The sequence below is a fragment of the Chelonoidis abingdonii genome, chromosome 19 (assembly GCF_003597395.2).
Source record: "Chelonoidis abingdonii isolate Lonesome George chromosome 19, CheloAbing_2.0, whole genome shotgun sequence".
Taxonomy (NCBI): Eukaryota; Metazoa; Chordata; order Testudines; family Testudinidae; genus Chelonoidis; species Chelonoidis abingdonii.
Window position 1 is genome coordinate 6,350,507 of NC_133787.1, and position 63,397 is coordinate 6,413,903.

Genomic DNA, 63,397 nt, shown 5'->3' on the forward strand with positions numbered 1-63,397 from the left:
GCTCACAATGGGAAATAGGTTGAGAACCGCTGCTCTACAGTGTCTGATTTCCAGCCTCTCCAACTTCCTGTCACTCTTGGATTGGACCAAGGGTCCAACCAGCAACGCAGAGATTAAAGGCTCCTTATCCCATCACTAGTCACTTTCTTAATCCAACCATTACTACATCTCGATGGTAGATGATGCCAAAGAACCTGCATCAAAATTCCCTCTAACCTTCCCACTGTCCATCGTGAATAAGCAGTGGGTGCTGGCAATGACAGAGCAGTGATGAGGTGAAGACAATCTAGCAAATCCCCTGGGTGCAGAGTCAGAGCCAGAGGGGTATACATGAGCGAGATGGTGTTAGCAGTGTGATCTCAGCAGCAAATGCTGCAATTTGGTCACTTTGATAGCACTGTGCCTCCTAGCCCTCCAGGCACTGATCTGGGAGGCTGGTGAGTCAAACAAGGTAATATTAAATACACAGTGCAGGAGCTGGGATTGTGTTTCCTCAGCAGCCTTTGGGGATATGTTTGGAGCTTCCCAGGTCTAGTACTGAAGCCGGCCCTACTACCTGAGGCTGTGATTTAATCAAATCCCTCAGTGGCTGTGATGGCGTGGACTAGGCCCAAAGGCCCCCCGCTGGAGGCCTCAGACAGGAGTAGAAGAGAGGTCATCCAAGCGGCCTAGCATGGTTGCAGGGAAGCAGTCAATGAGAGAGGCTGCAAGAAGCAGCCAACCAGGGCCCAGCAGGGCCATATAAAGGGAGCCGCAGAGTAAAGCAGCAGTCAGTTGCTGCCTGGAGCTGGAGGAGAGAGGGCTGTGTTCCTGGCTGAAGGAGCAGCAGGACCATGGATAACCCTGGGAGGACTTGAGGAGCTAAGAAGGTGTTTCTGGCTGGCTGCTGGGATTGAGTAAGTACTGAGCTTAGGGAGGGCTGCAAGAAGACTGCTTCCAGGGAGGAAGCTCTAGGGGTATGGCCCCATAGCAGGACTGGGACAAGTTAAAGACTGCATACCCCAGAATGGGTTTGCTCTGTTTCACATTCAGACATTGAATGTGACTTGGCTGGAGGGCTGAGTCACAGAAAAACTGCCTGAGAAACCACTGATGGGTCACCATAAACTGAGACTGCAGACACACCTGAGCAGAAAGGGAGCTTGTGAGAGGTATGTGCCAAGCCCCCATCACAGAGGCTATTCTTGGCTAGTGTTGAATGGGGTGGCCTTCAGTAGAACCCACAGTGAAGTAAGAAGTTATCTTGGTTTCTTGAGGGAGTAGGTAGCATGTTCCTCTAGTAGCCGTGAATCAATAGTCCCATGTGGCATAAGAGTTTTGGGGGTGACCTCTTTCTGAGGAGATGGAGAACTAGGGTCCTAACTCAGGGGTGGACAAACTATGGCCTGGGGGCTGCATCTGGCCTGCCAAACCTTTTAATCTAGCCCTTGAGCTGCCAGCAGGGTGTAGGAACTGGGACTTGTTGTGCTCTGCACCTGCCCTGGCTCCTGGAAGCAGTGGCATGTCCCTCCTCTGGCTCCCACACATAGGGGCAGCCAGGGGGCTCCACATGCTGCCCCTGCCCCAAGTGCCAGCTCAGCAGCTCCTGCAGCCAAGGGGAGACATGCTGCTGCTGCTGCTTCCAGGAGCTGCTTGAGAAGAGCTTTTGGAGCCTGCACCTCTGACCTCTTCCTGTGCCCCATCCCCCTGCTGCAGCCCTGATCCCCCTCTTGCCCTCTGAACCCCTTGGTCCCAGCCTGGAGCCCCTTCCTGCACCCCAAACCCCTCATCCCCAGCTGTACCCTCAGCTGGAGCCCTCACCCCCCTGCACCTGAGACCAGAGCCCCCTCCTGCACCCTGAGCTCCTCATTTCTGGCCCTAGCTGGAGCCCTCACCACCTTCCCCACCCCAACCCCCAATTTTGTGATCATTCATGGCCCGCTGTACAATTTCCATACTCAAATGTGGCCCTCAGGCCAAAAAGCTTGCCCAGCCCTGTCCTAACCACTTGTAGCCACTGATGAGCCCATGGTGATTTTCTAGAGCACAGGGTGTTTGCTCTGATATTGTGGACAAATTTCCACTCATGCAAACACCCATGAGTTTTAGGGGTGCCTAAAATCTGAATAAAGGTCCAGATCTGAATTTAGCAAATGGCCCTAATCTTCATAATGGCGATAACAGCAACTTCCTTTATCAAGTGCTTTGAGATTTACTGATGAAAGTAAGAGCTAGGTACTATTATTTTAAGAGACTGAGACCAAACACAAGATTTGAGATGTGCACACACAAATACACCTGCACTGAAAAACTTGAGTGGTCAGACTCTGAGCACTTGCACCAAAACCTCTGGGGTTTGCAGTTTTACTTGTGTGGGTTTGTGTGATTGGCCTGGTTCAGTTCTGCTATAGGGGAATTGCTGCTGCCCTCAACCTGTTTTCAGTAGTATCTGGCTGAGTGCAAAGCCCTTTGCTGATGTTCAGGGCTAGTCTGCACACTGGGAGGGTGAGGAGAAGAGAGGTGACTGACCAGAGTGTCTCAGAGCAAATCCAGGGGCCTTGGATGGGTCTTTGTGGCGCCCATGCCTGTGCTTTGATGCTCACTAATGTCTTGCACTCACTGCTGCCAGTGCAAACAGGCTGCAGTGCCAAGTCTAGCACAGAGCCCCCTTTTTTCCCCCCCCTGCAGCAAGCAGCGGCTGAGAAACTGATCCAAGCTTTGTGCATATTTCCATTCTCCTCCAGGACTGTTTTCAAAGTTCAGATCACTCCCTTTCCAATGCTCCCTGCTCTCCGGCCCCCACTCAGCCTGGGGAACGGGTGTGTGTAACTTGTGCCCTTCCACCTCCCCTCTCTGTCCGGGCTGTGCCAGTCCTTTCCCACTTCCCTTCCCCCTCCCCCGCCCCGCCCCCCAGCTGTGTAACCAGCTGGGAGGAGGAGGAGACTAAATTCTCTTATGTCTCTCTACTAGGTCACCACGACCACAGCAATCTGAGCTGTTTGGGCTGGCTGGTTCCTCCACGTTCGGCTTCCCGGCCAGCTCGGTCCCGCTGCAAAGGGGGTGAGTGCCGCTTGGGCTGGGTGGGAGCGTTTCGGGGCTTACTGGGGCCCCCCCCCCACCTCTCTGGGACAGGGACTGTTGCTGCCTGGCTGTGGGGACCACACTTGGGACACAGCCTCGGATCCCGACTGGGGCAGCTGGGTGACTAAAGCGGAGTAGGGGAGCTGAGAGCCACTGATCTGAACTGTAGACCCTGGATATGATGGAAACCCCTTGGAGCCGGGGGGGGGGGAGGGCGGCAGCCCCAAAAGCAGGTTCCCCCCAGCAGATCAGCCCCTGGAAAAGTTTCCCGGGCAGAGCCGGCTGTGGCCTGCAGCCTGCGGCCGGAGCTCCATGCGGTGCGGGTGAAGGGCGGGCCGGGAACTCTTCCTGGCCGCAGAGTTAACGCGAACTTCCCAGGTGCATATGGGGGGGGCGGGCAGGGACGTGGTTGCTGCAGCCGCGGGGGGCTCGGTGCCTGCAGCCGGAGGGGGCGGGGCTGCCCCCGCCCGGATAACCCAGTTCTGCGGGGGCGGAGGCCGCGGTTACACTAGCGAGGGAGGCTGTGGACGGGGCGGGGGTGCACAGGAATTCGAAGCTCTCCCGGGGGGAGTCACCATGGTGACTGGAGGATTGGCGGGCGCGGCTGGCCAATGGGGAAGGGGATGTGAGCGAGCGGAGCAGGAGCCAATGGGAGCACCGCGGGGGCGGGCTCTGGGGGGGTTGGCTGGTCCTGCGCCCATTGACAGCGCTGGCAGAAACCTCGTTCACCCGCGGGCGCGGGAGCTGCGGGCATGTGCAGCGCCGGGCTCGGGACGGGGGCGGGGTTTGGCGCTCACTGTAGCCAGCAGCGCTGTGAGCGGCGGGAGCTTTCCCGGGGGGGCACGTGTCCCCCAGCTGCTGCCTAGCCCCTTCTAAGTGTTAACCAGCTGGGGGGGGGCTCACTTTGGCTGTTGGGTTTAGCACGTGGGTTTTGGGTGGCTCTGGTGGCTTGTAGGGTGACTAGTTGGGACAGTCCCAGTATTTGAGGCTTTTTCTTATCGTGGCACCGATTACCCCTCCACCCCTTGTCCTGATTTTTCACATTTGCCATCAGGTAACAGTGGCTTGTCTTATACTGGAGACCAGACTAGAAGAGCTGATGGCTCTAATTGCCAGGCGGCTGGTTTTTCCACCAGAACACCCAGTCGAAAAGGGACCCTGACGACTCCGGTTGGCACTGTTGACTGGTCTGTTAAAAGTCTGGTCAGCGCCGCAGCAGGGGCCTAGGGCTAAGGTAGGCTCCCTGCCTGCCCTAGCTTTGCATGATTCCCAGAAGTGGCCAACAGGTCCCGGTGGCCCCTAGATGCATGGGCAGCCAGGGAGGCTCTGGGCATTGCCCCTGAGGCTGGCTCCGCAGCTCCCATTGGATGGGATCTGACCAATGGGAGCAACCCCCACTCCTCCGCCCCAGAGCCCTCACCTGTACTCCAACTTCCTGCTCCATCCTGGTGAAACTGAGTGAGGTTGGGGAGAGTGAGCAACAGAGGGATGGGGATGGAGTGAATGGGGCTGGGACTTCAGAGAAGGGGTGGGGCTTCAGGGTTGGGGCAGAGGTGTTCTGTTTTGTGCAATTAGAAAATTGGCACCCTAGGTGAACTCTTCTGGCCTTAACCCGGAAAAAGATTTTTGAAGAACACAAACCAGCAGTTTTCCCCTCCCCTCCTCATCAAAACAAACAATCTTGGTCACTGTTGAAGAAAGTTAAAGTCCAGCTTAAATGATCTGTATTCAGGGGTTTAACTCCTGAAAAAAGAGAAGAGAATGGGTGACTGTGTTTATAATTGTAATTTATACTTTAATGTTCGGGTATACCCACTCTGTCTGTCCAGAGTCACTGTCTAGACTGGGGGGAAGGGGGAAGGTGCCTCCATTTCCCCTTCTGGTAAAATGAGGTTAATGACACTGACCTCCTTGGTAAAGCACTTTGAGATCTGGGGATGGAAAATGCTGGTATAAGAGCTAGGCATTATTATGATAGATGGAAAAAGTAAATTATAGGAGGAACAGGTAGCACTGCCTTAAGGTTGCCTGATGCATTCCATTATAAGACCCTGTTTTTAGTTGCACAAAATGTTTCTCAACTTTAACCATTCAGGCTGAAATTTTCCATACTAGGTGCCTGCTTGGGACAAACTTTTCTGGAAAGTTTCAGCAAAACATTTCAGCCGTTTCTGAGAGTGAAGTTAGAGAAAAATACACTATTAGCTAATGGTTAAACAATTATTGCTACTCTTTCATTGCAAAGCCCTACCTCCCTCCACCACCACCCCCCCATGTTTTGTGGCAAGAACTTGAAATTTAGCAGGGCAAGGTCACCCTCATGCCAGGGATGTGCCTTTTGCTTTCCCTGTGAGAACCGGCCCAAATATGGCCAAGTTATAAGCCTCTGAAAAATCGCAGTTCATCCAATGGAGACTTGGTAGTTTGGCAGCTAAATTCTCAAGAATTCCATCTGCACTGAGCAGGCTGAAGCCCAGGGCCACTAGGAGTAAGCAGTCAGTGGCAACCATGGCACCATACTTGTGTGTTCTCTCAAAGCTCCCGTTGCTAGCTCCCAGGCAGTGGGGATGAGAAAGAAGAAGCTGCCTGGCTGGTATGTAGAGGCACAAAGAGAAAATGGAGTGACTGAGGATGGGGGAGGGGGGGGAGACATACTGTGGGGGGGAGGGGGCAAGCAGAGAGGTTCCGGGGGGATGGCTAGAGTAAGGGAGCAGAGATGGATGGGCAGGGCATATGCTATGGGATGGCGTAGGAATGTGGGACTAGGAAAGAAGACTCTATAACCACCAGAGAACATTTCCCTCCAGAATCAGGAATTGAACCCTGGATTCTGAGGCTTCCCATTCCATTTCTGTCAGCAAATAGCTGTGACACCCAGTGGCAAAAGCTGACTTTTCTCTTTCCCCCATGGCTGGTCCACTTAAAGAATAACAGTCTACTATGCTACTACTGCATAGGTTCAAGTGGTCGCAGGCTGTGCTGTGGCGCTCAAGGTGTGACTCCTGCTGATAGCTCCATGTGAGGGAATTTGGTTTGTTTCAGTTCTGAAAAAAAGCAAACCTAGGAAATTACTTGCACAAAACTACATTAACAGAATGTTAAGGCTGCAATGTCAAGGTAATTAAGAAATTAATCATTTTGTTTTTAGTGCAGGGTATGGATGGTATGCACTAGACGGGTCCTGCGGCCGCTCTTTGAAGGATGATAAAAAAGATCTTGAATAGCTACCCCTGCAGTGAGCATCATCCAGCCTGTGCACTAAATGAGGCAGTGGTCCTGTGGGAAAAAATAGCATGGGATCCTGTAATTCAAAGCTGTAGCATAATGCATGCCAGAATTAAGGCTGCCCAGAGCCTTGTGTGCATTTCCTAACTTTTGAGAGCTTGACTTGGCAACATTAATATTCTTTTCATATTGGGTTTTGTACGTACTGGACATACTGGGTTTAAATAGAAATTGAGCAAGGGAACGTTTAAATTTCTCAGTAAGGTTCTCTTCTGTCCCTCCAAGAGGCACAGCAAAGAACTGAGAGCCCAGTGGGAGAGGGGGCTAGGGCATTAACCCACCTTTGCACCATCATGATTCTGGGATACTTCAGGGGTTGAAGAGGACCCTGGGTGAACATCCCCTGGAATCTCTTCTGCATGCCCTAGCACACCCTTCCCAAAGTACTCCTGGGGGAATTCTGCACCACTGCACTTGTGCAGAATTCAAGGCCCCTGCAGATTTCTTTGCTTCCCCGCAGAAAAATGACTTCTGATGGGGAAGCTGCAAGAGCGATCATGCACCCCCTCCCCAGCAATGCAGGCAGGTTGGTGTGGGCACCCAGAGCAACTGATAGACATAAGTCATTGGGCGGGGGGGGCAGGGCGGGGGTGGCAGTCCTGCACGTGAAAGGAGAGACATTGTCCCTCTCGTTTGCTATTGCAGCACAATTGGTTTGGAGGGGAAAGGCTTTGGGGTGTTTCCTAAGGAGGGAGGTGTGGGGCAGGCTCTGTTCACTAAGCAGGCAGGCTGCCACATTCTGCCTATTCCCATTGTTCTTAGTGAATTCCTCTAGGAATATAAAACAGGGGTAAACATTTTAAGCATTTTCCATTGCCAGAGTGGTGTAAAGGATAGTATGACCTTATAAAGCTTATGATGCTTTACTGATTAAAACTGGTCTACATTTTTGGACTGAATTTCCTATCAATAATTTCTCCATGAACTATTTGCCACTGACCTTTTTGGAGAAGCTCAGTAGCCAGTATAAATCGTAAGTTTGAGTCCCCAGCCTTCACTTGCCCCTCAGTTGCCTGTGATGCAACACTGAGCATATGGCTGCATGTATTTGACTCTTAGCTAGAAGGAAAGGGTCAATACTAGCTTCATTACTATTAGAGAGGGGATTTGGTGACTTCCTCCAAGGCCTCTCACTGCCATTCTCCATCCATTGTATTGTAGCGTAAATAAATTACCACAATATTGAAACCAACTTGATATATTGCATTATTTTGACCAAAAATACAGAATTTTGCAGAATTTTAAAATATGTACAGAATTTGCAATTTTTTGCTGCAGAATTCCCCTAGGAATAGCAAGGATCTTGCAGGGGGGTCCTTGGAAGACAGTTTGACAGGTATCTTCCACTGTGGGAGAATCCTCCCCTGGTGCATTCCGTGCCCTTACATGTGGTATACAGAGTTCAGAGCAGAGCTGAGGATTTTGCCCTATGTCTGTCCCATCTCTGCTGCACTTTCTGTCTGCATATTTCTAACACCATGTTAAATTCATCTCCTCTATTTTTAGAGATGTGCTCAAACCAACACAGCACCCCTGGAAAATTTGGATCTTACCACTGAAAATCAGCTCCTAGATAATTCCTTCTTTGGGTCTCGTGCCACATCTTCCTCTTGTCTTGGAAAGCACCCAGCAAATTGTGCATTTTACTGCAATCTGAATGATAAATGCTCCTGCTAGCAACATCTAGTACAATGTGGAAAAACTTTCTGTAAGCTCCTTATTTAACTAGGAAAGCAGAGGGAAACATCTGGAACCATGCCCTGTTTATAGCATCCTGAGTGGGCACAGAAGCAGGAAGTCAGAGCCCATTCTTGGCTCTATTTGGCAGCAAGCTGTACAGTAGGCAGCGGTGTTTGGGAGCCAGGGACATTGCTCAGAACAGCTCCAAGCTAGTCTTGGGGTTGCCAGGCGTGCATCATGCTCTGCACTCCATGCAAATCCCCATGTGCAGAAACATGCTGAGTTGGCCTGTGAACTGCACTGTCTGGGGACCTGGGAGCTGACCCGAAACGCATCCGCTCTTAAGTGGAAGGAATGGCATAAAACTTGAGAGCCAGGTGGCTCTGCCAGCTCTTTCCTGTTTGGAAGCTACAGGGGTTGGTATTTATTGATTGGCTGCAGGTAATGGAAAAAGCTCCTGATTGAGTTTGTATTTCCAGCCCCAGTTTGTCTAGTAGGATGTGGTGCTTGGGCGTAAGGCTGGCCAGAATGAGACATAGTATAGGAAGGCTGACTGCGAGCTTCATCTTCCACCGCTGCCAGCATGCCTCGGGTCTGACTGCAGCACTCTGTTACTTTGAATCCTATCCACTTTTGCAAACGAACCTGAATCCAGACCCACAGCACCCCTGGCTGTTTGAGGCCTTGATCCCCATGCTGCTCTGCCAATGCACCTCAGCTCTGACCTGCAGCATGCTCTGCATTACTAGGCTTGGAATATACATAGAAATCGGGAAAGATCTCGGAGCAGGGCTGCCCAGAGGAGTCAGGGGGCCTGGGGCAAAGCAATTTTGGGGGCCCCTTCCATAAAAAATTGCAATATTACAGAATACTATATTCTAGTGGGAGGCCCCTGTGGGGCCTGGGGCAAATTGCCCCACTTCTTCCTCCTCCTCCTCCCCCCACCGACCCCTCCGGCAGCCCTGTCTCAGTCAATGTGGATAGTTCTCTGGAAACATCCACTCAATGTGCTGCGGCAGCCAAAAAAGCAAACAGAATGTTGGGAATCATTAAGAAAGGGATAGATAATAAGACAAATCATTTTGCCTCTCTATAAATCATGCTACGCCCACATCTTGAATACTGTGTGCAGATGTGGTCACCCCATCTCAAAGATATATTGGAGAAGGTTCAGAAAAAGGCAACAAAAATGATGAGGGGTATGAAACGGCTGCCATATGAGGAGGGACTAATTAGATTGGGACTACTCAGCTTGGAAAAGAGATGACGAGGGGAGGGATATGATAGAGGTCTGTAAAATCATGACTGGTGTGGAGAAAGGAGTAAGAAAATGTTTACTCCTCATAACACAAGAACTGGGGGTCACTAATTGAAATTGATAGGCAGCAGGCATAAAACAAACACAAGGAAGTATTTGTTTACACAACGCAGAGTCAACCCGACTATTAGAGGTCTTGATCCTCACCCAGCTCTGCCAGTGTGCCCAAACACAGCACCTCAGCTCTAATCTGCATTACCAGTCTGATTCCCCCACCACTCTGCCAATGCACCCGAACTGTGACTTGCAGCCCTTCTCTCCTCCCACTATTCCAGTCCTAGAGCCCCACACAGCTCTTCTGCTGCACCTCAGCACTGGCCTGCATCACCCCTGCTATGGCAGCTCTGTCATTGCACTTGTCCTTACCAAAAGCTTCATTTGCCAGGCCAATCACAGTTCTGCCAATTAACCTTCAGCTCTGACCCACACCACCTTCTCCTGTTCCAGTCTGGGACTGGCCTCACATAGGGCTGTATTTTGTCCTTAGAGAACTTACCTCTTCAAAGTGCTATGCAGACAGTAAGCAGTTAATTGCCACGGTAGATCTGGGAAGTATTATCACCCCATTTTACAGAGGGGCAAATTGAGGTGCCTGGAGGTAGTGACTTGCCAAAGGTGACATAGGGAGTAATGCCAGAGCTGGATTTAGAGTTCTTGGGTACATGGCATTATCTCATGGTTCCATGCTGCAACCACTCAATGCTATCAGCGTCCCGTGGCCAACCCTGCTCTGAGGGAAGGTGAGTTCGTGATGTGAATGGATGGGGGCTGGGCTGAGTCCTAACAAACTCATTCCACTTGCATCTCTTATGGATGGCTCTGAGGTTCCATGACATTTAGGGGTGTTTGGATTAGAACCAAGATCCAGTGTAGGATCTCCAGGTGGCTGTCCAGAAGTGGCAGGCTAGTGCACCAGTCCACTATACCAAATCTTCTAATTTCATGCTGCAGGGAGTAAACTAATGCCCTGGGCCAGAGAGTCCTGAAGGAAAATTTCCTCCTGGGTTCAGTGTTGCACAAGTGGTTGGGTGCATTATGATGTAGGAGAGGGGTCGACAACCTTTCAGAAGTGCTGTGCCAAGTCTTCATTTAGTCACTCTAATTTAAGGTTTTGCTTGCCAGTAATACATTTTAATGTTTTTAGAAAGTCTCTTTCTAGAAGTCTATTACTAAACTACTGTTGTATGTAAAGTAAACAAGGTTTTTAAAATGTTTAAGAAGCTTCATTTAAAATTAAACTAAAACAAGAGCCCCTCGAACCGGTGGCCAGGACCTAGGCAGTGTGAGTGCCACTGAAAATCAGCTCACATGCCACCTTCGGCACACATACCATAGGTTGCCTACCTCAATGTAGGATATCTTCTCAACTTTCTCTAACTCTAGCCCTCATCCCAGCCCTGCTGGAGGCAGGGTACCAGACTGTATGGACCAATGGTCTGACTTGGTACCCCCAGTCCTACATTACCAGCCTTTCATTCGCACAGAACAGCAGTCTTTCATCTCCTCAGTGAGGATCCTCCATTGACACCTCATGTGCCATATGCCTGGGGATCCTGTATCAATCCTGATTTCTCTCCCGGGGGTGGGGTGTGTTGTCCCAACAGTATGTGCATACTTCCTTTAGTAACCTGACCAGGATCCTGCTGTTCTTCATTCTCTGCCCCTGCAGACACTAGGATTCATGAAACAAAGGTTTGATGACTTGGGAGACTGAAAGAATCTGAGGTTGTAAGTGGAGCTGGATGCAGATTATTCTTGCTCACCTGCATAGGGCTAAACTGATCACCGGGGCTAGACATACTGAATAGCCCCTTACTCCATAAGTTGCCCCATTGAAACCAATGGGACCCCTTGCATGAGTAAGTGCTTGCCAACGTGAGCAAAGGTCTCTGCAGACTGGCCCCAGCTGTGCAGCCAGATGGGAATTCTCCCCTCCAAGGGCTGTCTGGCAGAGCCCATGTTGGAGAGGGGCCACTGGGCAGGGTGGACCAGTGTTCTGAGGGGGCGCAGAGAATCCTTTCTCACACCTGGCTAGTGTCTTGCCCAGGGTAAACCAGCCACCAGAGGGGGGGTCTGGAAGGTATTTTTCCCCAGCTCAGATTGGCAGTGACCATGTGGTATGGGGTCACCTTCCTCTGCAGCCTGGGACATGATTCTCCTGCTGGGATCATCTGGGCATAGCTGACTTAATCCTCTGCTGATGCAGGGGCGGCTTTGCTGGCACCTTGGTCTCACCTGCTCTCTGCTTGTGGCCCACAGCAGTTTTGCCTCCTGAGGATTGAAATGCTTTAGTCTAGCCAAAGTCCTTGGGCTCCGTGTGGGGGTATCTGGGTGACACTTAGTGGCCTGTGATGTGCAGGAGGTCAAACTCAGTGGTTTAATACCTTCTGGCCTTAAACTGTGTCCTTCGGGCCTGCCGATAGCAATTCTGGGCCCCAGGGCCAGAGCTGTCCCTAGGGGGCTGCAGGGCCTGGGGCGGAAGTGATGAATCCGTCATTTCCAGGACTGACCTATCACTTCCGGGACCAACCCCACTGGCCAATCACACTGGCGCATGGGCCCCCCTCCCCAAAGCATTGGGCCCAAAGCAGGCACGCACACCTAGGAGCCCTGCAGCCACCCAAGTGATTTAAAAGGGCCCAGGGCTCCTGGCTGCTGCAGGCCCTTTTAAATCGCCCAGGCCCCTGGGCAATTGCCCCCTTTACCCCCCCATCAGCAGGCCTGGCCGCCTTCTGCAGGGTGGCGCAGGGCCCTCTAGCAGGTGCAGGCTGGTATATATTGGGGGTTGAGTGTAGCTAGATCTCAGTGCCCCATCCCTGCGTCTGGCATTCGTATGGAGGACTGAGACCTGTAGCTGGCTGCTGGGTCCATCTGCTTCTGGGCTGCCCAGTGCAGTTAAGCAGCTTTAAGTGATTAGGGACAGTGACAGCTGTGGGCTGACTGTCCTCTGGACCCTGTACTTATCCAATTAGGACTCTCCAGCACCCTCCCATTGGGGTTTCCTGGAGCGGTTTACCAGCTTGGCAGAGCTACAGGGCTGTGGTCACAGGTTCTTGGACTGAGAAATCCGTTTGGCTCCTGGGGCAGCAGGCAGGACCCCGGCCATGTTACCGTCTGGCTCTGAAGCGAGGTCTTGGTGTAGCAGGGCTGATTGTGCAGAATAGGCAAAGACCGCGGGGGTGGAGGCATCGAAGGGGTCAGTGCTATCAGAGTTCTCGCAGGGATCACTGCGCTTGGCAAGTGACCTGTCTTCCAGCTCTGGGATGGCAGAGGCAGGGCCCGTGCACATTGTATTTTTATTTTGGTATTCTTCCACCTATGCTGCAAAAGTAGTCCCTCAAAATGAGGACAAAAGTATGGTGTTTAAAGTGCTTTCTTTCCTTTGTCCTTGTGCTCTTGGGTCAGGCACTCTACCCACAATTGCAAGCTTTGCCTGTGATGCCAGAGTAGCTGGATATTTCTGCTCCATTGGCAGGGAGGTTGTTCAGAGCAATGCTTCTCAAGCTATCTGATGTGGGGGACTGGCAACTTTTTTTCCAATGTGCCAGGAACCGGTGCCTTATTATCCTATTCGCTCTTATGAGGAAACTCGCCGCGGACCGGAACCGGTCCGCGGACCACCACTTTTAGGAGCACTGGTTTAGAGTACCGATGGTCAGATTGTGCTGGGTAGGTTTCGGGGATATACCTCAATGGGCCAATCCTAGCTCAGAGCTGTTTCATGCTGCCTGTCTGCAGACTCAGGCAAACGGTGCTTGGTCAGGCCAGAATTGGAAGGTTTCCTTTGTGTCCATAAAAGCTAGGAATGTGATTGTGCTTTTTAAAGAACCAACACACCAGTTCTGCAGAAAGTGGTGGGGCCAGCAGGGCCGTGCTGGTGGGAGCGAAGCACTGCCTGCCAGCTGAGTCTCTGTTCTGCATCTGCTCCATTCAGAATAGGGCTCTGTCATGCCTACAGGGGGAGAGGAAAAGGAATGAGATCTCCCTCTTCCTGCAGTTTGCATTCACAGGGGAAAGAGGCAGCATCCCCTGGCCTGATCCTTCTCACTTTTGTACCTCTCTTTAGTGGGGAGGAGAAGGAGCAGGCGATGAGACGCCATCACTTCTCTTCTGCATGGGGGATGCTGGTGGGCTACAGGAGGCCACGCTTCAGGAAGACAAATGGGACCAAGAATTAATTCTTCATGTCCATTGTCCCTCGAGTTTCCTCCATTTCCCCGCCCCAATCCACCAGGGAGCCAGATTCTCGGCTAGTGTACAGCTTTTTGAGTCTGTGGAGCTACACTCTCTGTGCCAGCTGAGCACTTTGCTCTGTGTTCTAAGTGCACAGGATGGGACAAGCGTCCTGCTCTGTAGCCTGGAAGCTGTCTCTGGCGATCAGGCTTTGGGAGTGACGGGGAGCACTTGTGTGTGCCGGGGAGCTGAGCTGTGCTGGGGAAAGTGTGTCGAGGGTTGTATAACAGGCAGGAAGGCGAGAGCAACACCAGGCCTCTGTTCTCTCCTCTTCCCTTCTCTCTGGGGGGAGTGGGGGGGGGGAGGCGGGGGGGAGGGCTTGTGTTGTGGCAGTTTGGCTGAAGCAATATGGAAAATTGGCACAACCCCCTTTCCGTCCCAGGCCAGGCCAGGCACCCCCTCCCCCATGTCTGTGTGCTGTCTGGCTGCTCGTGGCACTGTCCTTTCATGTGGGCAAAACTCCTTGGAAATGGGCAGATCTGCAACTAATTAGTGTGAGTTGCGGGTAGCTTGCTTCCCCCTCCATGCAGGGATGGAGCCCAGAGCCAGCCCTATGTCCGCCTTCCTCCCTCAGCCCCACACTGGCTTTAGCGATAGGATTAACGGCTCTAGTGGAAACGCTGGAAGAGCGCCCTCTGCCCCAAGTCAACTATTTTGTGGTTTTGGGCTTTGATCCACAGCAGAACCATTCCAAGAGAGGCTTCCAATGGGCTTCCTTCCCCCTCCCCTATACTCATCCCCTTATACACACGTGTGTCCCTGTCCCCCGCCCCCCCACACACACACCCTTCTGCCTTTCTCCCTCCCTTCTCTCCTCAGGCTTGTATCCTGGCTCTGCAGCCCAACAGAGAAGCTGCCCCATTCTGGGGATTTCCATCTCATCCCTTTGTGTCATTTCTGCATCCATGAGCGCTAGAACCTCTGTCTTTTGTAAATAGAAAGTTGAGATTCCCACTGACTCCAGGAGCTGGGGCTTTGAAAATTAGCTCCCTGAGAGTTGGCAACAGCAGTGTGTCTTGCCAGGGGACATTGCGAATTATTGCTATTTATTATGGTCATGCCTGTAGGCTTCAAGCAGGGATCCCAGCTGCATTATACTAGGCCCTTTTCCGACCACATAATGAAGAGTCCCTGCCCCAAACAGCTTCCAATCTAAATAGGTCCTGACTATACAAGAAGTGTTAATTTCCAGCTGTGAAGTGATGCTTGCAGATGTTAAAACATCTGGCTTGCTCTCTGTGGTGGAAATCCCAGCTCCTCTGATGGTCCCACTAACCTTTGCCATAGCCCCTCTGTAGTAGCTACAGCTTGTTCCAACATGCCCATCTCTTTTCCTTGTCCGCCGAGCCAAAAAGTGGTTCACTGCCTACCATATGGAAATATACCAGTGCCCAGAGAGTTGCTTTCTTCTGGCACTGAACAAGGAGCTCTGTTAGAATCAAGGAAAACTGTGCTGGGGAGCTATTCAGCAGCCCCAATGGAAGGTAGGTGCCTAATGCCCATTGACTTTTAATTGGAGCAAGGTGCCGAACTACCTTTGGAAACCTTCCCCATTGGGAGACAGCAGAGCTTTAGGGACAATCTCAGCTTCACCGCGAAGCTTCTACCTTGAACCTTCACCAGCTCCCTCTCCTGCCTGGCTTCCTCCTGGAGGATTCGTCTTCTCTCCTCAGCCATGCAGAGCATGCTCACTTGCATGCCTTCATGAGACAGGCTGCATTGTCTTGGCGGGGATACAGCTGTGGCCAAGATTCACAAGACCTGTGTTCTTTTCCTGACTCTGCCACCAACTCCCTGCCTTACCCTGGGCCAATTTTTTTGCCTTTTTGTGGCTTTCCCCCACTGTACAATCAGGAGAATATGACAGACACACATGTTTACCTCCTGCGCCCTCCATTCTGAGTACAGTCCTAACCATTCATCTACCACACACGCTTGTCCCTTCCTAGGGCGTTACCCTCAGTGCAAACTCCCATGTGCTGCTGACTTGCTGGATTCAGTTAGCAAGCTGAATGTTTGTGCTGACGCAGGGCAGGAAATGGGATATTTTGATTTAAGCCCCGTATCCTCTCCCTGCACAAGCTGCGTGGTATCTTCACGTCACCCTCGGCTGTCATTTTCCCCATCTGTGCCTCTTTCCTCCCTAATACAATGGGGATAATAATGTCCAGTGCAGCAGAGGATGGGGAAACTTGGTTCATTATCGCCTGTACTGGGCTTTGAGCTCCTCAGGAGCGGGGGGGAGGAAATGGGGCTGTACATGTTTTCAAGATCATTATTTCCTGCTCCATCATCAATCACAGAGCAGGCCCCAGGAGACTGAACTCCTGGGTTCTCTTCCTAGTTTGGGGGGGGTGCAAGGCTCTTGGCCTACATTCTGAGAGATGCGCTCAGATGCTGCAGTGACAAGTGCTGTATGATCATAGCTCCTGGCTCTGCCACTCACCTGCTGTGTCGTCCTGGGCCAATCATCCTCACCCTCTGCTTCCCCAACTGTATAATGGGGATAATGATGGAGCATCGGCTTGTGTGAGCTGCCTGGGCAACACCAAAGATGGTGGGGCAATCTAGAGGTCCGATAATCAAGAAGCACTAGGCAGATAATCTCCCTAGACCTCGTGGGCCTTGGTGACTTCAGCTGCCCTTCAGGGGATGTGCAGAGCACTTTGAGATCCTTGGATGAAAAGCCTAGAGTCGGGCAGTGTACCTGTTATAAATAAGGAAAAGCCTTATTCTTGTGGCCCTGCCTTTGGGCATTGATCCCATTCTCCTAGGCGGACCAGGATAGGACCTTTGGGGAGAAGCTGAGCAGAGAACCTGCATGCTCATTGCATGAGTCAGACATGAGGGCAGAGTCAGTATGGGGAGGGTTGCTGTGAGAATGATCAGATGCCCAGGTTTAATGGGGTGGCAAAAGCAGGGGTCAGAGGTTGGGAGAGTTTATCTGGGTTTGTTATTTGGACAAAGGCAGACAGTGCTGCCTTTGTCCAAATAACGAATCAAGACAGAACTAGGTTCGACGGGGACAGGTGAGCAAAGCCCACAGGTAAGTGGGGAACATGAAGACCTGGGAGATGTGTCAGAAACAAGATGGATCATGGGCTATAATGGCAGAGAGAAAGGAGGGTCAGGGCAAAACTGGGAGGCAAGATCAAACCAGTATCTTAGATGCCTATATACAAATGCGAGAAGTAGGATAATAAGCAGGAAGAACTGGAAGTGCTAATAAATAAAACATACTATGGAATGTTGGCTCACTAAAACTTGGTGGAATAAATACACATGATTGGAATTGTATGGTGTGGATGGGTATGCTTGCTCAGGAAGGATAGACAGGGGAAAAAGGGAGGAGGTGTTGCTATGTATTAAAAATGTACACACTTGACTGAGTGGAGATGGAAGTGTTGAGAGTCTCTGGTTCAGGATAAAAGGTGTAAAAAACAAGGTGATGTCGTGCTAGGAGTCTACTACAGCCACTAACCAGGTGGAGAGGTGGATCAGGCTTTTTTAATCAACTACAAAAATCATTCCAAAGCCCAAGTTGGGTGTGATGGGGGACTTCACTATCCAGATATATGTTGGGAAAATACACCGCGGGGCACAGAATCCAATAAGTTCCTGGACTGCATTGCAGCAACTTTTATTTCAGAAGTTGAAAAGCTACTGGGGGAAGCTGTTTAGACTTGATTTTACAATAGGGAGGAACTGTTGAGATTTGAAAGTAGAAGGAAGCTTGGTGAAGTGATGATGACAATATAAGTTTGCAATTCTAAGGAAGGGTAAGGGAGTACAGCAAATAAGACAATGGATTTCAGGAAGTGATTTTGGTAAGCTCAGAGAGCTGATAGGTAAGGTCCCATGGGAATCAAGATGAGGGGAAAAACAATGAGGAGAGTTGGCAGTTTTTTCAAAGGGACACATTAGGGGCCCAAAGGAAGCTATTCGATGGGTAGGAAGATAGAAATGTGCAAAGACCCCTTGGCTTAACCGAGTTTGCATCTAACAATAAAAGGAGTCATATAAAAATGGAACTAAGTCAGATTAAAAGGATGAATATAGGAAATAACCAAGATGCCAGGGGCAAGATAGAAAGGCAAAGGCCCAAAATGAGCTCAAACTAGCTATGGGATAAAGGGAACAAGAAGACTTTTTATCATACGTTAGAAGCAGAGGAAGCAAGGACAGGGTAGGCCCTGCTCAGTGAGAAGGGAGAAACGGTAACAGGAAACTTGGAATGCGAGATTCTTAATGACTTTTTTGTTCGTCTTCACTGAGAGTCTGAATGGAATGTCTAACATAGTGAATGTATGGGAAGGGGTAGGATTAGAGATAAAATGAAAAAGAGCAAGTTAAAATCACTTAGAAAATTAGATGCCTGCAAGTCACCAGGGCCTGTTGAATGCATCTAGAATACCAAGGAGTTAATAGAGGAGGTATCTGAGCCTCTAGCTATTATCTTTGGAAAGTCAGGAGACGGAGAGGATTCGGAGACTGGCAAAAGGGGCATAATACAGTGCGCTCTATAAAAAAAAGCCCGGAAATAAAAAACCAGTCGAGACACATAGACAGTTTAGTAACTTTTGCCAGGGAAGATAATGGAAGCAAGTAATTCAAGAACGATCATCTGCAGCAACTTGGATAGATGTGTAAAGTGATTAGGATCACAGCATGTGTTTGTAAGATACAAATTGTGTAACACCAACTCTGATTGCTCTGTCTTTTGCAGATAGATACGAGTTTGTGGATAAAGGAGAGTGGTGGATTGTGGTATACCAGACTTAGTAAAGGCATTTGATCACGTCTCGTGCATGATATCTTATCGATCAACTAGGAAATTCAATTTAGATGGGCCCTATAAGGTGGGTGCATAACTGGCTGGATAACTTAACTCAGAGTATCAGGGGAGTAGCTTGTGTCAGTCTGGATCTGTCAAACACGCGAATCCTGTGCCTTATAGTTCAGACGTTTTGGAGCGTGAGCTTTCGGGGAATACGCCACTTCGTCAGCGGCAGGTAGTGAAATTCAGGGGTCAGTAATTTCACAGCTAGAGATAATGAGGTTGTCAATAGGGAGGTGAGGCCTGTTCTAGCAGTGGAGGTGTGAAACAAGGGAGGAGAAACTGGTTCTGTATTGGCAGCCATTCACAGTCTTTGGTTTAGTCCTGAGCTGATGGTGTCAATTTGCAGATGAATGAAGCTCAGCAGTTTCTCTTTGAAGGCTGGTCTGAAGTTTTTGCTGCAGGATGGCCACCTAAGGTCTCTGTAGTGTGGCCAGAGAGGTTGAAGTGTTCTCTTACAGTTTTTGTGCCATTGCCTGATATGTGATTTGTGTCCATTTATTTTCCGTAGAGACTGTCCAGTTTGGCGATCTATGTAGCGAGGGCATGCTTGGCATATGATGGCGTATATTATGGTGGATGTGCAAGTGATGAACAGTGATGGTGTGGCTGATCTGGTGAGGTCCTTGATGGTGTCGCTGGTGTAGATGTGGGCAGAGTGGGATCAGTTTGTTTGCATGGATTTTGGTTCTGAGCTACAAATCTGCCCACATCTACACCAGCGACACCATCACAGGACCTAACCAGATCAGCCACACCATCACTGTTCATTCATGTGCACATCACCAATGTATATACGCCAATTCATATGCAGCAATGCCCTCTGCTACTTACATCGGCAAACTGACAGTCTCTACGGAAAAGGTAAATGGACACACATCAAGATATCAGGTGCAATATACAAAACCTGTAGAAGAACACTTCACTCCTGGCCACAACTACGCAGACCTTAAGGCGGCCATCCTGCGCAAAAACTTCAGGACCACTTCAAAGAGAAATGCTGACTTCAGTTCATCTGCAAATTTGAAACCATTAGCTCTGGACTAAACAAAGACTGTGGATGGCTTGCCAATTACAGAACCATTTCTCCTCCCTTGGTTTTCACACCTCACTGCTAGACAGGGCCTCATCCTCCCTGATTGAACTAAACCTTTATCTCTAGGTTGCTTCTTGCTCAGCATATATATACCTGCCCTGGAAATTTCCATACGTGCGTCTGACGAAGTGGGTATTCAGCCTATCGAAAGCTCAACGCTTCCAACGTTTTAGTCTAATAAGGTGCCACAGGTTCTCTGCCTGCTTTTACGTCTCAGCAGTAGTTATTAATGGCCCCATCATGCTGACAAAGGTATAACAAATGAGTTCGCAGGGGTTCGTTGTTGGCCAGCTGCTGTTTCATATTCTCATCAACGACTAGCTGATGTGCATAGAAGTAGCCTTTAAGTTTGCAGACAATACCAACGGGAGGATTGCAACTGCTTTGAGGGGACAGGGTCAAACTTACAAATCGATCTGCAAATTGGAGAATGAGCTCGAGGTAAACCGGGTGAAGTTCAATAAAGACAAAGCAAAGTGCTCCACTAAGAGGAACAATGAGTTTCACACTAGCAGAATGGGAAGAGACTGTCTGAGGAGCGATATGGCAGAAGATGATTAGGTCATGTGGACCACAAGCTAATCATGAGTCAACAGTTGTGATACTGTTGCAAAAAAGCAAACGTAGATCTGGGATGCAGTTTCAGGTGATTGTGGTCAAAAGACCGAATCTCTTCCGCTCGTACTCGCGCTGGTTAGGCCTCCATGGGGTATTGTTGTCCAGTCCTGGCACCGCTTTCAAGAATAGATGTGGGAGAAATTGGAGAAGGTCAGAGGAGAGCACAAGATGATTAACAGGTTTGGAACATGCCCTATGAAGAAAGCTAGAAAGAATTGGGTTTCTTAGTTGGAAAGAGAAGACTGGAGGACATAATAGAGTTTCAGGTATCTAAAAGGGTGTCGGAGGAGGAGGGAGAAATTTTCATCTTAAGCCTCCAATGATAGAAAAGAAATGGCTTAACTGCAAGCAAGGGAGATTTAGGTGGACATTAGGAAAATGTTCCTAACTGTCAGGGTAGTTAAACACTGGAATAAATTGCCTAGGGAGGCTGTGGAATCTCCATCTCTGGAGATATTTATCTAACCTACTCTTAAATGTCTATCAGGGATGGTCTAGACAGTATTTGGTCCTGCCATGAGGGCAGGGGCTGGACTCGATGACCTCCCAAGGTCCCTTCCAGTCCTAGAGTCTGAGTCTGAGTGCTGTGACAGCTGTTCTTGAGAGCTGGGGAGATGGAGGAGTTAATGAATGAATTAATAACTTACTGGAGCTGCAGCATTTGAAGTGAGTGAGAAGAGGAGAGGGGGCAGGCGGGGGCAGAGTCCTGCAGGTAAGTTGGGGGTTCCTCTCCTTGGGCGAGGCACTGCGGCCAGGATTTGGGGTGTCCTGTGGGTGTCTCACTGCTCAAACAGCTCACCAGGCCCTGGCCCGGGAGCAGCTCTGTGGTATGGGCAATGTGGGCACAGCCAGACACTCTGTGGGTGCTTGGTGTGCATGGCTGCTGGGCTGGCAGGGGAGTGCTGCCTGATCTGTCTAGGGATGGCAGAGGTCATAGGGCCTGCTGGAGGGAGCAAGGGGAGAGGTGGAAACAGATGAACCTTTGATTGCTCTGACCGTCGCTGTATAACCACCAGCTAGAGCCGCTTGGGGCAGGACAGCGAGAGCCTGGTTTGTAAGTGCCTGGTGAGGGACCCACGCTGGAGCACTGGTATCCAGCCACTGCGAGCAGGAGTCTCCATCCTTGGGCTGCTAGTGTCAGGATTCGCACTCAGCCCCCGAGCACAGCAAGAGCCTCACTCCCAGGCTCTAGTGTCTGGATCCATGCTCCCAGCATCTGAGCGTAGATCCACTCTCCAAACATCTGAACTCACCCCTTGTCATTCCCCACGTGAGCACCCTGGAGAGCGGTGTTCTCTGCTCTGGCTTTGATGTTCCTTGGGCACGTTCCTGTTAGGGAGAATATTGTTTCAGTTTTTACTGTGATTGTCTCAGCAGCCATCTGCTGCCATCTCCACACTCTGAGACCTATTTACCCTCCAGCTGTATTACCTCGAGTGATTTATGCCCCCAGACTTAACAAGCATACTCTTCCTTAGCAGCGCCTCCCATGGCATCCTGGGGCGGTGGAAATGCCACAGGGAGTGGGAGAGACTGAGCAGGGGGCAGGGTGGAAGCCACATAGAAGAGCCTGGTTCAGCTGAACTCTGTAAAAACTTTATGGCTAAAGCGTGAGCAGAGAGATGGTGAAAGTGGAAGAGTGCTCAGATGCCATGGTGATGGGGCAGTGTGAAAAACAGATGAGGGGGAAGAGCAAACTGGGGAGAAAGGGGGGTAAAGGAAAGAAGATGCTGAGGAAAGCCAATAGTCGCTACTAATCTGGCGCCGTAACTGGGTGGTGCAGGCAAGGGAGCATAGATATCCAGCCCAGACCATCGGTGCAGACCCTCAGCTGGTGTGAACCTACTGACCTCACTTCCCTCTGTAGACTTCTCTGGGGCCAATCCAATGTAGATGGGCTGAGGATCTGACCTTGCGGTGGAGGTGTGACATTGAGCATGGGAGAAGGAGTCGCCGGGAGCAGCGAGGAGAGGGGTGTGGCTGGGGCCGACAGAGGGGGAGGTTACAAAGGGGGACCTGAAAGCAGAGCCCTGAAGCCTTTCCAAGGCACAGAGCTTGTCCTACATGAGGAAGGGAAGCCAGTGCAGAGATTCCCTGCGCTGACCTGGGGAAAGTGGATCTGGTCAGCCGTGGTTTGGACAGATCACAGGGCGCAAGGGGTACCTGTGTTGGTGAGGTGTTGCCAGGGCATGGCGACAAGTTGTGGAGGTGGGGTTAGAACAGGAGCGAGATCGTGTGGAGGAAATGACATGGACACCCACAGCAGTCGATGGCAAGGTTCCCACCAACTCTGTTGGGACCAGGATTTGGCCCAGAAAATGCTGTAGGGCAAGCTGAGAGCATATGCACAGCCAGCCGCCTGTGAGCAGAGGGACTTTGGCTGACGGAGCCAGGCTGAGAAGCTCTGACTCGGCGTGTCCTCGTGTTGCTGCAGCAGTAGCCTGTGCAGCGAGCTATGGGGAGGGATGAGGAGCCAGGGACTCGGCAGCAAACTCCAGCGTGTTGGTCTCCGGGCCTGGCTGTAAATGCAAAGTCAGATTCCTGAGGGCAGCAGGAAGCAGCTGTGGTTTTCTCAGCCCTGGGAAGCAAGGGGTGAGGAGCCAGTGGAAGTGGCTTCAGGGATCAAAGAGAGGTCATGTGCCAGGAGCTGTGGCCAAGAGAAACGGCGATTCTCCGGCTGGCTAGGAGGCTGGAACCGTTCCTTACTTCTGTGTCTGACACCTGGAGACTGTGCTCCGGTCACATGCTCTGCCTGGGCCTGCGCCATGAAGCCAGCGAGTGGCTAAAGCTAGCGCAGAGCACCACTGCCCACGTGGTAAGCACTGTCCTGCCACAAGCACGTAGATCGGTGCTCTGTGACCTGCTCTGCCTCTTGGCTTCTGGGTGGCACCAGTGGTTGACTCTGACCTGGAGAGTTCTCTGAGGCTTAGGTCCTTGAGAGGCTGCCCATTACCCCAGCACGCTGAGGTCAGCGAGGGTGCCGACACTAGGACAGGGTTCTCTATGAAGCCCCCTCCCCTGCTTCCGGTCTGGAAAAGCCCGGTCCTGGTGACATGAGGGGTCTCTGGGTCAGAAAGTGCTGTCAAGGGAGGGCAAGGAGCTTCCTCTGCCCCCTTCAGCTGCCCTTAGGGGGTGTGAGGTTGCTGTTGGATTTCCTCAATGGCATTTGTAACTGAGGGAGGCTTCCCTGGGGATTTGAGAGAGCTAAGTAATTACTACGTCTCTTTCAATGCCCAAGCAGGGGAGCCTGGATCCCACCCCATCCCCTGGCTGGCTCTCCTCAGCCAGGGGGATGGTTGTGCTGAACTGGGGCCTCGGGGGACAGTGGTGGTAATTAAGGGAAGGGCAGAGAGCATGTGGCCCTGAGGGCTCTGAGGACTCTGCTCCTTATAAAGGGTGGGCCAGGGCTGGGGTGCTGTGGAGATGGAGCTCTCCGGCTTAAAGACACTGATGGGGGCAGCACTAGGCATTGCTGACTAGTGACTTCCTTGGGGTCCCATCCTGTGCTTTTGGCTGGCACTTTTGTATGGGTGCGGGACACCCAAAAGGCAGCAAATATGGATACTGGGTGGCATCCTCAGGGCTTGGCCAAGGGCTCAGTGGGACGGGTGGCCATCCCACATGGCTCGGGGTTTGCTAGGGAGTTGCACAGGGTGGAGAACTGGGCGTGAGGAGCAGTGTGAGGAAGGGCAGGTTTGCGCAGTGGCTGTGCCTCCCATGAGGAATCTGGGTGATAGAGCCATGAGGAGAGACCCCAGTTCTCTGGAGCAGGCTGCTGGGTCACCAGGCCGTCACCAGCTCTTCAGTGGGTGACATGGGTGGAGCAGTCCTGGTGGGGCTGGGGATGACCAGGCCAAGCAGGGGAGGAGCCTGTTGACTGTTGTAGTGGGAATTTGTATCCTTGTTTCCCTTCGTAGCATGCTCACAACGCCACCACTATCCCCATCACTTACTGCTAGGTTTGCAGTATAGAAATGGCCCCTCAGGCATGTGAGGATGCACTGCATGGGAGCCGTTGCTCAGCACACTGGGGTCTGCCTGTGGAGAAGCCACCTAACTCCCCATCGCAGCAGGACACCCCCTAAGGAGACACCACTGCACAACTCTGTGGTGGGACACAATTGTGATCACGATAGGTGTGATCACGATTCCTGCCACCCTGCACCGGCACTGAATAGTGCTGGGATGGGATGTTTTATGGCCTCTGGGCCCTTTGAAGCCATGAGCTTTTCAACTTGGACCTGGGCAGCCACTGGAGGTGAGGAGCAGGAACCTTGCTATAGCATCTTGTTGAAGGGCTGCAGGCCCACCCCCCGCATTGCAGCGTCTGTGCTGGGAGTGAGCCTCAATCCTGCTGTGGGACAGTTGGCGCTAAGAGCTCCCGTCCCTGAGGTGACACCACTACCTCTCCGGGGCATGTTACAATGCCACCCCCGTGTAGGGTAACCAGACAGCAAGTGTGAAAAATCAAGGCAGGGGTGGGGGGGTAATAGGTGCCTATATAAGACAAAGCCCCAGATATCAGGACTGTCCCTATAAAATTGGGACATCTGGTCACCCTACCCCCATGGAAAAAGGTTGCTTTCATCAGTGGCCTGGTTACAGTGAAACAGAGCAATGCTGGCCTATGGCTGTGGCCAGCTTGGAGTGGGGAAGAGGGAGGGAAGGCAAGAGTTCATGATCAAAGCACATTCCCCTGCCCGCTTCACTCATGCAAGCTGAACCACTTCCTTCCACACCAGGGCAGGGCAGATCCTGGCATTTCGCTGGAGTGACGCTTCCAAACTGGCCGTGAATCCAGCCTGACTCCCATTTCCAAAAGCCCCTCAATTCTCTGTGTTTAGCCTGTCCCCCTTCCCCATCACACATGCGTGCATGCACCGGTCCTGGGGCCCAGCCATATTTAGGACCCTGTGTGTGTGTGTGAAAGCACAGATCTCCGCTTGGCAAGGGCTCCCTACAGGGCTATCCCTAGCCATTTGGGTCCCCTACGCAGTCCCCCGCCCTCCCCCCGTCTGGGAGGCAGGAGCTGTGAGGAGGGGGCACTTTTGGGGGTTGCACAGGCCCAGAGTGGCCTGGGGGATTAGTGGGACTGGGAGCAGCCTGCTCCGCTTCCCTCACCCCGGCCGTGTCGCTCGGGGAAGGGAGCTTGGGGGAAGGGATTTCCGCCCCCCTCACTGGCAGCGGCAGGAAGCGGAGCAGCCTGACCTCAGCCCACTCTACTCCGCCAGCTCCCAGCTGCTTTGCTCCACTTCCCGCTGCCAGTGAGGGGGGAGGAGAAACTTTGCCTAACCCCCCACCCCAGTGACACAGCTGGGGCAAGGGAAGGGGAGTGGGCTGGGATCGCTCTGCTTCCTGATGCCAGCAAGTGCGGGGGGGGGGGGGCGTTTCCCCAACCTCCTCGCACTCACTCGGTGGCGGGAAGCGAGTGCCGCAGCTGGGAGCTGGCGGAGTAGAGCTGGCTGGGGATGGGCTGCTCCACTTCCCGCTGCTGCCAGTAAGTGCGGGGTTGCTGGGGGAAGAGATGGAATGGGGGCAGAGTGGGGGGGAGGGCAAGAGGTGGGGGGGAGGGAGTTGTCCGGGGCCCCGCACCCCTATGCCCCCAAGGACAGCCCTGGCCCTTGCAGTGGGTGCAGCCTGTGTGGGGGCCGTCCAGGGGATAGGGCTGGTGCTGCCGCATATGCAGCATGCATGCTGCGTCTGCCTAACCATGGCCCTGGCCCCCTGTAGCAATCAGCTTTCCAGAATGTTAGCTGAGGCTTTCATCCCCAGATGGGCTAGGCTACCCAACCCTCTAGAGACACGTCCCAGCCAACCAGCTGCAGCCCGCCTTGACTTACAGAGCCAGCTCTCTGTCCCTGCCTCACCCCTGCCAACAGAGATGCTGCGAGGCTGCCTCTAACGACAGGCTCTTGGCAGACTCGCTAGCCGCAAATGGCACCTTGGTGTTGCCAATTCCTCCTGTACGTGTGTGCTTCTCTCACTTGCTCCATTTATATCCCTCTGCATTTGGTCGCCCCACTTGCTGGGCTGCTTCCGGTGTGTGTGCTGAGAATCCTTCCCCCAAGCACCACTTTCTCTGTGCCCCCCGAAGCTTGATCCAGGTCCTGGCCTGAGCCCCCTAGTCTTGGCTGCACAGTGGAATGCAGTACAACTCCACTTGAACATATGTGCCGCTAGATGCTCTGTGAAGGCATTTCCAAGAAACCCCAAGCTGCGGCAGATGGGTGCAGACTGTGAGATTCCAGCTAGAGTCAGAAAAGGGGACTGTGCAGAAAAGACACCTCTTTAGGCAGCAGCTTAACAAAAAGAAGGCCAAGAGGTGACTTGATGATGGTGGCCTATAACAATCTGTGATTCGGGAGCAGATAAAGGCAAAACAAGATCCAGTGGCTGGAACAGGGACAAATTCGAATTGGAAATAAGATGCAATGTAATTAACCGCTGGGAGAGCTCGCCAAGGGATGGGGTAGATGCTCCATCACTTGAGTCTTTAAATCAAGATGGGATGCTTTTTGACAAGACATGTTCTAGCTTAACCACAAGTTGCTGGAGAAAAGAATATTCCCTCCATTGTTGGAATTGCTGGGAGTAATTCTTTGGCCTGTGTAATGCAGGAGATCAGACTACGATAGATCATCAAAATGGTCCCTTCCTGCACTGAAATCTATGACTGATCAGCTCTATTGGCATAACACATTTTTACTATTCTTAGCCTGGGAGAGGGTGAGTAAGGTTCTATTCTGGTTTGCACATCAGTAGAATTGCAGGCTCAGTTCTGACCGGAGAATCTTTTCCCTTGGTAGTGGAAGGGGTAGAAAGGTTGTAGTTGGATTTCTAGATTCCAGGCAGAGTGGGCAGGGCTGGCACGTTTTAGCTTGTACCCTGGAAATTCCTGAGAGAGCAAATGTTAATACTGTCACGTTGTCCTGCATAGAAGCATTGGGCGAAGAGCCTTCAGGGGGTCAGCTAGTCCAGCCCCAGTGCTGAGGCAACAGTTTACCTAGACCATGGTATCATCCCTATGGAAGTTGCTGCCGGAGACCTTTGGGGTGAAGAGAGTGAGACGCAACCAAATTCCATCCCATAATATTAGAACCCCAGGAAAGTTTAGATTAACACACTCACAAGGGGGCTCCCAATTTGGGGGGCTGCTCTTCGGAGTCCAGCTGGAGACACCTGGGGGCTGGTTTTCAGAGGAGCAGAGTCCCCACAACTCCTACTGGCTTCCACCAGAGTTGTGGTTGCTCAGCACTTCCTAGCAGTGACGCCCGAGCTATCTCGTTTTGCATATCCAAATTGAGTGGCTGTTTGAAAATGTGACCAGCAATCAGGGATGCCCGGTTTGAGATGCCTGAATGAGGCATGATTTCAGAAAGCACTGAGCACCCGCCCTCTGGAAATCAGCCCCCTTCAAGATGTCTCAAGTTGGGCCTCCAAAAACCTGAGGCCACCAGAATCAGTAGTTACTTTTGACCTGGGGCCTTAGTGAACGAACCAGTGACTAGTTGTTGTCAATAGCTGCAGCATTTCCAGGTGCCAACTACAGAAGCAGCAGAACACTAGTATGTCCCTTCCCAGTTGTCCTCTCTCTCCCGTGATGCCCAGTTTGGTGCTAGGTGGCCTCCTGCCCTTCTCCTTGACAGTCCCCCCCCTTCAGTCAGTCCAAAGCTGTGCACCGGGGTGTTGCTACCGGAGCTCGAGGTGTGAGATGAGAAGTGCAGAGTCCTGGGTTGGGTTGAGGAACAAGCAGCTGTTCGTACATCTCATCTTTCTCCTCCTCCTTTCAGGGCTCCAGGATCATCTTGTCGCCTGAGAAACTAGCCCAGCAAGAAAAGTGTCTCCCATGCACGAAAGCAAGAGCATGACGGTCCTCCGCCACCAGCTGTCTCCCAGCGAGGAGGTAGCAGGCCGTTTCCCTTCCACTGGGGTGCCATCTGCTGTGCCTCTCAGGGGCTAGGCAGCACAGGCTGGATCATGTCTGCCCTTCTTTGTCTGAGGCACCTTTTGGAGGGGGTCTGGCTGCTCAGCCCATCATGCCTGGCCTGTTTCTGACCTGGGATAGATAGGGCTCCCCTTGATCTAACGCTGTAACTGCTCCCTGTTGTATGTCTGTGCACAGCGAGTCTGGGTCCAGCATTCCCCACCGCTTGCCCAGTGGCGGTAGGTGAGAGAGAACTTGCTATAACCCAAAATCTGAGAGGTGGATTTGCCCCTAGGCCGCCATGAGTCAAAGCACCAGCTCTCGCCTGGCAGACTCACCTCAGCTCTCCAGGACCAGCCTCCTCAACATCCTTGGCAGTCCCCAGCCCGAGACGATGAGCCTGCCGGACTCCATGTCCCCCACCCCAAAGAGTGGCACGCCCTTGCCAGGGCCGTCCCAGCTCCCCCTGGGAGCCGTGTGTCTGGACGGGGACTGGGAGAGCCGGGAGGAGCTCCGGCTGCGGGAGCTGGAGGAGGCCCGGGCCCGAGCGGCCCAGATGGAGAAGACCATGCGCTGGTGGTCGGACTGCACCGCCAACTGGCGGGAGAAGTGGAGCAAGGTCCGGGCGGAGCGCAACAAGGCCCGGGAGGAGGTGCGCCAGCTGCGGCAGAAGCTGGAGACCCTGACCAAGGAGCTGACCAGCCTCAAGCGGGAGCGGCAGGAAGTGCTGAATGAGAACGAGCAGCTTGGCAAGGAGATGGCGCGGCTGAAAGGGGAGGGCGAGGAGGAGCAGGAGAAGGAACTGGACAACAGGGTGGCCTTGGAGAAGGAGAAAGAGGGCTTCCAGGAGCAGGAACCCGTGCGGGATGTGGGCTCGGATAAGCTGAGTAAAAATAAGGTGAGGGGGGGAGAAGGGGACAGATTTCCATCACCCCCAACGCATGCACGGCACCTTTGTGTGGAAATGGATGCACTTGCAGGTAGACACAGCTTGATCCAGTGGACAAGGCACTGAACTGGGAACCAGGGCTCTGTTCCAGGCTCAGCCCCTGGCCAGCTGGGTGATCTTGGACAAGTCAGTTCCCACTCCGTGCCTTGGTTTCCCCATCTGTGACTAGGACGGTCCATGTGATCAGCCTGTGGATAAAGCGCCCTGAGGTCTGTGGACAGAGCTGTGTACAAGCTTTGCCTTGCCAGCAATGGCGGTGTGGAACTGCATTGCTAGTCAGTTAACCAGCCCCTTCTCCTTGGCTCCTAACCCCTCCCGAACAGCTTCCACAGGCCTTGGAGTGACATTTGCTCTCAGAACAGGGCATGGGTTTTTTCAAAGCAGGCTAGACTCAGATGTGCCCTAGTGGTTCTGTCCCGTGTCCCCTCTGTCTTCCCCTTGCTCAGCCCAATGCGGGACCCTCTCCTCCCTGGCCAGCTGGGGGCTTTGGGGTGGGACCAGCAGGGATTTTACAAGCTGCAACATTTCCAGTTGAGGAGCAAATGTATTTGCATTGTGGTCATTAGAGAACAGCCCTGTCCCTGCTAGAGGAGCTGGTGGTTTGGTGCCTGTGCCCCAAATCTATACTAAGAAGACGCAGCTGAGATTCTCCTCTCCACCCAGATGGCCAGAGAGACCAAATTCAGGATCCTCACTGGCTGGGGATTATCCTGAATCCGCTCACGTGCGGTGAGGAAATCTGTTTTGAGCTAGTCTCCTAGTGATTGTACCCGGAGCCTGCTCCAGGTTCGTCTGCACCAAGGCAGGTGTACTGAGCATTTTCCATTAACACCTGGCACTGATGTCTCAGCCCTGAAATATAAAGCCCATTCCAGGTGGGGGTAGAAATGAAGTTCTCCCAGATGCAACGCTGTGTCCCGAGTCCCTTCCGAAATGAACAAGAACTCCACTCTGGGTTCTCCTCCTGCCAGGGCAAGGGCTGTATCCTGAGCCCATGTGAGGGGCAAACACCTGATCCAGACTATTCCCCTTCATCCTCATATCCCGCTCGCCATAAGGGAGGCCTCTCCCAGCTGGAGGCTGATGCAAACGCACACCATGTCTGAGATCTGGAAAGGCAGCCAGGGGACTGGAGTTTTGTGCCTCTGCAAAACAAATTCTGGTTGTTCATCTCTTCCACCCTTGGGCCAACATTTGGAAGCTATTCATAGTGGTATTTGTGGGGAAAAACAAAGTTACCACCACTCCACTGAAATGCACTCAATGGGGATTGTTTTCTGCAGGAGCAGAGTGAAAAATAATAGATATTTTTGCTCAAGAAAATTAATAGGGATTGTCCCTCTTCAAAGGGCCAGCTGGCCTGTATCAAAAGAAATGCACTTGCATGGTGCTGTGAATTAGAAGCAAAGGCCTGTTTGAATGGATCATTGAGCTGATGATTGTACAGGCGCAAAAATCAGAACATTCAACGATACAGTTGCTGTGGGAACTGTATCGTTGAAACTTGCCATGGTGTTTCCCCATCTGGTTCCATATGGGGTGGGGTGTTCATTTGAATGCCTTTCTAGATCTGAGTGATGTGACAGTTGCAGAGGTTGTGGCGACTCTAACTTAGAATCACCCGACACCTGGGTATGGAAAATCTCAGGCATGACATACGGTTAATGAAGGTTTTTGCATTTAATTTCCTTATGTTCAAACAGTGTGAAGCCAATATGTTGATTTGACTCTGTACAGTCAAACAGTGCAGAATCCCCAAAAATGGATTTTAGGCAATGTGGCCCAGTGCAGTGGTTTTCAAACTGTGGGTCGCGACCCAGTACTGGGTCATGGAAGGGACTGAGTGCGGCAGCTCTGGTCAGCCCCATGACTGGGCCATTAAAAGTTCCGTTGGAGGTGCAGCCCAGCTAAGGCAGGCTAGTTCCTACCTGTTCCAGGGTGCAGCACAGTGTCAGAAGTGGCCAGCAGCAGGTCCGGCTCCTAGGCAGGGGGGCCACAGGGCTCTGTGCACTGCTCCCACTCCGAGCACCGGCTCTGCACTCCCTTTGGCTGGTTCCTGGCCAATGGTAGCTGAGGGCAGGGGGCAGTGCCTGCAGGTGAGAGCTGTGCATAGCCGCTTGTGTGCCTTTGCCTAGAAGCCAGACCTGCTGCTGGCCGCTTCCAGGGCACAACCCAGGCCGTGATGCCAGGACAGGCAGGAAGCCTGCCTCTGCACCCTGGCTGCACCGCTGGCTGGGAGCTGCTCCCTCTATACACAGAGCAACTTCCTGCACCCCAAACGCCTCATCCCCAGCCCCATCTCAGCCTGCACCCCCAGCCCAGAGCCCCCTCCCACATCCTGCAGTCCTCTTCCCCCCACATCCCAACTCTCTCCATTTGGGTCATGGGCATCAACAATTTTCTTCAACTGGGTCACCAGAAAAAAAATTTGAAAACCACTGGCCTAGTGGCTAGAGCACTGGGCTGGGACTCAGGAGATCAAGGTTCTACTCTCTGCTTGGCCACTTTTGGGCAAGTCATTTCCCCTTCCTGTGCCCCAGTTTTCCCATCTGTAAAACGGGGATAATGAGCCTGACCTCCTTTGTAAAGCGCTCAGAGCTCTACTGACGAAAAGGGCCACAGACGGGCTTAGGCGGGGATGGCTTTATTAAATAAACGCCCATGTTTGGGCACTGTCCAGTCAGGTTTCCCAGGCGTTGGGGCTGTGAGCTCAAAGAACAATGGTGCTCCACAGAGTGTGCAGGGCTGGGAGCCAGCGGCATGGCTGCCAGAGCTGCTTTGGGTGTCTGTCATGCCACCTGAAAGCAATGGATGGTGCCTGCAGCCTGGTCCCCTTCCGGTGCCATTATTAAGATGGGTTGAGGTGAGATTGAATAGGGGCAGCTTGCAAGGAGAAGCTGGTAAAAGAGCTCAGACTGGATGATCATAAACAGTCCCTCCTGAGGCTGGGGGCAGGGCAATGTAGGGCGAAGAGGGAGGCTCGGGGCACAGAGAGGCAGGAGGGTGTGGGAGGACAAGGACGAAGGCTGAGAGGGATGTGGGGGGCAGAAGGGAGGTGGGGGTGTGGAGGACTGGAGTGGGAGATGGAGGAGATAAGATGGCCACTCCCCCAGGCTGGGGGAGCAGTGGGGAAGGGGTGTCTCTTCGAGCAGCCAGGGGGAGGCGGTGTTCCAGTATTGCAAGTGTTGAGACTCACAGGTGTTTGGTGCCTGCAGGGGGAGCTGTTGTGAAGGCACAAAAAGCTCCTCTGATTGTCAGGGCTCAGCCTCAGAGAGCCTGGGGCTGAGGACACAGACCTGCCCTGTCTTCAAGCGTGACCCCAAAGCAGAGAGAGGGTCCTGGGGCAGCAGGAGGCAGTTTGGGGGGGGCAGGGGGGCAGCATGGGGGCAGCATGGGGGGGAAAAGCTGCTGCTGGATCCAGGTCCCAGTCACAACACGTCCCTGTCTCCCGCTTGACTTGGGATCTGGGCAGAGGAGAAGCCTGGGGGGTAGTGGGAGGAAGGGAGAGGGGGAGGAAGGGAGGTGGTGCTGCTGGGTCTGGGGAAGGGGACAAGCCACAGGGGAGTAAAGACAGTACTAGGAAATGAATGGCAGTTCCCCTAGCTCGGGTGAGGAGAGAGTAAGTGAGCAGGCAGGGAGAGGTGTGCGTTGTGCGTTGCCTTTTCAGCCTGATATTACCTGACACACGTACCCGGCAGAGTAGAGGAGAATTAGTCAAAAGACAGACTGAAAACACATGGTTTGATGATGTTAAAGTCTAACAATTTGTGGGGCCAATCTCATGATTTGGGGGGACCTGACTCCTGGTTTTTGCTCCTTTGAGACTGGCAACACCGTGTACAGTGTTCGTAACCTATTACAGAGCAGCTCCACATCTGTCACAGCCTGTGGAGTTTGTTCCCGTGATAAACCAATAGAAGCCAGAAGGTTCAAGCTGACAGTGGCGTGTCTACTCAGCTGCCCCATTTTAACAACATAAAATCACCCCTTTTTGGTATCTCGGGACAGCTTTGTGCATAGACCAGGCCTTTGTTCATTAGCTAAAGGCTACATAAATGCCATGGCTGAAGCGTTCATTCCAACCCTTCCGAGTTACCTGAGCACAAAAAATGCTTCTGAGATGTTCCTTGATTGCTGAAGAAATCTCATGTTTCATAGTCAGATATTTAAAAAGCTATCTTTTTTTAACCTTTCTAAGAAGAAAGGGGCTGGGGAAGCATGACAAAATGTCAGCCCAAAGGTGGGGGGGGGGAGAGGGGGAGGAGGGTTATAGGCCACTATGTGTAGCAGGCAAGGAAGAAAGCGTATCCTCACCCACCTGTGGTGTGGCCCAGTTGCCAGAGTGTAGGAGCTGCAGCTGGAACTCCTGAGTGCTGACCCCTTCTTGGGCACTTGACTCCCTCATTGGCCTTGGGTAAGTCCCAGAGGTGACACCTCCATGCCCCAGCTGCAAACCAGGGAGGGGACTTACCTGGCCAGCGTGGTTGGGAGGATTCATGCGTTAACTGGTGCTTTGAAGATATGGAGCCAGATCCTCAGCTGGTATAAACAGATATTGCTGAACTGATTTCAGTGGGGCTGCCCCTATTTCCACCTGCTGAGGATCCAGTCCCAAAGCGCTATTAATACCAGGGGTATTAGCACAGCCCACACCTCCCCCTGCAGCCTAGTGCCCGTATTCCTTTGACCTTGGGTTTACTACGCTGCAGGAGGCATTGACCGAGTTGAGCAACGAACTTGGTGGGCCAATTCTTTTAGAAAAGGGGCTTGCCAGGGCCAGACTGGTAAGAGCTGGGCTAAGGTGGTGCCCGAGGAGACAGGCTGTTGGGGAGGTGGGAAGGAAGTGACTGGATGGCTGCGTCTGTCGCAGGATCTGTCCTGGATGTTTGAAAAGCCCAATGGCTCGGGAGCGTGGTCATGCTGTTGACAATCCTCCTTGTCCCTCCGTGTCGTTCCAGGAGTTTGAGCTGATGGAAAACATCCTCAAGAGCAAACAAGAAGGGCCCGAGTGCTGGGACCAGCGGAGCTCAGTCAGCGTCCGGACGTCCTTCACTCGCCCGGAGAGGAACCGGCTGCTCTGGGAGGACATGAGCGTCCTCGAGGAAGATGCCACCAAAGTGACTGCACTGAAGCTGAGGCTGGATGAGTCCCAGAAAGTGTTGCTCAAGGAGCGGGAGTGAGTAATTCCTGTTGCATCACTCCTGCCCGCTCACATGACACCCAGGGAAGACCAGGGGGCTCATATTTAGTCTTGGCAGCTAAGCGCTAGACTTGAAACCTGCCTCAGGTTCCCTTTGGTTTGCAAACCTCTCTAGAGGATCTGAATCCAGCTTCAAACCATCCTCACGTGGCCTGGTCTCCCTGTTCATGGTCTCAACCTGAGATCAGGGGATGCTTGTGCTTTCCAGAGTCTCGCTTTGAATTGGGGAAGCCATTTGCACCCAACACTCAAAGGGTGTGAATCCACATGGATCAATCGAAAGGGCAGGTTTGTGCAAACCAAACCCAGCATCGAAGCAGGCGTCTGGGGAAAAATGCAGTGCACTCCGTATCTGGAGTGGTGGAACCTGCCTAAAAGTGTCGGAGGATCACCAGCACCAGAACCATGGCCCTGCCCCCATGCCACTCCTTCGCTTCCCCACGAGGCTTCACCCTGTGCCGTCTCTCTCCCCTGATGCCTGCTCCTGCACCACCTCTTCCCTCCAAGACCCCGCCCCCCACTCACTCCTCTCTCCGCTTCCCAGTTGCTCGTCCTTATGGCCCTCTCATTTTTAAAAGTGATGAGGCCCTGCCCCGCTCCCCCGCCATTCTGACGCCCCAGCTCGGTTTCAGAACTCAGGTCAGTGGTGTTTGGCTGATTTTAGGCCAGCTGAGGATCTTACCTGAATGCTTTAAGGGCCAAAGGATTTCTCCAGCACTCAGCCCGTGTAGCTGGGAGCGCTCTGGGGCCCGTGGGAGAAAATAGTCTCTGCTCCGACCCCCAGTCACAGAGCAGCAGTGGAATCACTCCATGGTGGTGACTGCAGCCTTTCATGGCCGCGGGAGGCCAGAGCTGTGGTTTTAAGGTGTCCTCCAAAAGATATGTCCCTCCCTTCTAGGAATGGACTGGAGCCCTTCCTTGCCTCAACCCTGCTAGAGCCTGCTCCCCGTTGTCTCTTCCAGGGACAAGCTGTCACTCAGCAAGAGCATCGAGAAGCTGGAGGGCGAGCTCAGCCAGTGGAAGATCAAGTACGAGGAGCTGAACAAAAACAAACAGGAAGTGCTGAAGCAGGTGGGCGAGCTCATCTCTGTGGCCCTGGAGAGGAGCGGGGGCCCTCACGCCCTGAAGGGCGCTCGTGTGTAGCGATCTCACTTGTACACACGTAAGCGTGCCCAGTTGAGGTGGCCGAAAACTCAGCCCGCGTTGTGGGGGGTGGGGGTGGGGCTGCTTCCATCACACCCTTCGTTCCATCCTGCGTGCCCTGAGACCATTAGTGCTTAATATCCACTAGGGGGAACCCCTGCTCCGGGAAAACCTCCTGGTGCTGCACAGATGCTCTACCCTTGTGAATTCTCACCATCAATCTGGCCAGATATGTAGCCGGCCATGCCCGTGGTATCTGAGCTGCAAGGGACACGCGGGGTTAGTGCAGGGGATGTTCCTTACTGTCATGTGCAGTGACTCTGAGCCCACTCTGGGGTGCCAGTGGCCCAGCATGTGCTATTTGCACAAGGCCATAGCAGGTCTGTGGGAGAGAGAGGATTGCCAGCACGGGTTGTGACATCACAGGTGGGTCCAGCTGAGAAGTGGATTTGAATGCCCTTGGGTATAACTAACCCCTGGCCCCCTTCTGGGTCTAAATTAGTCCCAAGCTGCTTCCTATTTCCCTCTCTTTGAGCTCAGGTCTTGGTGCCAGTTTGGTTCTGTGGTGACTGCTCTGCGTCTGTCTCCCCACAGCTGAACATCCTCAAGGAGCTCCACCAGGATGAACTAGGGCGGATTTCGGAAGACCTGGAGGACGAGCTGGGGGCTCGCTCAAGCATGGACAAGAAGCTGGCAGAGCTGCGCACGGAGGTGAGAGCGAGCAAGGTGTGCGGAAGGCTTGCAGAATCTCCCGGATATGGCTGAGATTTTCAAAGCCTCCGGAAGATGCCTGGAAGCCCAGTTTGCAGGAAGATGAATGAGAATTGGGCATTGTGACAGGGTACCCATGGCGCCCATCTTCTTGACTCTGCACCGAGCGCTCTGAGATCTTTCCTTGTGCAGAAACCACCATGCAGTTTATATACAGGGTCTCTGTCAAGGCTGAATCCCCACTCTGGCACTTGGAGTGCAGACGGTGGGGGGCCTGCAAGGATTCTAAAAATTAATACTGGCCACTTGTATTGCACTCCCAAGGTTACAGCTTCTCTCTGACCTTGGCTTGGTAAATGCTGCCACCACCCAAATGCAAAAAAACCCAACTCTTGGGCCCAGGAAGGAGCACTTGGGAATTCCTCCCTGTGGGGTACCCTCAAGCCCTTTCACTACCCCCCACCCCAGGGAAGAGCTGAGAAAGAAAACAAAGAAAATGAGCTGTTGCCACCAGCTAATTAAAGAACATGCACAAACCTCTTAGGACACCAAAAATCCAATCCTGTTCTTAAAGATAAATTTTATTTTAAAAAAAGGAAAAAAATACATCTGGAGTTTAGGCTTTTTGCTAGATCTTAAAAGAAACAATTACAAAAATTAATCACCCAAACTAGCTTTCTTGGAGTTCAGCTTAAAGGTTACAAGCAAACAGAAGCATCTGGGGTTAGCACAGAGGAGATCCACAAGCCAAAATAAAAAAAAATATAATTGCGTCTATTTAAACTTGCCCTGTCCAATAATTTCTTCTCGGTGTGGAAGATGAATTTTTATATCTGGTTCAAGCCTTACACAGCATTCCTGCTGCCCTCTGTTCCCCTTTTTCCCAGAGAGAGACAACACACAAACAAAGGGAAGTTTTAAAAAGTTCTAGCTAATAGCTCACTAGTGACCTAGCCTCAATTTGATCTGGTAATCAGGAACCCCTCTCCTTAATTCTTCCCTCCTGAGATTCTCATTAACAGTGGCCAGAGTGCTGGTTCAGTTGCTGATTCCCAGCACTCTGTCACAGGCAGCCACATCCCATAGCTGTGACGGGTTCCCCCCGGGGTGCCACCTGGAACTGGGGTACCACTGAGCCCTCCTGACCCACCAGCCTGGGCTCCCTATAAACCAGGGTTTCTCAAACAGGCGTCTCTGCTTGTGTAGGGAAAGCCCCTGGTGGGCCGGGCTGGTTCATTTACCTGCCTGGTCCGCAGGTCTGGCCAATCGCAGCTCCTAGTGGCCGCAGATCGCTGCTCCAGGCCAATGGGGGCTGCTGGAAGAGGCGGCCAGTACGTCCCTCGGCCCGCGCTGCTTCCAACAGCTCCTATTGGCCCGGAGCAGCAAACTGCGGCCACTGGGAGCCACGATCGGCCGGACCTGCGGACGGGGCGGGTAAACGAACTGGCCTGCCAGGGGGTTTCCCTACACAAGCGGCGACCCCTGTTTGAGAAACCCTGCTCTAACTGTAGTGCTGTGGCAAACCTGCCAAGCCCTTTCCAGGCTTCAGACTGCACTTTACCAGCACACATACAGGTAGGGCGCACCAGCTGCAGCGTTACCCACACATGTTGAGATCAGCTCTGCATGGGAAGGCTCAGCTAAAGAGCTGCCCAGTTATTCAGGTACACGTCCCCCCCCCCCCCTTTGAAGGGTAAACCCAAAATTATACCATCTTGCACTGCACAGAGAACTGGACAGCGCAAGCTCATGAAATTCGTCCCCTCCTTCAGTGTGGAGAGGGATATACGCAGCTTTCTGCCCCAAGTTATGATTTCTACACACTGGTTTTAGACAAAATCAAAACAAGTTTATTAACTACAAAAAATCAATGTTAAGTGATTATAAGGGATAGCAAACAGATCAAAGCAGATTACCTAGCAAATAAAACAAAGACACAATCTAAGCTTAATATACTAAAGAAATGGAATATAACTAGCAAATTCTCACCCTAATTGTTGGTTTAGGCAGTTTGCAGAGATTCTTGAGGGTGAGCTCCACTTGCTTGCAGCTTAAAACCCCAGGTATTCCTTTCACAGGTTAAAAATCCCTGTAACCTGGGTTCAGCCCTTCTCCCGCAGTTCAGTCCTTGTTTCTCAGGTTTTTCCAGCAGTCATCTTAGATGGTGGTGGGGAGGGGAAGGTGTCAGGGAAGGAGAACCATGATGATGTCACTCCCCTGCCTAAAATAGCTTTTGCAAATGGCGGGAATCCTTTGTTTCCACTTTAGTTCCCACGCCTTTCAATGGAAATTCTATGATGGAGTCCAGTACCAGGTGACCTGGTCACATGTCTCTGTAGACCAATAGCAGCCATGAGACAGAACCTGTTTGTTGTGCCCTCAGGAAGGCTGCCTGGTGGGAGATTAGCATCTTCTAAGACCTATTGTTCTCCCTAATGGCCCTTCCCAATGAGCCATCTAGACTGATTCCACCTGGGGAATAGCCACTAGGGAGAATGCAAACACATTTGTAATAAATGCATAGACAATATTCCAAACTTCAGATACCAAAATGATACATGCCTACTAACTGGATAACCATATTCTGCAAATCATAATCTTTTCAATGACCTCTCACATGCCTCATCTTGCATAAAACACATCATTATGCCATTATCATCATCATAATATTACTATGAAGAATATGAGCCGTAATGCCAAAGCGGCATCTCAGCCTGCAATTGACTAAAGCATGAGCTTCTGGGAAGCCCCGTACAAATCCTGACTTAGGGAGATGATTATCTATGGTACAGGGTAGGCTTGGCAAGCCAGTCAAGTAATGTCAGTCGAGTGGTCAGCTGATTGCCTGGTATTTGACCACAGTCAAATATTGTCAGGCCCCGAAGGAACAGTGCCCCAGAAAGGTGGTGCTGTACTTTCATTCTTTAACACTTTTTGTATCATTGTTTTGCATTTTTCTGAGTTAAAGTAACTCGGTTCAGTAACTTATATTTTGTAATTAGGCATCAGTATTGATCTAAGTTGAAGCCTGATGGAGGCCATAAACCCTCACTCTTTTTCATTACTGTTGTTTCTGTTCTAATAAATCAGTGCTCTAAAATACTTGACCATTTTTTACGTCGTTTGGCTGCTCAATGGACCAATTATTTTGGGACTGGTCAAATACCCGAATGCTTATACAGCCCTCCATTGTCTGAGCACCCCACACCATTTAATATAGGCAGGGCTGTTACCCCACTGTACAGACCGACTAAGAGACACAAGAATGGCGGAGCAGGGTCTTGAACTTGGATCACCTGAGTGCCCGTTGGGTGCCCAGCCACTAGGGTATCCTTTCTTCCTGCTCTGGGTCTCTTCCTACCAATCATTTTTAGAGCCTCCTATATGCGTTGGGCAGTAGCAGCTCAGTGCTAGTTCAGGCCTAGGCCCCCGCCCCAACGGCTGCATGACGTAAAGGCACCAGTGAACACCAACAGGACAAGACAAGGGCAAGCTGCTTGGAGCAGGATCTCTCCAATGGGGCTTGAATGCTTTGATGGTTTCTTGGAAGAGACAGAGGGTGCTTGGCGTATGGCAGAAAGGATTCCAGGCATTTGAGGAGCAGGGAGAAAGGCACAGAGCTGAGGGAGGGAGACACAGGACAGTGAGGAGCAAAGCTTGGCTGAATTTAGGGAACAAAGGGGGCTAGTGGGAGGAGGGGAGGGCTGATCCCCACCCTAGTCTGCATATCACAAAGCCACCACTGAATAGATTAGTTGGCCGTATCTTCCTGAAAGAGGCAGAGCACTGGGCCAGCAGGGGATGCTGCAGGTCAAGACTGAGCTGCATTGGCAGAGCCATGAGGGTTGGTGTAGCCAGGACTCTGGGGTGCTGACAGAGTAATGTGCAGGCCCAAGGCTGGAACAGCAGGGAGTGCTGCAGGTCAGGACTGGATCCATCAGCAGAGCTGCATAGGACTAGCAGAGAGGGCTGTGGGAGAGCTGGGTGGGGAGGCTTGGACCCACAACGATTGAGGGTACAGCAAGTCAAGAATGAGGACCCCTGGCAAAGCTGTATGGAGGAGCCCAGCACTGGGAGAAAGGGGACTTTGCTTTGGGACTGCTCCGTATGCTGCGGCGCAGCAGGGTGGAGACAAGGGGCTTCATCTGTGTTCGTGTCCAAACTGAGATGTCTTGAGTCACATCCGCTCTTTGGGTACTAACACCGGTACCCAGTGGACCAACAGCCGGCTGGGTCTACTCACTCTCGCCCATACACCCAGTTCAGCGGTGAGCCCCTGGGGAGCTTCCCCAAGGCCAGCTCTGGCTGGAGTTGTGGTACTCCATGCGGAATGTTACTTTAACTACTGGCTAAGAGGTGTGAGCATATCTCCCTGTACTGGCTGGCCCACAGAGGAAAGAGTCTACTACTGCCACCAGCCAAGGGAGTCAGGCCTCTTCCACTTCAGCTAAGGAGGGAGTTGCAGGCCCTGGATCTAGCCTTGCTGATGACTCGTCGGGGGGCCTCACTCTGAGATGGGATAGCTAAGGGCTCCCCAGGAAGCCTGTTGGTAACTAACACACGACGACTGCCTGGTTTGACATGGTGCGTGTCCCCTCCCCATCACCCAGATGGAGCGGCTGCAAGCAGAGAACGCGGCGGAGTGGGGGAAGCGCGAGCGCCTGGAGACGGAGAAGCTGAACCTGGAGAGGGAGAACAAGAAGCTGCGGGCTCAGATTGAGGACCTGGAGGAGGTGCTGGCCCGGAAGCGCCGGCAGACAGCCAGCGCGCTGGACACTGACCTCAAAACCATCCAGGCCGAGCTCTTTGAGAAGAACAAGGTGAGGCTGTTGGGCAGAACATCAATAACAGCGGGGGCACAGCAAGCACCCATGGTCAGCCTTTGCTGTCACAGCCAGGGGAGGGGGGGAATTCCTGCCTCAGGAAACCCCATTGATCAGGGATGAATTGGGCCCTTTGTTATTAGAGAGCATCTGGAGCCAGGAACGCTCCCAGTAACACCCCAGTCGGCTCTAGGCTCCCAGCCATTAAAACCCATCTCCATGCTCCATCCCACTCTCAGTGTCCTCCTGAGAGACCTCAGGCCAGGGTTCAAGCTCAAGAGGCTAAACTGTGTTTGTGGGCTTCTCTGCTCCTTTGGGATCTCACCGAGAGGACAATGGGGAGAGCTGGAAAGGGGATCAGAGGAAGCCAGCCACCTTCATCCAGGCAGAGAAGCCGTGATACCTCCAGTCATCATATGGACAATGCCCAGAGTCAGGCTAGGTTAGACATAGTGATCATGGAGGGTTTCTGGGGGTTGCTTTGTGTCTTGGGCTCGGGCACCCCGTGTCATTACAGGGGGAGGGAGAAAAAGAGGCTGCTACGTTGGACGTAAAACCCACATGGTTTTAGGGATGGAAGAACTAGATCCAATTAAATAAAACCCACCCTGGCTTTTGCTGGAGGTGTGAGACAGCTCAGTTAACCTTTCCCACATTAGTGGTCAAGGTCCATGTGTTTCTCCATGACCTGGTCCTGGCTGCCTCTGGAGAGGAGCTGCTGAAATACGAGATGATCCAGTCCTGAGGTTTCCAGCCAGAGAGGTTTATAAGCAGTGACTCAGATAAGCTCTGGATGCACCTTTCGGGCTGCATGTCTGAAGCAAAATCCCCTGTTTGAAGTTCAACCGTCACCAGGTGCTTCCTCACCTGGAGAATCCGTCATGTTTCCAGCCCTGTGGGTGGGCAGATGGGAAAGGAACAAAGGTGGCTTTGTCCAAGTGTAGCTGTGACACCCCACTAGCAATTCCCCTGGAACGGCCATTCTCCCAAACCTTTCTGGTGGAGATAAGGGACTGAATATCAGCTGGGCTGGAACTCCTGGAGGTTGTGCTACCTACTATTTGGAGAGCAATCAGGAAATGCAGAGACACGAAAGGTTGGGGGAGGGGAAGTCTCCTGAACTTAGGAATCTCAAAAATCAGTGTTTGAGTTGGTTTGAGATGTGGGTGAAGGTTCAGTTTAACCCCTCAGTGTAAAGCAGCAGTAGCTCGATCACCCACAGTAGCACCTCTGGGAGCTCTGCTCACTCATTCCTATCTGTACCCATTACTAGAGAACATTGGACTCGGGCCTCTTCCAAACAGAGTTTTGGGGTGCCCCTCTCCTCTAGCCATAAAGAAAGCCCTTCTATTAATGATGCTCTGTGTCTCCCTAATAACCTCTCTCCCTAGTGCTTGTGACCCTCCCCCCTGAAACCTGTTCTCACACCCCACCTGGAGAGACCTGGGGTAATAAGTTTTCTCAGAGGAAGTATGGAGGAGAGGCAGGTAGGGGACTGAGAGGCAGGACTGCTGGGTTCTATTCCCTGCTGTGTGACCTGAGTAAGTCACTTTCTCTCTCTCTGCCTCACTTCCCCATCTGTAAAAGAGGGGAAACGATACTTAGCCCTCCACTAGGGCTGATAGGAGCCTTCATGCACTAGTGTTTGTTCAGTGCTTTCAGATCCTTGGATAAAGAGGCCAGAGGAGGGCAGATTATTAAAACAATGGCTGGCTTAGCCCATCCTGAGTGTCCTGTGCCCCAGCCTGCAGACCCTGGCACTGTCTGTACCCTAACCCCTCCCACTGCCCTCCAGGAGCTGGCCGACCTGAAGCACATCCACAGCAAGCTGAAGAAGCAGTACCAGGAGAAGACGGCTGAGCTGGCGCATGCCAACCGCCGGGTGGAGCAGCATGAGGCAGAGGTGAAGAAGCTACGTCTGCGGGTGGAGGAGCTGAAGAAGGAATTGGCCCAGGCGGAGGATGAGGCAAGTCTGGGCCACATACCCTGGCCTATCACTCCATGGCCTCGGGGACAGGAGGAGGGTTTTCAGCACCCAGGAGTGCAGCTGCTGAAATGTCACCGCTGACCAGCAGATGCTGCAGGCAGCTCCTTGCTCTGAGCAGAGGGAAATGGAGTGGCAGCCCAGGTAATATGGCAAGGCATTGCTGGCACATGGCAACACCTGCAGTTAAACATCCAAAGCCATCCTCTCACAGCACAAAGTCACTGAGCTGGGACTCAGGAGAATCATCGTTTCAGAGAGGTTAAGGAAGGACTATACAACCATCTAGTCTGACCTGTATATCACAGGCAATTCAGTTTCACTTCACTACCCCTGTGTGGAGCCCAGCACCTGGCGCGTGGCTAAAGTGTCTCTTCCAGAAAGGCAGCCAGTCTGGAGATGCAGAATCACTGCTTCCCTCAAGGAGATCTGGGTTCCTGGGGCATCTTGAGCACGGCACTTAATTTCTTGCAACCCCTGACTTGTGATGGGGATATTGATAGTTGGTCACAGCACAGAGGGGCTGGGAGGATAAAATTCATAATGTCTGGGAGATGCTCAGATGCTGCAGCAAGAGGGTTCTATGAAACCACAGGTAGATAGAATAACACCTAGTTGTTATTGAGCACATTTCACGAGTCGCTCTCGAAGTGCTTTACAAGGGAAGTCAGGAACATTATCCCTATTTTACAGATGGGGAAACCGAGGCACGGAGGCTTGCCCAACATCACCCAGCAGGCCAGAGGCAGACCTGTGAATAGAGTCCCAGGTCTCCTGAATCTCAGTCCAGTGCTTTATCCACTAGGCCACACTGCCTCCCACATGGGCTTCTATATGTCTCTAACAATAAGAACCTCTCAAACTATCAACATTTCCTTTTCCCAGTGAGAGGAATCCATTCCCATAGCACTGTCGCAGCAAGTAAGATCAGGGGCATCTAAGCACACTGCAGGAGGTCCTGGCCTGCTGAAAGGGCAGGTCAAGCACTTAGTCATGGCTCTAGCAACCTTTCAAAGGTGCTAAGATGGAACCAGAAAAGGTGATTAAGTATTAATGTGATGGACTGAGTGTCTCAGGCTAGCAACGTAAAGAGGCTTTCCCACCTCTGGTGCCAGCTTATCTCCTACCTAGGTCAGTAGTGACTGCAAGTTACTGTCTGATAGAGGACGGCCTTGTGTGGAATGAGTGTGATGGGGCTCAGCCCAGTTCTTAGTGAATAAATCGGTGTCCATGTCACTACCTGCCTCTTACTAGCAAGAGCTGGATAGGCGTAAAGAATTAATTCTCTGCTCGCCCCCAGAGCAGTCCCCTCCAGGCCAGGCGTGGTGCATTGTGGGGCAAGTATCTCATGTCACTGGCCATAGTGCACCTGTTCTGTGGCTGAACGGCCAATGCACCTCAGTGCTGGCCTAGTGTGGCCACCTCTAGGGGTGAGAGGGTAGCTTGGCTTTCCCGCTGACATGGTGTAGGCCAGTGGTTCCCAAACTTTAACAACTGTGAACCCCTATCACTAAAATGTCACATCTCGCAAACCCCCTCCTAAAAATGAATGTTTCCAGGGATTTTCTCCTTTACCTGAGTATAAATTATCAAAGCAGTGATCTTGGAAATATAAAATTTGTTTTTACGACACGCTTGTTACACACTATTATTATTTATCATTACAGTATTTTTATCACATTATGCGAACCGCAACACTCTTCTGAGATCTCATTTTTGTAGCTTGTGTCACTTTGAATAAGCCTGTTATAAGACAAGGCTCCTATGTTTCATCAAGGAGTATCAGATGTGAAACAGCAGGAAGGGATTTAAGAAGCCAACTCAGAGTTCGTCCTACATAAGCATTCAGGTCTTGAGCAGTCCAGGCAAACAACGCATGTTACAACAAAGCTTAACCTTGTCCTTCATAATAATTTAAAAAACAATACTAGCTGCCTGTTTAATTTTAAAAACAGCAAAAAATATCCACCTCCCTTTCTGTTTCTTATGAGGAGTCTTGAAGTTTAAATCTCCTCCATATGATAGAGATGCTTGCTTTGATCTGATTAGCTCTTGGAAGTCCAGGGGCTCTGGCCTGCTGGCCCCATGCTGCCCAGGGTCCCTATGGACAGCTGTATCTTCCATTAGGGAATTTGTTACATGAGCATGTCACCGGCCACCATCAAAGACTGATGGCTTTGAGTCTGGGTCAGATTTGAACCAGCCACCTTGAAAGGGTCTGTGCTCATGGCCAGTCTCATGTCAGCACTACCATGATAGTAACGAGAGAATGGCAGAAAAGAAATATACATTCAGACTGAGACACCAACCCACAGAATCCAGGAAATTCAGAGCTGCCACCATCATGTTCAGTTATGCCCTACACCAGATCTTCTCGTCTCAGATCAGTGGGTTGTCCTACGCGCCATGTGGGTGGCAGGGCCTGGGGACGATAGTAACTGTACACGGCTATCGCTAGCTGCTGCCCTCGGCGAAGACAGCTGTGTTTGTTTGCCTTGCAGCTTGATGAAGCCCATAATCAGGCACGGAAACTGCAGAGGTCCCTGGATGAGCAGACGGAGCAAAGCGAGAACCTCCAAGTGCAACTGGAGCACCTGCAGTCCAGGTGAGGAGAAGCAGGGCTGGGGAGATGAGGCTGCCAAGCTGACCTGCAGTGTCTCAAGCACGGTTGCTAACCTCAGGGCAGACTGTTAGGGAGCAGGGCACAAACCCCGAATTGGCTGAGTTTTATACACCAACCAATTCTCGAGTGTAAATTCCTCAAGCACTGTAACAGCCGTAACATGGAGTCACAGACAGTCCCTGTGGGCACTACGGTCTGTCTTGCTGCCCAGCTGAGCTTGCCTTTGTGATGGGTGGTCCCTTACATCAAAAATCACGGTAATATTCAAGTTGATCCCCGTCCGAAAGGGCCAGTCACTTACCCCAGGCTGACTGCACCTTAGATCTCACACCAAAGACAACACTTCTAGCCAATCCTATAATAAACCATCTAAAGATTTGCATCAGACAAATGCATCCGACGAAGTGGGTATTCACCCACGAAAGCTCATGCTCCAATACATCTGTTAGTCTATAAGGTACTACAGGACTCTTTGCTGCATCTAAAGTTTTATTAACTAGGAAAAGGAAATGAGAGTTATTTCCAAGGTTAATGCAAGGTAATATGCATGCACGTTCCAATATTAAGTTTCCAAAAGGAACAGAAGCTTCTATAATAAGCAAGCTCTATATGTCCTTTAGGGCTAACCCAGGCCAAGCACAGGGAAGCTTTTGCTTATTTTTAGTAACCCTTGCCCTCAGAGTCCAAGCAGCATGAAAGATACAGTTCCTCCTTGTTCAGGCTTTTTATTCTTGACCCCGCCCCCCCCCCACCTGCTTCTGTTTCTGCAAATTCAGCTGTGGGGAGCAATTCATTTGCACATCTCTTCATGGGGTGTGTGTGGGGAGGTGGGGGTGGAAGTTGAAATCAACAAAGTCTTTTGTCCTCTAATGTTCCACAATAGTTGGTCTGATGTTGATGGGCCTCCTTTGTTAGGCAGAAGACATCTCCTGTTGAAAACTAGTATTTCACACCTGGTAATGCTTCTGTCCTCTGGTGACTTTCAGTTACAGAGCAAACACTTCAGTATTCCCTTAATACCTATTTTGACGATACTAACCCATGGGGGAGCCAGACTGGTTCCCGCTCTGTCAGTGTTCAGTTGAGTGGCTTTGGCATGGGCTGGCACCTGGTTTGCCAGCATCACAAAGGTATGAAGTGGGTGGATGAATGGAAGTAGCAGAAAGGAAGGAACGAGACGAGAGGACAAGTGAGAAGGGAGGAAAGGCCAGAGTTCTGGGCTATGGTGAGGGAACAGGAGCTGGGATTACCAGCCCTTAGTCAAAATGGCAGATTCAGGGAGGGCTACACACGGACTTGCACCGATTTAGTTAGGACTGTGTTTGCATACAGATGTGCCGAGGTTAGTTAAACCTCTCTGTGGACACTGTTATTTCAGTTTAAGGGGCTTATTTCGGTTCAGCATAACCCTGTTCCTAATCGATTTAAACTAAACTGAAATAAGAGTGTCCACATAGCCTTTTGCAGCAGTTTAACTAAAATCACGCCTCTCGTTAAATCAGTGCCACATTGCAGGTAATAACAAAATGTTTTTTTAAGTACATCAGATGCAGGAAGCCTATTAAACAACCAGTGGGGCTCCTGGTCAATCAAGTTACAAAAGGAGCACTTAAAGACGATAAAATCATTGCAGAGAAACTAAATGAATTCTTTGCTTCAGTCTTCACGGCTGAGGATGTTAGGGAGATTCCCAAACCTGAGCCGTCCTTTGTAGGTAACAAATCTGAGGAACTGTCACAGATTGAGGGGTCACTAGAGGAGATTTTGGAATTAATTGATAAATGTAACAGTAACAAGTCACCCAGGACCAGATGGCATTCACCCAAGAGTTCTGAAAACTTAAATGTGAAATTGCAGAACTACTAACTTTGGTTTGTAACCTGTCCTTTAAATCAGCTTCTGTGCCCATTGACTGGAAGATAGCTAATGTAAAGCCAATATTTAGAAAGGGCTCTAGAGGTAATCCCAGCAATTACAGACTGGTAAGCCTAACGTCAGTACCGGGCAAATTAGTTGAAACAATAGTAAAGAATAAAATTAGCAGACACGTAGAAGAACATAAATTGTGGGCAAAAGTCAACATGGTTTCTGTAAAGGGAAATCATGTCTTACTAATCTATTAGAGTTCTTTGAAGGGGTCAACAAACATGTGGACAAGGGGGACCCAGTGGACATAGTGTACTTAGATTTCCAGAAAGCCTTTGACAAGGTCCCTCACCAAAGGCTCTTACGTAAATTAAGCTGTCATGGGATAAAAGGGAAGGTCCTTTCATGGATTGAGAACTGGTTAAAAGACAGGGAACAAAGGGTAGGAATTAATGGTAAATTCTCAGAATGGAGAGGGGTAACTAGTGGTGTTCCCCAAGGGTCAGTCCTAGGACCAATCCTATTCAATTTATTCATAAATGATCTGGAGAAAGGGGTAAACAGTGAGGTGGCAAAGTTTGCAGATGATACTAAACTACTCAAGATAGTTAAGACCAAAGCAGATTGTGAAGAACTTCAAAAAGATCTCACAAAACTAAGTGATTGGGCAACAAAATGGCAAATGAAATTTAATGTGGATAAATGTAAAGTAATGCACACTGGAAAAAATAACCCCAACTATACATACAATATGATGGGGGCTAATTTAGCTACAACGAGTCAGGAAAAAGATCTTGGAGTCATCATGGATAGTTCTCTGAAGATGTCCACGCAGTGTGCAGAGGCGGTCAAAAAAGCAAACAGGATGTTAGGAATCATTAAAAAGGGGATAGAGAATAAGACTGAGAATATATTATTGCCCTTATATAAATCCATGGTACGCCCACATCTCGAATACTGTGTACAGATGTGGTCTCCTCACCTCAAAAAAGATATTCTAGCACTAGAAAAGGTTCAGAAAAGGGCAACTAAAATGATTAGGGGTTTGGAGAGGGTCCCATATGAGGAAAGATTAAAGAGGCTAGGCCTCTTCAGCTTGGAAAAGAGGAGACTAAGGGGGGATATGATAGAGGTATATAAAATCATGAGTGATGTGGAGAAAGTGGATAAGGAAAAGTTATTTACTTATTCCCATAATACAAGAACTAGGGGTCACCAAATGAAATTAATAGGCAGCAGGTTTAAAACAAATAAAAGGAAGTTCTTCACACAGTGCACGCTCAACCTGTGGAACTCCTTGCCTGAGGAGGTTGTGAAGGCTAGGACTATAACAAGGTTTAAAAGAGAACTGGGTAAATTTATGGAGATTAAGTCCGTTAATGGCTATTAGCCAGGATAAGTCAGGAGTGGTGTCCCTTGCCTCTGTTCGTCAGAGGGTGGAGATGGATGGCAGGAGAGAGATCATTTGATCATTACCTATTAGGTTCACCCTGTCTGGGGCACCTGGCATTGGCCACTGTTGGCAGACAGGATACTGGGCTGGATGGACCTTTGATCTGACCCAGTGCAGCTGCTCTTATTTCAGCTAGACAGTAGTATACTGCAGCTGCCCTTTACTAAGGGATGCCATTGAGAGACAGATTTGGTTTGGGTTTTCTTTCACCCCACCGTTGCTGGGTGTGATCCTGTACCTTGCACCGAGGATAGCAAGGTACAAGATAGCAAGCGTGAAAAATCAGGACACTTTTTTCAGGGGGAGGGGAGGTTATATTTTCATATATAATACAAAATCCCTAATAGCAGGATGACCGATACTTGCATTGTCAGAAATCCTACACTGGGAAGCGCTCAGGCTTGCCCAGCTAAACTGTTATGCAGGAGGGATGGAGGCTCAGGAGAACAGCTGCCAAGCCAGGGCTTCTGCCTCTGTTTTCCATAGTGCTTGGCTGGAGCATTCATTCCCCCTACTTGCCTCACGTTCCCCGTAATCGCTTAGGGTGGCGTAGACCACAGATGGGCACAGCACAGACGCTATAATTAAGTGCTGCGAAGGGAGGGTTAATTGGGACTCTGGACAAACTCCTGAGGGAGCTGTTCACATTTCCCTGGACGGACTCCTGCTTGTCTGAGCCCTTCTGCTGGAAATGGCAGGGGGACAAGGAGGAGGATTGTACCAAAGCAGGGCAGGTGTAGGTGGGGGTGGAATCTGCTGTGAATTATTTATCAAGTGGAGCAGGAGAGAATTCTCCTGCCAGTGATAAATTGCTGCTGTGCAGCAAGAGGACTTTCCAAAGTGGGCTAATCCATTTAGCGTCCCCTCAAGGGCTGCCTGTCAGCTCCTGCCTGTCAGCTCCTGATGGGAGGGTCATGATGAGAATCCGGGCCCAGTGCTGCTGTAAGGTCAGCGTGTGTAGTGACAGATCCGCAAGGGCAGCACTCACCCCCTCTCTCTGTCACTTTCATTCAAGAGAGGCCTGGAAGCTAAAAACCAGGGGAAGCCTCCCTCAATCCTGGCAGCTTGGAAAGCCAAGAGCAGCAGCACCCACACACCTTCTGGCTTCCTCCTGCTGCCCTTGCAGTGTCAGACCACGCTGCACTGTCCTCTGCAGAGACTGGCCCAGGGTTTTGCAAACCATTTTACTTCCTATTTTTATACTGGGAACAAGACCCTCCCTGGTCTCCCTTTGCTAGGGGACCTTGGCCCGAATCTCTGGAGGACCCCAATCATGATGTCACATGTGGCTGAGCCTCAGCTTTCCCTACCCACATCTGAGTGTCTGAGGGGCGCTGCTCCTGTCAAGGTCTAGGAGGCAGGGAGAGGGCTGCAGCTCAGGTCAAAGCCCAATGTGTTGTCATTATCCAGCTCCTCCCAGGATTTGCTGCAAGCCCTCAGCAAAGATTGAGAGTGAGGACCTGGTTTTTCTCTTATAGAAACAAGGAAGGAGAAGCTTGGTGGGGAAGAAAGTTGAGGCTGATTGTGCTGCACAAAGCAACCAAGCCAGCTCTCGGGTTTGTTTTTGCTCCACAGTTCCCCCTTCAAGCACCGGGTTAAACACAGCAGGGGCTCAGATGGGTTCTAATCCCTGTTACAGGCTGGCGGGAAGATCCCCCAACTGCTATCACTTGTCCTAGCTCCATTGAAGGACAGTTTCCATCAGCAGAGGATCTGCCTCCAGGTTAGATCAACGTTCCCTTAGATGGTTCAGCCACAGTTCACACAGGCCAGGTGACACCTTGTCGCAGTGCAGAGAGGTTATATGGTAGATGCTAGGTTATAGCTGGGGATGGGGAGGAGCACAGGGACGGTCCTTGCTCACTTGCTTCAGGATATTCCTGCAGCTGCAGAGGTGAAGCCACGTGCGACAAGTTGGTGGAATGAAAAGGCATGAGCCCTGCAGCTGTACTGAGCAGGTTGTGGGGAGGCACATCCCCCGGTGGCTCCCCACTGCCCCAGGGGCTGCATGTGTCTAGCACCATGAGGAGCAGCATTTGACCTGGAGTTGGGGCCAGCAAGATGGGTGTGACACTTCCACTAGTTTCTGGCTGCTGCTCCTCTGCCAAGCCCCTCCTGATGCTGTAGCAGGTTGAGTCTAACCCCACAGGCTGGGTCATGGAATCCAGAGCCCAGCACCCTCTCTCTGCTGCCACCGCCCGTGGGCTGAATGCAGGTAGCAGCCGAGGGGAGTGTTAGCCAACACCACCTAGTCTAGGCAAGGTGGGACCAGGCCTTGTCTATACCTGTGTGGTATAGCTGCCCCAGGCCTGACCCCTGAGCGGAGGTGAGGCTCCAGTTGTATTCAGTCTGGGTTTGGTTCCTAGGCCCCGGATTCCCTTCTCTCTGAAAGGCACTGATCACCCCTCAGGTACCAGTGCCTGGAGTTTGGTACCTTCCCGAGGGGAAAGGGTGCTTCTGTTCATTGCTGGAGGAGGTGCTGGGGACGGCTACCCTCTCACAAGGCTTTTTTGAAGCAGAAGCCGCTTCTCCCTCCATCAGGCAGGTTTTCTGGCTTCACAAGAGCTGCTGCCTGGGGCACCCTGAGCAGACTCTCCATTGTGCTCTTGGGAGGAAGCTCCAGTGACTAGCACAAGCCAAGGAGCAAAAAGAGTCTCTTGCCTAAACTCCTAGAACTGCCCATGTGATGTACAACTGTATCCACCTGGGTTGTGATCCCATCAGCACCCCTGAGTTCAGCAGGGTTGGAATGAGCTGGGAGACTTCCAAGGAGCACCCTGGGGTGATGGGAAGTAGCACTGGGGCATCAGCAGAGGGCGCTCTTCCCTCTGAAGCTGGCTGCACCCCAGCATGAGATTACTCTGCTGCTGGAGATGCTGTCTTACGGACATGTCAAAATGAAACCTTGCTAATGAGTAGTCGAGAGAGATCCCTGAACTGCTAGCCCCAGTGTCCTGGCTAAAGGCAACCTGGGGGAGTTAGATTTAGCCTAAATTTCCCCTACCGCATCCATGGGTCTGTTTACTCCTCGGTTCCTACCCTGAGCCATTGGGTAGGTTGTTGTGCACTTTTCAACAGCTGCATCTTTGCATCCAGAAGAGGCAGTGGTGCAAGGGCAGGTCTTGGATTTTAGGCTACGTGTTTTGGGAGGACGTAGTATCTAATCCATCACTGGCATTTGGAAGGTGCCAGCCACCAGAGGGTTTGGCCAGATGGAAGTGCAAGTGATTATGATATAAAGCACATGGGTACTTCCTCTGTTGATCTGGCATTCCTGGGATAGACCCGCCGTGCCCGAGAAGGAAGTGTAATGAGCGAGGCTGCTCCATGGTCCCTGAAGAGCAATCTTCCCCATTGCCATAACCTGCCTTGGATCACTTCCAGGGGTCCAGCGAGTCCTTATGTTCCTGGAGTACTTCCTCGGTTTGACACCTGGATGGAACATGGGAAGGACAAGCACTAATACTCAGACAAGCCTGGCTCTTGGCCCAGGCTTAGGCCCGAGGGCAGGGCTATGCTGGGGTCAGGCTTTCTCTTAGGGGGAGCAGGGGAATAGGAGACCACAGCAGGTGTGTTGACCGGCTTGTGGTATGAGCTCCGCCAGGTGCATGATCCATTAAACTGCACTTGTTTTCTGCATGAAAAGGACTATGCTTAGATAACAGGAGCAAGACACAGGCCAATGGGAATTGCTCAGAAGGATGGTAATTCAGTGGATGTAATGGGCCTGTTTCTCACCTATTCTTGCACCTTAAAGGGGCATAAACTATTATTTACACCCCCTCTAAGGCCCCTTTATGCAACGAGAGCCATGAACTGAGAATCAGGCCCGGAGGAGTGTTTCACAAACGGCTCCTGTCCTTACATTGGCCCAAATCAGAACCGTGGATCCAGCGTGGCCCCAGCTTTGGCTTGTTCAGCCCCGGGTTTGGGCTTGGCCCACGGGGAAGATTTTGTGGTGTTTGGAGCTGGGTTCAGATTTCAAACCCCTCCAAGGCCAGAGGGCTGCGGAGGTAGTAGAAAGCCCTGCTCAGCGCCTGGGCGGAGTGGAGCTTTCTAGCTCCAGAGCCATGTGCAGCCAGTGGAGGCAGACCTGGGGGAAGTGCTAGTGCTTTAGGGTGCCTCACTTATTGGGGCCCAACGTGAGACACATTAAAGGAGCTGAGCACCTGCCCTCTGGAAACCAGGCTCTTTTCTAGCGGGACAGACCCCCAAAATCGCAAGTCCCAGTGGAAAATCGTGGCATTGGCTCAGTTCTGCTTCTTTGAGGCATGACTCTCTGTTCATCTTCCCTCCCTCTGAAGAATGAGGATAATTATACTGACCCTGCTGTGCAAATCCGTGTGAGGTCTGTGGCTGCACTATGCAATGGAAGTGCTCACAATTATTCTTTTAACCTGATTATAATCTGCCAAGGCTAGAAGAACCTTCACTAGACCATGTTTTTAGCTCTCAGCACAGGAGGATGTTCCAGTCTAGAGAGCAACCCTTACTCAGTTGGCTTGAAAGGGTCCATCTAGCAGTACCCACCCCATCCTGTGCCCAGCCAGGCAACCAGCTCCCAGTGTTTTGGCCCCTTCATCCTCCTTCTATGCAAAGATCCTTGGAGTCGCCCCAGACTCTGCTGCTGGAAGAGGATTCCACACTAAGGCACAGGAGCACGCAGCAGGAAACAAGCCAAGCTCCGTATAAGCAGGGGCGCTTGAGGGAGAGGGCTGGGCGTGAGATGACACCGGGGGGCAGGACAGGGCTGGAGAAATGCTTTGTCCTCTTAAAGATGTTGTGGTTTTATTGCTCTTAAAAAGTTTTTTTTTTTTGGGTACGTTCCTCCAGCAATAAAACACTGAAATGGACGCACGACAAATCGATTCTGCGCCATGCAAAGTGCCTGGGAGAGGCAGCTGGGCTTTGTTTTAATCTGATTTTATTTTACTGGGACATGTCCATTAAATCATACAGGAATAATGGAGACTTCATCTCCTCCCGCCTCCCCCACCCCCTCTTTAAATAATTCATGCTTTCCAGTAAAATGCAGCAAAGTCGTGCGTTTTACCCGGAGGATGATGGGAGAACTGCTTCCATCACGTTCTCGGGGCTTGGGTTTGGAATTTGACTCATAAATTTAGCTGATGGAGTTGAATGCTCCGGAGAGCGAGCAGCTACAAGTACTAAGAGCTTCCCATGGACAAGGAGAACACGGGCCCCATCCAAAGCCCCCTGATGCCAATGGGCAGCCTCCCCTTGACCTCAATGGGCACTGAAACCATGTATGAGGAGCAGTCCTGGGTACAGGCCCCCTTGTTCCTGTCTCCTGGAGAGTCACCAGTGAGCGCAGTCGTGGGCTCCCGACACGCTGTTCTGCTGTCAGGCTGTGGTGATGGGCCCTAGATCTTGCCCAGTGCTTTTTCATCAGTAGATCTCAAGGCACTTTACAAAGGAGGTCAGTAGCATTATCCCCATTTTACAGATGGGGAAACTGAGACACAGCGGTAATATAATCTTGCTGGCAGAACTAGGATATAATGCAGATTTCCAGCGTCCCCATCCAGTGCTCTGTCTACTAGACCATACTGTGGGAGGCCACACAGTGACACTAGGTTCTCCATGTCCCGTTAGCTCTGGGCCTCCCTCCTATCGCTTCAGTAACAGACCTCGGCCTTCCACCCTCCCCAGCCCCCACACTCCCTCAGTCCTGGGTGTGGCCCACTCTCCGCTACAGGTGCATTGAGGTGGTTCAGAAGGCACCATCGCCCTCCACATGCTTCTCTGAAGCCTCTCCCAAGAAGAGCTGATTTATTTCCCTGCCAAAAAATAGCCAGTTTGGGTTAAAACCTATTTTTATCAAGGAAAAAAAGGTTCTTGTCGAAAAAGTGCCATGCAGTTCAAACCTCTAGCTTCCTTGGGCCGCCTTGTGGGGAACCTTCAACTCCTCCCCTGCTGGTCTTTGACTCCCTGTGCCATTATGGCAGTGATGAGGGGTTGTCTCTTCACCAGAGTTAACCCAAACTCTTACCCAGCAATGTCCCTGTCCCCCTTCCATCCGCACAGAAAACCCTCTCACCCAAGTTTGATGGTCCTTTTAACCCAGGTTCACTGGCCCAGCTGGGGATAGAGGCCAGAGCCTGGGTACAACTGTCCCTTGGGCTGGTAACTCACCTGCTTTGCAGGGAGGACACAGGGCAAAGCTCTCGAGTGTCGATCGTCCTCTAGTGCCTTCCCCCCGGGGGTCCTGAAGGAGAGAGAAGTTCTCACCCAATTCACTGGGAAAGGCTCACAGAGCGGCTCAGCGCACCGCAGCACACAGACCCCGATGTGCCCCACACGGGAGGTGCAGCACCCATGAGGACCCAGTAACTCTGGCAGGGTTCTGCAGTGTGGCTGCTCACTCCCGGGCTAGTCTAGCCTAGGTGCTGACTCCCTGGGCTAACTCCGCAGGAAGACCTACCCCAAGGGGCGCTGCCCAGCCAGGGATATTTTATTGCCACCCAGAAAGGGATTAGAAACCTCTTGGGGGACCATGTACTGCTGCCCAGGGGGCATTGGAAATTTCCTGTGGGTGGGTCAAGGTGGGTAGAGACCTGGGAGATCCAGTTTGGGATGGGGCTCAGTCACTGGCTCCCCAGGCTGAGAGGGCATCTGTGGAGGCACAGCAGGGACCACCTGGCCTCACCGCCTGGCCTGGAGCAGCATTCCAGGGCTTGCCCTTATGCCTGGCCTGGGGGTGGAGAAATCCAAGAGATTCCCCTTCTCCAAAAAGTCTCTGTTTTTCATGGTAATGGGCCTGAGTCCCTGCTCTGATCAGCTCTGCTCAGGCAGCTAGAAGGGATGTAAAGCCCCCAGATCTCCCCACCGAGCCAGGGATTCCCCAGGCCAGGACCAGGGTGAGGAGATGGGTGCAATCCCCAGCCAGGTCGGGGCAGTAGCCAGCTAGTCTAGCTTCCATCAGCCCCGAGTTGCGCTCTCTGCTGGGACTGGAGCCTGCAGAGAACCGGCCCTAGAATCAGGAGATGCTGGAGGCTGCTGAGAAGTTGACGCACGGGGGGTGGGAGTGGGGGTGGGGATGGGGGTTGTTTGTTTTAAAGAGAAACAAAAATCTCAGAAAATAGCCAAACTGCGACTGCTCTGGGTGCAGTGCTGCCGAACCAATGTCAGAACCAAATGCAAGCCCACCCCGAAGGAGCCGGAGACCCTCCCTCCCATCTGGAATTGTGCCCTAGAGATGGGCCCTGGGCTTGTGGAATCGGGGGCTGGATCTGAGTTTCCCCTGGGACGGGCAGGGGCTGGGGTCAAGGGATCCAACTCGGGAGCTGTAACGAGACATCCCAGTTGATCAGGGAAGCGCTGGGAGAAGCCTTCCCAGCAGTGTCAGTGCGGGCTCCGTTCCGCTTTTAGCAACACCCAGACTGCTATGCTGCCCAGGCTTGGTGATGTTAATCTGGGGGAGGCAGGCGGAGGTCATGACAGCTTTGAGTCGAGTCTGCTGCTCACTCCCCTCTGATAAATGGCTCCAGACAATAATGTGCTGCTGTTAAGTATCCGGGATCTGAAAAAGGCTTTAAGTGAACTTGGTTGCTTTAATCAAAAGTCCATTAAGTGTTGCTTGGAGCCATTGAGGGAAAGGCTGTTCGGATTTGGCTTTATCAGCAGGTAACACCCACTTAGCAGAGAGAGAAGACAGCTCTCTGTTCTCCCAGGCCCAGCCCTCCCTGGGAATGGCCAGGTTCCAGCTGCTTGTAACAGCTATCTGCCAATCCCGGACCTCGGGGCTGAAGTTGCAGGATCAAACTGCAGGCACTGAAATCTAGTGCCAGGTCTTCCCCCAGGGGCTGTGCCTTGGCATCCATTCCGGATGGGCACTGACGTCCAGTGCCAGTGCTTCTTCCCAGGTTTCACTCAGTTGCCAGATTGCTGGGGCCTGGGCTGCCTGGGGAATCTGCCCAGGAAAGGTGGGGCCGAGAGCGGATCTGTAGAAGGGCGACTCTGGCAGGTCTTTGTGGGATTGGGGGAGTTTGGGTCTATAACGAGGGTGAGGCCAAAGGGACCTGCCTGCCCAGTGCCACTCCTATCAACCCCATGTCTGTCCCGCGTTGCCCCACACCACCCATGTGGTTCCTGGCTTTCATCCCAGTGTGGGAGAAACAGCAAAGCAAAGACTAGTTTGCAGACAGCAGCCCCTACCCCAGAGCGGCAGGGCAAAGCCCGCGGCGTTTAGATCTCGATGTGCTGTCGGTTCTGTACACAGCCCCAGAGCTCTGCCTCGCACTGGGGCCCTGGCAGGCGTGAGGGGTATGGAGAGGGGAAGATAGAAAGTTTGGGGGGGGACCCCAATGTCATGTTGATGGATGTCTTACAAGAGCCTAACCGGCCAGAGAGGGGGGCATGACGGGGCAAGGGGAACGTGGCTACAGATGTCTAGAGAGGTATGTACATCTGGGGCTAGACAGACACAGCATGGCAGGGCGCTCGCGGAGTCTCTGTTCCCCTCTCCAATACGTTTGCCTTTGCTCTGGTTTTTCTCTGCCCAGGCTGCGCAGGCAGCAGAACACGCCGCTCTTTGGGAAGATCCGGAGCTCCCGATTTGGCCCCGACGACCCTGACGATGGGACCAGTGACCTGGATGAAGATGAAGATCTACAGATCCAGGTTCCTTAGTGCGCAGGGCCAATGAGACCGTGACCGGAGGAGAGAGAAGGAAATGGCAGGCTGGACGCTTGGGGAGGAGAATACCTGCAGGAGAATACCTGGTCCCTTTCACAGGCCTCAGCGAGGGCAGCCAGACAAGCCAAGAGCTAGCAGAGGACATGTGGGGATACAGCCTCTGGCCCTGCTGGCCTGTGTCACCGCCAGTCATGGGCAGGGTCCTGGGGAGAAACCCCGTGGTCAAGTGTCCATCCCAGGGGGCAGGATCGGTTCTACCCCAGTGGGTTCGTAGACACAGGGAGATAAGGCGCCAAAGAGTGGGTTGAAGAGAAATCCCCAGGGGGCTGTAACCGGGTGATAACAAGAGGAGTAGAGAAGGGCCAGGCTGCAGAGCGTGAATTAGCTGCCCTGGGCAGAGCAATGGCATTGGTGCTGATACTGTAGAAATGATGCCAGCAGCTGAGGTGTTGCGGAGGCCAGTGCAGTGACTGAGTCTGTGCATTGGATGGTACGCAGTGCAGTCTCTGCCCCTGCAGCCCCACCTCACCATCCCTGCCCTGATGCCCTCTGCAGTTCCAGCCTCCTGCCCAGTCCCTCCCTCCCCAGCTCTTTCCTGGCACATGGCTTTCGCCTGACAGGTCCCATCTCTGACGCCACCTGCCCCCACCTCGGTTCCATCTTAGCCTGGGAACCATTTGCATCTCAGCATCATACACGAATGAACTGAGCCTCCAAACTAATGACCTCTCTTTTACTGATGGGGAAACTGAGGCACCAAGCAGAGCAGTGACTTGCCCAGGATCATGGACCTCCAAGGCCTGCATCTGGGGCACTAGGCCCTGCCTCCTCCCCATGTGCCTTGTCCACCAGCAGCTGCTCTCCCTCACTCCCGTTTGAACACATGCACCTCACAGTGTGAGCTGACATTGCAACAATATGCCAGAGGGCATCCAAGGCAGCAAGCAGGCGGAGCTAACTCGGATGAGCCCGGCCCCTGGAGCACTGACAGCAGGAGCCAAGTACACCGGAGCAAACCCTTCTATTTTATATATGGATTTTATAAATATGTATGTATTTGTATATGTTTTATATTATAAATATAGAGCTTTGGGCCCAGGCGTTCCCTGTGGTTGGTATGGTGCAGTCCTTTCCCCCCACACCTAGGCCCTGTGACGTTAACGCTCTGCGCTATTCTGTACCGCGCCCGTCTGCTGGGGCTGGCCTGGCAATCTTTTGCTGTGCCGGCCGCAGTGTGGAAACGGAGGCTGATGGAGACAGGAGATCAGGAAGCAGGTGGCTTCTTCGACAGGGAACGTTTACAGACAGCGTCTGACAGCTGGTGGGGGCGGCGGGGGTTGTAATGAATTGAATGTATGATAAACTCAAGTGTGCAGAGCCATAACTAGGGATTTTTGCACCTGAGGCAAGGGACAGGGGCAGCACGTCCGGCTTTTCAGCGACGGGTTCCTCTCGGAGGGAAGGACCTGCCGCTGAATTGCCCCCGTTCTTCAACAGTGATTCGGCGGCAGGTCCTTCCCTCCAAGAGGGACTGAGGGACCTGCCGCCGAATTTCCGCCAAAGAGCCGGACGTGCCACCCCTCTCCCTTGCTGACAACCAGCAGCAATTCGATGGCGGGTCCCTCAGTACCTCTCAGAGGGAAGAACTTGCTGCCGAATGAAAGACTTTCTGCGCTCCTCACCTTCCGCACCCGAGGCAGGTGCCTCACTCGTCTTGCCCTCGTTACAGCACTGCAAGTGTGTGGCTACAGGTGTTATCTGCTGGGATGCCCCGTGGGGGAGCCTGCCTAGATGGGAAGTGTGAATCCGCCACAGGCTCATAAGGGGTTAATGGGTGCCTGAGAGCCTATTGCACCTGGAGGGCATGTCAGGCTCAGTTCAGGAGCAGGCTGAGCTGGGATGGTTTCCATAAGGCGGGCGGGGGAAGTAGCACGGTCAGGCTGAAGACCAACCCAGCCATAAAGGGAAGAGAGATGAAGCTGCAGGAGCCAGGTTTCACTCCTCTGGTGGCACTTAGGGAGGGGTGAGGAATTGAGGGACTTGGCCCTGTGGGTCGGTGTCCTGATGGGAATGGGAAGAGAGAAGGGGGATGGGAAGAGAGACTGGCATCTCAGACTCTTAGGAGGGGGAGCAAGGTGGTGGCATTGTTGGATGCTATTTGCTGAAGAGCCTGGCCCTGAAGTGAGAGGCTGGGTGGGACAGAAGACTTCTTGGCTTGCTACCTGTGTCTCTTAATACGGGTGATGATGGGATGCTAGAGGGATATGACTGGAGGGCTGAGTTATCCTCCCACACACACCCGTGGCATGTGGTGGGGGACATCACTATTAACAGGCGCTGGCAGAACCATGTTGTTTTCCCTTTGGATCAGCCCATGAATCAATCACTGCTCTCGCTGTTCCCGTGAGGCTCAGGCAGAGCCGATAGGACAGCTGAAAAGGGCCTTGGCTAGGGGCCTAAAATGCTAGTAAAAAAAACCCTAAACAATAATGACCTGTGATAACAATTTTATAGGGAGCCTGGGGTTTATTGCCCCCATAACAGTGTGAGGTAACGGCAAGGAGCTCACTTCCTCCGGAGTCGGCTGCTTCCAGGAATCCCCGGAGGGAACGCTGCAAGAGCACCCGGTGCGGGGCAACTCCCAGCGTCTCCCAGCAGGGGCTGCTCCGGGAGGGAGGCAGCAGCTGCGGTTTGGGGGCGCTCCTAGAAACTCTACCCCCACTGGATTTCAAAGAGGAAGTTGAAGCTGGTGAGAAGACAAACCTCACTGGCTTTTGCGGGTTGCCCCAGGTTTTCTCCCTCCCCTCCAGGACATGCTAAGCCCACTGGATCTAGTCGCAGTCCCTCCAGGATTAATCTAGCCCATAATCTTCAAAGCCCCTGCACCACCATCCTGCATTCAAGCGACTCCCCTCCCCACCCGGGCCCTTCTCAGACACACAGCAGACGCAGTCAGAATGTGAGGGTAGTTCACTCCAGACTCATTGGCACCTAAAACAAGATAGCGTCTGTGCAAGCGGGTAATTACAGCGCCTGGGTCTTCCTGCGGCCCCTGTTTGCAGAGGGCCAGCTCAGCGCTCAGGAATCCCGCTTGTCACCTGGAGATGGGAGAGCAGAGCCGGGGAAAGGGTGGGAGTGGGTCTGAGAAACCCAAATTGTTCCTCACGGAAGGGGTGGCAGAGTTCAGGCTGAGACTCCATCGCCCTTTAAAACAGTGCATTCCTCCCTGTCACAATCTCAGAGTATCGGCACAGGCGAGGGCTGGAAGGGAATGGAGAGGTCACCTTGTCCAGCCTCCTGTACCCAGGCAAACCAGCAATGCCTCCTTAGGCCATCCCTGATCGAGGTTTGTCCAGCCTGTTCTTAGAAACCTCCGGTGATGGGCAGTCCTCCACCGCGTCTCTGGGAATCCTATTAACTAGCCGATGGAAAGCTTTTCTAATCCCTTGCCTAAAGCTCCTGTGCTGCCGGTTAGACCAATGACCTGCTGGCCTACCTTCAGTGACCACAGGGAGCAATGGGTTCCTGTCTTCTTCGTAACCTACCAACATCTCTGAAGCTTCTTAGCCAGGGCCACCCAGAGGATTCAGGGGGCCTGGGGTCTGTGGTGGCAGGGGGTCCCCGCCATCGAAATGCCGCCACAGACCCTGCACTTCGGCGGCAGGTCCCAGGGCGGAAGGAACCCCTACCATGGGTTTTTGAGGCACTTCGGCAGCGGGTCTTGGGGTGGAAGGACCCCCTGCCGCTGAATTGCCACCAAACACCAGGAGTAGAAGAAGCTCCGGGGGCCTGGGCCCCACAAGAATTTTCCAGGGCCCCCGGAGCAAGTGAAGGATCCCACTCCAGGAGCCACGAAAAACTCTCGTGGGGACCCCTGCGGGGCCCGGGGCCTGGGGCAAATTGCCGCACTTGCCCCCCGCTCTAGGCAGCCCTGCTCTTAGCAGGAATGTACAACTCAGATTCCAACATCAACCTTAACTCTGCCCCCTCCCTAGTCCTCCTTCCCTCTAGGGTGGGACCCCTCAGCGGGTGCATCTGCCCCCCAGAGTATTCCAGCAGCATGGTCCTTGGCTGAGTGAGGATAGAGCCAGCCTCCACCCTCACAGCTTCAGACAGCGCTAGTGTTCGTGCTACTCTGGGGAGGGCTCCCTGGATTAGTCAGGAGTCTGGGCACACTGGAGGCTGGGTCTTGCTGCAGGTCAATGAGCAGGATGCAGGATGAACAAGCAGAGGACGAACAGACTCCTTGGCTGCATTGTACTTCACCCCACAGGACCTGGTGGGAGTGGCATAGCTGTGAGTTCCCCACAGCTCGTCAGCACTCAGCCCCTGCTCCCTACAGCGCCTCCTGCTGGGAGAGGCTGAGGGTAGAGGAGTAAGGAGCTGCCCTTCCTGCCAGGGCTGGTGAGGAGAGCAGGCCCACTCACTGCAGCAGCAGCCGGGGCCTAGAACGTGAAATCCCACAGGAAGAAAGCCAGGGGTCCAGGCAAATTCATCTCTTTGCGCCCCATCCTGGGGAGCAGGAAAGTCTGGCTTGACCGAGCAGGTGGGCGCCGTGCCTGCCTGGGGCACTGTGTATTTCTCAGACCACCTCTGTTAACAACAGTAACAATTAGCTAGGGCTGAACCAGCTTGGTTTAAATATGAATCCGCCCCCTCAACCACTGTGAACCTTTCCCTATCCCTCTGCCGGAGCCAGAGTTCAGCCCTCCCCTTTCCTTGAATGCACAAAGGCCTCTTCGCTGGGCCACCAGGTCACCCCCTACTAGAAGGGAGCTGAGTGGCTGGGAGGGATCTGCCAGAGCAGCTGGCTGAAGCTGAGCAGGCAAGTAACAGGCTGCTGCAGGAGTAGGGGCCTGGGGACAGAGCAGGCCTCAAAGGTGGTTTTGGACACAGGTGTGAACTCTCGGATGCTTCCAAAGCAAAGAGCCACCGGCAAAATTTCTGGGATTCGTCTAGAATCACTGGGGTCAGTCATCCCATCATGGGGGAGGGGATGCTGCCTCACTGCCTCCAGCCTCATCCAGCTCCTCCTCACGGCTCCTGCCCCATCCCCGTGGCTTTCCTTTCCTCCCCATCTGGGCCTGAGCCCCTCCGGCTGCAATGCTTCAGTGTAGATAGGGAGGGAGTCAGGATTTTAAGTCAGTCTCATGATGTGGCGGGCCTGACACATGATTTTTGAATATGTGGGTTGCCCAGATGGGAGTACAAGGGGAACAAGATACTTCTGTTTTAGGATTGGCCCAACTACTAGCCCTTAAAGCACACACTCCTCTCATACCCATCCTTAGTTATCATCTGTGTTGTATACAGCTATGTAGTGCTATGGCCTGGTTTTCTGTGCCCTGCACCTGGACATTTCACGGCCTCTGATGGAGGCTGCCATTTTGTGGGCATAGCTAATGCAGCATTGTCACAGGAGGAGCACACTGCACTCTCTCTCATAGGAATTTACTTATGTTCTTTGTTGTTTCCTTGCATGTAAAATCCAAGTCACTCCAATTGTTTTCCATCCAGATACTTTCAATCTGGTTAAACACCAGGTTCCAGGGGACTAGGAATAATCTGGCTCAATCTTTGAAAAACAACACTAGCAATCGATTTCTTTTTAAAGCCACAGAAGGTGAGAACTGGGGCGGAGGGGATGCTAAGAAGTTATTTATCTAGAGGGCATAAGAGCTGAAAGGGGCGAACTGGGGAAGTTTTGAACTATATAAGAAACATTTATCACAAAATTCTGGGAAAAAAAAGTTCATTTTTTGGTGAGAATTTTGCAACAGTGGAAAAGAAGGAGTTGTGCTGAACCATGGACTTTTAAGGCCAGAAGAGCCCATCTGTCTGACCTTCTGTGTATCATAGGCCAGTGAATCTCACCGTTACCGCTGCACTGAGCCCAATATTTTGTGTCTGGCTGACACATATCTTCCAGACAGGCA

General features: G+C 52.2%; 1 protein-coding gene across 4 annotated transcripts; it reads left to right on the top strand.

Moving 5' to 3' along the window:
* The first annotated feature begins 2,924 nt into the window (after window positions 1-2,924).
* On the top strand, window positions 2,925-58,561 carry CCDC102A (coiled-coil domain containing 102A). 4 transcript variants are annotated; one of them, XM_032784659.2, is made up of 9 exons: window positions 2,925-3,039; window positions 27,918-28,949; window positions 33,959-34,176; window positions 35,163-35,271; window positions 35,938-36,054; window positions 40,665-40,874; window positions 42,673-42,843; window positions 45,363-45,466; window positions 57,329-58,561. In XM_032784659.2, the coding sequence occupies exons 2-9, from the start codon at window positions 28,353-28,355 to the stop codon at window positions 57,453-57,455; spliced, it is 1,653 nt and encodes a 550-aa protein (XP_032640550.1). In that variant the 5' UTR covers window positions 2,925-3,039; window positions 27,918-28,352; the 3' UTR covers window positions 57,456-58,561. The 4 variants fall into 4 exon arrangements, with proteins under 4 accessions (XP_032640550.1, XP_032640560.1, XP_032640567.1 ...); XM_032784669.2 differs by having other exon boundaries at window positions 42,673-42,780; XM_032784676.2 differs by lacking the exon at window positions 42,673-42,843.
* Window positions 58,562-63,397: the final 4,836 nt, after the last annotated feature.

Coding starts and splice junctions, on each gene's coding strand:
- CCDC102A (XM_032784659.2), top strand. CDS start 28,353: ATGAGTCAAAGCACCAGCTCTCGCCTGGCAGACTCACCTCAGCTCTCC. Junction 36,055..40,664: donor TGGCAGAGCTGCGCACGGAG/GTGAGAGCGAGC, acceptor CCCATCACCCAG/ATGGAGCGGCTGCAAGCAGA. Junction 40,875..42,672: donor AGCTCTTTGAGAAGAACAAG/GTGAGGCTGTTG, acceptor ACTGCCCTCCAG/GAGCTGGCCGACCTGAAGCA.